This window comes from Pungitius pungitius, chromosome 7 (assembly GCF_949316345.1).
Source record: "Pungitius pungitius chromosome 7, fPunPun2.1, whole genome shotgun sequence".
Taxonomy (NCBI): Eukaryota; Metazoa; Chordata; class Actinopteri; order Perciformes; family Gasterosteidae; genus Pungitius; species Pungitius pungitius.
Genome location: NC_084906.1, coordinates 18,813,801 through 18,884,892, shown reverse-complemented (window position 1 = coordinate 18,884,892; position 71,092 = coordinate 18,813,801). Strand labels below are relative to the sequence as shown.

At 47.1% G+C, this 71,092-nt stretch overlaps 5 protein-coding genes across 6 annotated transcripts in view; 4 read left to right on the top strand and 1 right to left on the bottom strand.

Annotated features, from left to right (window-relative positions):
- The window catches only part of foxq2 (forkhead box Q2), a 1,552-nt gene extending 521 nt beyond the window's left edge, over positions 1-1,031 (top strand). Inside the window, exon 2 of the mRNA XM_037469674.2 lies at positions 657-1,031. Coding sequence (XP_037325571.2) covers positions 657-1,031 — 375 coding nt within the window. The remainder of the gene's footprint in view (positions 1-656) is intronic.
- A 21,359-nt stretch (positions 1,032-22,390) lies between these two features.
- onecut3a (one cut homeobox 3a) lies at positions 22,391-37,634 on the top strand. The gene is made up of 2 exons (XM_037468574.2): positions 22,391-23,722; positions 37,341-37,634. Exons 1-2 carry the CDS (start codon positions 22,693-22,695, stop codon positions 37,631-37,633), a joined length of 1,323 nt encoding a protein of 440 aa, XP_037324471.1. The 5' UTR covers positions 22,391-22,692; the 3' UTR covers position 37,634.
- Positions 37,635-44,612: 6,978 nt separating this feature from the next.
- Positions 44,613-60,542, bottom strand: atp8b3 (ATPase phospholipid transporting 8B3). 2 transcript variants are annotated; one of them, XM_062563425.1, is made up of 28 exons: positions 58,492-60,542; positions 57,686-57,784; positions 57,213-57,304; positions 56,939-57,052; positions 56,206-56,304; positions 55,507-55,568; positions 54,848-54,920; positions 54,600-54,670; positions 53,998-54,089; positions 53,729-53,887; positions 53,018-53,106; positions 52,741-52,934; positions 52,394-52,602; positions 51,437-51,468; positions 51,049-51,205; positions 50,725-50,913; positions 50,482-50,594; positions 49,873-50,040; positions 49,590-49,701; positions 49,439-49,514; positions 49,221-49,344; positions 48,828-49,014; positions 48,485-48,708; positions 47,672-47,755; positions 47,344-47,568; positions 45,880-46,018; positions 45,548-45,678; positions 44,613-45,288 (listed from the first exon to the last, which is right to left on the bottom strand). In XM_062563425.1, exons 1-28 carry the CDS (start codon positions 58,568-58,570, stop codon positions 45,094-45,096), a joined length of 3,588 nt encoding a protein of 1,195 aa, XP_062419409.1. In that variant the 5' UTR covers positions 58,571-60,542; the 3' UTR covers positions 44,613-45,093. The 2 variants fall into 2 exon arrangements, with proteins under 2 accessions (XP_062419409.1, XP_062419410.1); XM_062563426.1 differs by having other exon boundaries at positions 52,394-52,934; positions 58,140-60,542.
- Positions 60,543-63,278: 2,736 nt separating this feature from the next.
- On the top strand, positions 63,279-67,649 carry LOC119216320 (uncharacterized). The gene is made up of 2 exons (XM_037469033.2): positions 63,279-63,860; positions 65,645-67,649. The coding sequence occupies exons 1-2, from the start codon at positions 63,760-63,762 to the stop codon at positions 66,609-66,611; spliced, it is 1,068 nt and encodes a 355-aa protein (XP_037324930.2). The 5' UTR covers positions 63,279-63,759; the 3' UTR covers positions 66,612-67,649.
- Positions 67,650-68,529: 880 nt separating this feature from the next.
- Positions 68,530-71,092, top strand: part of nfil3-4 (nuclear factor, interleukin 3 regulated, member 4) — a 5,712-nt gene continuing 3,149 nt past the window's right edge. The window contains exon 1 of the mRNA XM_037469035.2: positions 68,530-68,794. The gene's annotated coding sequence lies outside the window, so the exon portion shown is untranslated. The remainder of the gene's footprint in view (positions 68,795-71,092) is intronic.

Below are 71,092 nucleotides of genomic sequence, written 5' to 3'. Positions count from 1 at the left end.
TGCAATTTGTGAGGTCAAACTGGGTCGAAGAAGGAAGGTATAAACGGCGACGTGCTTTGGTTACACGTGTACGGCTATTCAGAAAGTAATCGGGTCGCTTTACTTTGCAAACTCCTCACAGCTATCGATCGAATCGATCGATCCTGAGACGGGCGATTGGGAATCCGTGTTTGCCCGACGTGCTCTACGCGTCTGAAAAGCGCTTTGCTGAAAAATAACCTGGCGGCCATTTTTTCAACAAGCGAAGCAACACCGCTTGGTAAAAGTAATCCGCCCGAGGGGTTAGGCAATCAGTTGCTTGCGTGGACACTAGACAATCTTCTTGTTGGGGAATTCACAAATAAAGTAATCCCATCGCTGGGTTGCGACTCGCTTCTGCCTTCACCAGGTACAGCGACAGATTGCCGTAGCCTTTTGGATTAAAGTTGATCACCGGTTTGACGTGCTAAAAAGGTGACTGAGGGTGTTGCGTCTCGCTGCGATCACATACGCCAACAACAGGACAAGGTGACATACTGACGAGGATCAGTGATACTTAACCGCCACCTATGGTAATTTCAATTAGGGACGCCCAATGTTTAATTCTTACTTACGGTTTCAAGTGTTATTTTTGGCCTAATCCTCTTCTTCTTCTTCTTTTTACTTGCCCCCAACAGGATAAAAACTGGAGGAACAGCGTCCGCCACAACTTGTCCTTGAACGACTGCTTCGTCAAGGCGGGCCGCAGTGACAACGGTAAAGGCCACTTCTGGGCGATCCACCCAACCAACTACCGGGACTTTTCCAACGGGGACTACCAATGTCGAAGGGCGCGGCGGAGAGTACGCAGGGTGGCGGGACAGCTCCCCTTTTCACCCTTGGGCTCCCCCTACCACCCTGGCCTCGCTCGGCCCCACAAAGCCGGCTACTGGTGCTGCCCTCAAGCCCAAACGCTGCCCCTGTCCTGCCTGGCTCCGCGGGTCTACTGGCCCTGGTCCAGCATGCAGCCACCAGTGGGGTTCCACCCGAGCCTTCATGACCCTGTACCCTGAGCGCCAACAGCTTGTACCTGCACTTAGAGTTTGACCCTGAATTACTGTTGGGTAAAATATATATTTTAGAGTCGTATTCGCTAATAAATACACCGTGTTGGACATGTTGGAAATTAAGTGGACGTTGTAGCATTATATTGTGCAAATTAAAGTATTTTAGGGTGTTCGATGACTTGTTTCAGACTTGTTTTGTCTGTGATCTGAATGTTTATAGAATGACCAAAAGAGAGACTATGTTTTGTTAAAATCTAATTAAATTATATTGAACTCAACATGTTGTGATGCTTTGACTCAGCTGTCTCAGTTGTGTGTGTGTCTTTGTCTGTGTGTGTGCAGATAACACTAAAAGTGAGCACATTGCTAAAATACCTCCCGGTGTTAGATGCTAATTAGTCAAAGCTTTCGGGATGCAAAATCTTCCGCCTTAAGAGACTAAAATCGGGCTTTACAAAGCCAACTCCCAAGGATATGAGGCCAGATAATCTGAGCAATCCCCAATAGTTTCAAGAAATAGGAAGCTTATCACACAGTGTAATCCATAAACGCTGCTGCAGAAAGAGGGGGACAACGGGAGGTCAGGGATGAAGGAAGCAGAGGAAAGGGAAGGAGGCACGGAGAGAGGGAGGGCGGAGGAGGCTGATTTATTGGAGAGAGGTGGGAGGGCTTTTTTAGGGAAACTGTGTTGAGAAGAAGAACCGGCCATGGCCGACACACTGAAATAACCAGAAATATATACGATATAAGATAAGTCACTGTGAAAATAAATATGACAATGGAGAAATATAAAGTGGGACACCTTAAAAATAATAACTTCCCTTTGATGCAGGAACACTTCAGTGATATAATGACTCCAAAATACTACCACAATAAGAACAAAGGAAAAATCTACTTGTCTGGCTCTCACATCAATAGTGAAATTCCTCTCTGACTTGCAAAGCTTGGCATTTACATCCACAGTGCTCCAGCCTAAGAGGAATAGGTCATACATTGACTTTTTTGAAGTTTATTTGTTTAGCGCATGTGGGCTTCCCACGTGCAAATTATTGAATATTTGAATTAGGCAATATTTGTCATGAAATTAGACTCCAAACCAACAAACAGTTCGTAAGAAGGAGGAAGCTTCAGAGAGAGAGAGAAGGGGGAGGGGGTTATTCACAAAAGTTGTTTTCTGGAAATGCTCATTAGAACAATGACAAATCCATCTAATTAATTTTTGTTAACCAAATCTTCCACTTCAATGTCGACAGCTAATTGGAGACCTAATTTGCTTAATTCCCATGAATTACACTCTGCATCAAATCCTCTTCAATTCACCAGCTTTAAGGCTTTAATTTGGTTGCATATGTTTGCTGTACACACACACACACACACACACACACACACACACACACACACACACACACACACAGGCATACAAATGCCCATTTGATAAGAGTTTAAAACAAATGCAACTAATTCCTAAAACTTTTGCAGTGATACAGACACAACATTCAAATAATAAAATCTGCGTGACCCCCCTTTGAGTAATAAGGTATTTGTTAATTCATTTTTAATACGTTTTAAAGTATTTATTAGCAACCAAAAAGATTTACCAAAATCTATTTTGTTGACCTGTTTCCTGCTAAAATACTTCAAATATAATCACTGATGCGCAACAAACTCACACGAAATTGTAATTAACTACCTTTCTAGGAGAAAGAGATTGAGGTCATGAGCTGTGTGTGCGTGTGTGTTTGTGTGTATCCGTGTGTTTCTGTGCGTTCGTATGTGCATGTCATTTTGCTAATCTAATGAGATGGGCGGAAGGGTGCAGGGGGCCGTAGATTAAGGCACAAAGATTTGTTCCTGATTAGCAGAGAGTGAGGTAAGAAGATCAGTCGTGCTGCGACGACAATGAAACATTATGGCTGTGTTTTAATAGAACACGTTTACAGCAGCATTCCGAAGCTGATTCCCTTTGGCTCACATGTATCTCATTGATTTGACCGTGGGCTGAGACATGCAAAGAGTTCACGCAGGACAGAGCATGAACCTGCACATGGATCCACGAGATGCACGGGGAGAAGGGCTTTCAGCTTGCAGCTCACTTTTGCCTGAACATACATTAACACATTGTGATTAAAAAAAAAAAAAATGCAATGAAGTAGCTCTGATCTTGTCTCCATGATTAGGATTTAAAATGTATTGGCTCTTTCTGCTGATTAAACGTACTCAAATTACTCAAAGCTATACAAATAACTTGAAATAATCGCATGGCTTTGATCATTTAAAAAAGGACTACTGAAATAACCAAGAAATTCATTAAAAATGTATGATGACAAAAGGAATATTTAATGGCCAGAATTTCATATCTGGGATCAAAAAGGAGAAAAAACGTAGTTTGCATGTCTTCGAGCCCACTTTTAACAACACATTCTTAATGAATTAATTTGGTATTCAGTTGATAACTTAATTCAGATTAATGAACAGCTCTGACACGTCTAATGGTGATATATCATCTTTGATGAATAATGTCTTAGTTGCTTCCATTCCTTCATTTTTCTTATTTATTCAAAAGTCAACAATCACGTTTTCTGAAGTGTTGCCAAGGACTAATTTCTATCTCATTATTTCATTTTGAGGTATTTTGACGGAGGGTTCTGCAGATAATTGTTAGGTAATAAAAAGAGTATACAAAAACAATATAACCGTTCAAAATATAAAATATTACAAATAGGTCTGATAATGAAACAAACAAATATTATGTGAAACCAGGCCATTTATGTCCAATAATTCGAAACTTTTTCTAAAATGAAATGACGTAGACGTTATAAGTTATTAATAGACAACCACCTGTTTTTTTTTCTTTTTCACCACTTGCCGTTTGTTAGACTTAATTCACCTAATTTTCCTTTTCCCCCTCAGAAGTCGTATGAATGCCAACTGCATGTGTGAATGACCCCCCCCCCCCCCCCCCCCCAATAGGCCCAAAGCCTCCAGGACTCCAAATTGCAAGTCTATTATAAAGCGTGATTGCACAGAAGTAAGGAGTATTTACGGCTTAGGAAGCGCCGTGGTCGAATCAAAAGCAGCTGCTATTTTCTGGTCGTGTCCGACCACGAACAAAAGCCCGGCGTCACCTCGGCTTCAAAGGGCTCCATAATAGTCAATCGATCAGAATGCGAGGCGCTATTCCGCACATTACTGTTAACAATAATTTGCCTCCTAGTGCACCGTTGCCATCTTTGAAGCAATGCCGTGGCCGCTTCTGCTTCTTCTTCTTCTTCTTCTTCCATCTGCATCTGTCATCCCCGAGGTCCACTGTTTGATCTCTCCCCGACCAGTGTCTGCCTCCCCGGGGTCGCGTTGACCTGTTGATTGGCAGCTGCGATCAGACATATGGTGGGACGAGGCATCGACCGGAAGCTCCCCGGAGACAAAAGCAGACTAGTGGGGTTCCCCCCCCTCCCTCCGACCCCCCCACACAAACCCCCACCCCCTCCTTCCTTCTTTTCAACCGCGCCGAGGAGCCGAGGCAGTGGCACCGGGGGAAGCGGTCCGATCCGGCCACTAGATGACGCAAGGTGCAAGCGAATGTCTGCAGCATGGTTTCCATCATTTGGACGGAGGAGGAAGTTTTTTTTCTTTCTTCTATTTCTACTTAACACATCAGTCAGTAAGTCGTGTTGAAAATAAGATGATAATTTAGCGCAACATTATTTATCATTTGTGCTCACTTTTTTTTTTTTTAAGGTATTCCCTGCACTGTTAATTTCCAAAAAAAGAGTATTTCTTCTTCCCGGCTAGGCAACTCCCTGTTGTAGTGATACTATGAACCCTGTAATACAGCAGAATTGCGGGGTGGTTCAGCCATTTCAGCGGATAAAAAAAACACACGGCCTACTGAGCAGGCAGATGCAGATGTTGAGGTGGCACACCACATGTGTTCATGCGAGTGGCTTCTTTAGATCTGGCCCAGGTGTTTGTCACAAAGAACAACAACAATAAACAACAACAGGCGTGATGCTTTACCTGGTATGAGCTCATGCGTACGTTTCCGCATACAGAATGAGTTCAGCATACAGAATGCAACCCCACCCCAACTCTCCTCCTCTGAAGTGAACTGTTGCCATGGCGATGCATCTCTGGTCAGGGTCTCGCGGTGATTTGCGCTGACCCTGGTTGGTGACCTCTGACATTTAGGCCACGGCCATGGGTCAGGAGGTCAGCGATGGCCGCGGGGCAACAAGAGCACTTGCGTGATTGTCCCTCCCGACGTGCTCGCCGCCCCCCTTTTCATATGCAGCGCTCACCTCCCGCCCACAGCTCGCCACCTTTTATTTGCATTTCGTTTCAGGGCCGGGGGGGGGGGAACACATCAGCTGCAGGAGGTTTTACATTTCGGCAGGCGGCCCGCTGTACGCTCACCGGCAACGCAAAGGCTCAATATTGTGCGATTTGCATTCAATGCCGCTCTGCCTTCTGGGTTCTCCCACTTCAGATTTGAATGTAAATTGTGAGGATAAAATGCAACGACCAGCAGGCTAACACTCTGCATCATGATGGTTATGATTGCAGTAATGAGTCCCTTGGCCTGTACTATTCAGATCTATAGCGCTTCCTGTGTGTGCATCTGTCCATGTTTGTTCTTTTCCAGGGGGGAGGGCAACGCACCACACCGGGGGTTCTTCTCGTAGGGAATAATTACAGAATCGTGGGCACTAAAAGTCATGTGACCCCGGCCTTCTGCATCCAAATAATTTATCCCCCCGGCTGATAGCTCGTCAATATCAATTTATTAATTTAACATTTTTTGGACTGATAAAAGGCACAGTTAGCATGCTGAAACAGGGGATAAAGAAGAATTTTACAGGGCACTGGTGTGAAGGGAAGGAAAGAGGGAGGACAAAGCGAACGAGAGGACAAATCAATGGCAACAGAGAGGAGAGAGATGAATATTCTCTGTGGAAAAAATGTGCCACCATCGCTCATTTTCCAAAACTATTGAATGAAAGTTATGAAAATTAATACACTTATTATCACCAAATTAAAAATTAAGATGGCAGGACAGCAGGCTCATTGTATTGATATTCAAATGTCTCCAATATATTGATCAACCCAGTTTCCGCAAACCTCTTTGGGTTTAGCCTGGACGACAAGAGGGAAAAAATGAAGAGCTTTTGACGATTTTAATTTGTGACAAAATATGAAGCCCTTTCCGTCTTGGCCTTGTACGAGTATTGTTTCCTGGAAAAATGCCCCTTTGCAACGCCCATAAATGCGCCCTCTTACACGTGACCCTTCTCGACCTCCCGGCACTTCCTTTGCGTCCTGATTTCTTAAGAAGAGTAACAAATACACATCTGGCATGAAGCACAACACATATATCATTCAGCGTCCACCACAGAGCAGTCCACCTGGAACCTAACCTATTCCCATAGCCATTACATAATATCCCTAAAGGAGGCTAAAAGGTATTTTAACAAGACCCACTGCTCCGTGACCTTTGACCTCTGACCTTCTTCACCTGCCCCCCCACACACACTTTACATTCCCCCGGCAAGGCAGGTCCCGTACACTTCCTGGTGCGAGAAGACACAGAGGCCCGAGATTAAACTTTCAAAATAATGCGGGCAGAGGACAAAGCATTTTCTGCCAGGTATGTTGAATTTGTTGATCAATGTGTAATTATTTGGAAGCGCAACCCCCCCCCCCCCAATCCGATCACATCCTGTCCTGTTTTTCGGCGGCGTTATATAATCCTTTCTTCTCCGAGAGCTCCGAGGAGCCCCCCCCCCCCCCCCCCATCGCAGGCAATCACGGCGGCGGATTCTCCCCGGGTCTTAGGAGAGCCGCGGGGTAGCGAGTGTCAATAGAAGTGGAGTGTGTGAGTGTGAGAGATGATAGACTAAGGTTAAGAGGTGTCAACGCGGGAAAGAGAGAGAGAGAGAGAGAGAGAGAGAGGGCTTCGAGGACTCTTCAACGAGAGCTCGCCCGACACTCCGACACTCCTCAACCTCTCCTCTGATTAACCTCTCTAAAGACGCCATTGAGACGGAGAGACGCGTTGCTGCCCCGATTCGTCTGAACGGGGCCTTTCAAGAGTCCCCCCCCCCCCCGCTCCTCTTCCCTCAGAAGCCACACGCCTCCAATCCGAGGCCACACTTCATCTTGCGCGCAAGGCGCACACATCAAGCCCCGGAGGTGTGGAAACCTGATGATGTGTTGTTCACGGGCACGGAAGCTCTCTGAAAGGTTCTGGCGGTCAGGAATGGATTTGTTACACCTCCGATGTGCGGCATATGTTCAGCGGCGTGTGAGATACAGCGGTGCCATCCCACGGGGCTTTGCACCTGTCAGGTGGTGTGGTGCAACACGCAGGGCGCACACCGGGCCATACGTTGTCATGCACACACACACACACACACACACACACACACACACACACTAAAACACTGCTTTAAAGGGAGGTTTGGTGAGAACTTGAGCTGGGATTAACGTATGTAATCATCGTTTCGTCAAAGGCATCCTCACCATTATGGCGCGTTTCCACCGAGCGGTACGGTGTGTGTCGGGTCGGTACGCGTCTGTTAACCATGATTTGGCGAGCGTTTCCACCGGCAACAGTACCCTTACTTACGTGGTATTGGACGGAAAGTAGATTGACGTCATTCGACGATCGCGCGAAAACTGAAAGCTAACCGCAAACAACAATGGAGGACATACAGCCGATCCTGTTCTTGCTTCTCGGTATGTGGCTGTTAAAAGTAAATGCTGCGCGGCGACATTGTTGCGACGGTGTTGTAGTTTAAAAATGGCGCCTCCTGTGTTGTCTTTCCCCTTGCGGCACGCTCAAATGACGACACTCTTTCAACCAATCAACGTTCTGCAGTGAGTCTAGCTCCACCCTTTAGTACCAAACAACTGTCCCAGGTACCCCAACGGAAGGGTACCCAAAAAGTGGTACGGTACCGTTTGGATTTTTGGTACTTTTCTCAACTTTTGGCAGTGGAGACACAAATAAAAGGGTACCGACCCGACCCGTACCGTACCGCTCGGTGGAAAGGCGCCATTAGTTCTCTTCCATGTCCCAGTGGTTTATAATGGTTTAAAACAGGTTTCTCCACAGGGACGTTGATCAGGAGCAGTAGCGCTGAGTTTTGCAGGCTTTGATTTGACTTGGTTTGGTTCTGTGAGGTTTAGGGTCTTGCTCAGCTCTACTGGTATCAGGGCATGCAGGATGGCTTTATTAACCGAGATTTCTGATGCAATCCCAATACACTGAATGAGAATTGAATTTTAGTTTGTGGTGATCACAACAATGGTAATTAACATTGTGAACGATTAAGAGCAATAGGCTTTTTTGGCAGAGTGCTGATGGACAACCCAGTGGATCGGGAGAAAATCAGCTTGGCTCGTGACCCCGGTGGCTGTATCAGAAGCATTGTGGGCAGCCATAAGTCCTTTGAAGATAATAATTTGTTTCACCTACTTGTATTTCTGTTGGCAGCAACGTGTAATCGACTTATCAATCAATGACTTCAGTATTCGCTTACAGTTCTATCGACAATTCTTTTCCTTTGCATGAAAGACCCTTTGCAACAGCAGCTGTAAACGACACTCTTCCCACAGCTGGAGTCGAACCCGAGGTCCAGGTGTATCAACGCGCTTTGGAGACGAGAGGACGAGCCAGAACCAGGTCAGAAACAGTACCATAATATTGATATCTTTTTTTCAACGGTAACATATAACAACTGATTATTAAAGCACATTATAGCACGTACATGGGTCTACCCCCACAAACGTAAATTGTACAAATAGACAAAGTTATTACACCTCTTTTTATGAGTGTACCATTTTCGGAGCGGAAGCCAAAAAAGAGGCTACTCATATTGGGACGTTTTAAGGCCGTTGTCGCTCTTATTGCGACAGGAACATGCGATATCCAGTTTCAGAACAACTGTTTGTTGACAACAACTATAAAAACACTACAAATCAGTGGAAAAAAAATAGGTACACTTTTGAGCTACTGTATGTAGTGCCGAGAGACTTTCAGAGTGGGGATGCCACAGTCTAAAAGTTGCTCCTACCGACCTCTTCATGGAGTACGGTGGATGTGTGCCCCATACAGTTTGATGTAGGTGAACCATCCTTTTACAATTCAAAGTGGAATGAACACTCAAACTTCAAATTTGCAACTCTATTTTGCGTGCACATACCGCCCGGTTTGAGTATAAAGGACTTCCTCTCGTCACTCATCCAGAATGAACATACCACATAGGCAAAACCTGCGTAGGGTTAGTGTGCGGTATTGATCTTGGTCACGGAAGCGCTCTCTGGCTGTAATAACTCTTCTATTTGGCATTTGATTTCCCCGTGTCAGTCCTCGGGTTCCACGCACGCCGCTTGTGTTGCGTGTTGCAATTGGCGAGGTCCTTTCATCTGGCGCGGCTGGCTTCGTCCACCGCTGAGCCCCCTGTGACGCGGCCCTCCCTCTCCATCACGCTTTAGCATAAAGCAAATGGCAGTTCTCGAGTGTGCAGACAAAACTGTATAGAAATAGAGACGTAATACACACACACACATACACACACTGTGTGGGCTATGGATTGCAGAATGTGAGAACAGTGCGTGAGTCAATACCTAAATGAAGAAAGATGCTGATGTGAACATGGGTGTGTGACTCATATCTGTGAGAGTTGACATGCAGGCAGGCGGCTTCATGAATCTTAATAATCAAGAGACGGGAGGCAAGTGGGTTGAGTGGCACCACCGTGACGCGTCAGCGCAACGACAAGCGGACACTTAAAAGCAAACAGCCGCGCGTTTTGGGAGTGCAAGACGCCGAGCCAAACCGGCGCCGCCTCCTCCTCCTCCTCCCGTCCCCGCCATTTCCTCCCCAGAGCCTGTGAGGTAGAAAATAGGGAGATACGGCGAGGTGGGGATGGAGGGAGATAAGGTGGAGATAGAGACAGGTGAAGGAGGTGAGGGTCGTAGCACACGCTCCTCTCGGGCCTCCTCTCGCCAGTGTTGTTTTATTAGCCCTGTCAGATTGTCATTTGCCCAACGGTAAACACACGGAACGGGCTTAATTAAGAATTTTTGAGCGGGGATACGGTCAAGTCCGGAAACATTAGGGAGATGCAACCGGGTGTCGTAAAGATTGATTGAGACGGAGGATGGAAGGACGTGGTTAGGAACAGAAGGGGGTGGGCGGGGGGGGGGGGGGGGGGGGGGGGTGGAGGGGCGAGAGTGGTGTGTATGTGACAGGCGGAGGGGGTATTCTTGTGTTGCTCGGGGCAGTGAGGACGACATACGTTTGGAAGCGATTTTTAATGCATTTAACAACCCCGGGCTGTGCGAGGCAACGACAAGGGACGAGATCGGCGTTAAAATGTTTGACATCCTGCCTCGAGATCGATGCGTCCCCCGGACAGGGCACACAGACGCGGGCCCGCGTGTTCACCTCAACTACCGGCACAGATAACACACACGTGTACACACACACACACACACACACACACACTCAGATCTGGAAAGAGCAGGGATCATGTGAGTGGGTGCACGAGGTAACGGCCTTCAAACCTCCGGGCGATGTGTGGAGGGTAAAAAAAAAAAAAAAAACAACAACAAAAAAAACAATACTTATATCCATAACAATATCCGCAGGTAAGAAAAAAGCGTCTTTAAATCAGAGAGGGAGCTTCTGGAGCTGATTGCTGAGCGCTGTGCGCACTACGTAAAAGCCCAGCAAACTGAAAGAGTAATGAGCTGGTGCATGACTCTCCCCGTGGACCTTAAGTTTGCATTCAATACATTATTTACAGCTGAATTTTTTTTTTTTTTTACCGGGGTGTAGGTTTCTCTCAGGGGTGTTTACAGAGTGGGGCTCTAACTGCTTTCCATTGCCTGCAGTCGAGTCGAGCAACCTTCCAAATGGACACTTAAAGCTGGTTTCCCCCCCACCCCCTGGTTTACAAGCCTGTACGTTAACATAACATCCACATGGAGCTTGCAATTATTTAACGCCCGCTGTCGGACCCATGGCCATCATTTTAAGGACGGCTATAGGTCCAAAAGGAATGTAAACTGTGCATCTTGTTCGTCAGATGAAAATAATCACTTTTTGTAGTGTTCTGTTTGGACTCCTGTTCCTCTAAAAAAAGGGATATGGGAGAGAATAATAAAAAGTTGTGTGAAAAGGAAATATGATTTTGAATCCATTGCAACACTTAAATGCACAAACTGGTATTTTTATGCTTTCCAGACAGCCTGTACATGCAGCAGTGCATTTTTACCTTCCTCAGTTCCTCAGTACAGATATTGACCTGCAGGGTAGGTGTAGATTTGGCCGTATTTGAGTGTTAAATACGAATGCACGAGATGGCTTGCTTTTTAAAAACCGAAGAAACCAGATATTGGCAAGAATTCCGGAACTAAAGACTGCGCCATCTGCATAAATGTGCAGCTTGAGTTCAGATCTGAGGGTAAATGTAACGTCGGTTGCAGGATTGTCTGTGTGCTGCTTTTAAAGCACACGTCTTCTAGATCTAAAGGATATTCTTTCTACCCCCCCCCCCTTCATAATCAGCCCCCCTTCTCCTCCTCATCCAGCCTGAATGCACAGCAGCAGCTACTGTAGCCAGAGAAGTGCCTGCTCCCCTTTGTCTTTGTAGTTCAGCAGCTTTCGCCCAAAACACTAACTTGTGGGAGACAGGGGGTGGGGGGGGGGGGGTCTCAGCTCTCTGCTCCGAAACCACAACAAACCACAGACTCTTTCTCCGTCTCTTCATGATGCTCCATCTTTGTCTCTCCCTTTTCAAATAGACTATTTGTCATCTCTGAAATAGAGCATTTTAAAAATTCAACCTGGAGCCAACCCCCCACCCCAACTCCCCTCTATTCTCACTCTCAATTCCCCAGACTCTGGCCAGCTTCGATCAATAGCCTATTGATCAACTCTCTCCATTCCCATTACACACCAGTGCCAAAAGAGCCAACCATTTTCCCTGAAAAGCTGATCCGGAGCACGTTTGCAATGGTAAGGTTTCTCTAAATGCGGGTTTTGATTAAAAGCCCGTGAGTGCTTCGGTGCTCTGTGGGGTTGAGTGTTGAACGCTGCTGAGAAAGGGATCCCAGTAACTGCGCTTACCTTTAAATTGAAAGGTATTGCATGGAAGTAAAGCAAAGTACGGCTCTCCACTTCGGTAAAGGTTAGAGCTTTACCACAGACGTGGAAAGTAGTTCTTTTTCCAGTTGTTTCTACTTCACTTCGCTCTCCCCCCCCCCCCCCCCCCCGCGCCCTCCGTCTTTCTCCTCTCTCTCCCTCTCTCCATAGACAATGCTACGGGCAAAATCAATACAGGCAAGAAAGAAAAAAAAAAAAAAAGAGAAAGAAGAAGGCATATTTTTAGCCTGTTATTATATGAGCTGTATGAGGAAGACAGTGTTTGTGGGAAAGACAGAAATGCCAAGGTGCTGATGAGAGAGAGATTGGGTGGGAGAGATACGAAAGAAGCAGAAGTGAGTGAGAATGACGGTGGTGGGCCGCGTGAAGCAGAGTCTAATGGAGATGGATCAAACCAGGGTGGAGATAAGATGGGGTAACTGCGAGAAAATGGCTGATGTCTTGACCGAAGGAACGGAGCTCTGTGTGAGGAGAAGGGCGTCCACGTCTTTTATCGAGGCGTAAAAAACGTGCAGCGCCGAGAACACACGTTACACCTCTTGCTCCGTCTGCTTTCCACGTGTCTACGAACCTGCACCATCCTCTTTTTTTTAGTCCCAACGCGGGCCTGAACCACCACTTGCAGCAGCTCGACTTTTGACTTAAAACGTGACCACATTACACCGGCTTTGGTCACCCTCCACTGGCTTCCTGTTTGTTTCAGGGTTGAATTTAAAATTGCATTAATTGTTTTTAAAAATTTCAAATGGGTCGTCGCCTTCCTACTTGTCGGCGCTCTTACGTGTCCCCACACCCATCAGAGCACTGAGGTCGTCCAATCAGATGCTCCCCGATGGGCCTGGATCCAGGTTAAAAACCAGAGGTTTTTCAGTGGCTGCTCCAAAACCCTCTGGAATAGTTTACCGATCCATGTAAGAACAGCTCGGACCATCGCAACGCTCAGGTCCATGGTTAAGACCCACTATTATTCATTGGCTTTTAATTCAAGTTGAGCTTTGATATCTTGACCTTATTGACCTTATTCTTTCTCTGTCTGTGTTTTGTCGTCTCGCTGCTTTTGGAGCTCGTCAAGCACTTTGGTCAACCGAGGTGCTATATGAATAAAATTGAACTGAACTGAACTTGTTGAAGAACATCCGGGTGGTGCCCGTTGATACCCCCGTTATGCAGCCTGACCCCCCCCCGTGCGTGTCTGTGCGCTCTGCGGATCGCCGCATCAACGCCTTCCGCTCCTCCTGCCGCCAAATGGCTTCGTGATGGACTCCCTGCTCCACCCCGTAAACCTCTCTGCTGGGCTCACCTCCGCCAGTCACCCCCGCAACCCCCCTCCGCCCATTGGCTGGAGATGCTCTGTTGATCAAATGGCGGGGGCCGTCCAATTGGTCCAGAGAGCTGCTCAGGGGTGGGGGGGGAAGGAATTGATTTATCTGCGGTATTAGGGGATCAATTAATCCCCATTGTGTGTGCCAGCACAGATAGTCCGATGTGTCTGATTTGGTACGGCTTGTTTCTGCTCGGCCGAGATAAGAGTCTCTCCCATCACTTCCCTCCACCAGCAAGGAAATCAAATCAAATCGAAAAGGGGGTGACGGAACGCGGAGGGTTCCTCCCCAGGCCCGCGGCTGGCTGATCACAGTAAGAGAGGTTCCATCAATATGAAAAAGCAGTCGGTGCAGAACAAACGACGCTCATTTGAGTGCCTGGGGATGTCCGTCCCGTTGCCATGGCAATCGAGCATGAGGGTGTAAACCTCTTAAATAACTTGAATCGTCTTATGACCCTCGTTTAGAAGGGATCAATGGCGTTTGTTTCAGACGGCGCGAAACGGGACGGGGTTTGCGGCTATTGTCATTTCCACCGGCGTGAAACAATAATCACGTGAAGTCACGCACTTTGAAAGACTCACTATACTTAAAAAACAGAACGTTGTATACGAAGTATTGCAAATGTGAACATTGCGTTTCCTAGATCTAAAACCAAAATGTCCATTTTGCAGATTATTTGTAAGCATACATCTGTCTTTTATCAAAGTCGCTGCTCTTCAATATACAAGGATCATCGTTTTAAGACAAACCTTTTAAAGGGTGAAGCTACATTTTTCAATCGATAACCAGGGAAGAACACAAGGCAATAATTGAGTCATTGTTCATTAAGAAAAGGCCTCAGAATGAGCCTTTTCTCCATCTTAAGCATCATTGGGTTTTGGACTTTTCTTCAGACAAAACCAGACGGATGAAGATGTCACCTTGAGACATCGCTGACATTTTACATCCCCCACTCTTAATCCCTGTGTGGTATTCAAAGGATTGATCAACAATATAAATATGCGGTCGTTGCGTGCCTGCATTTTATGACGCACAAACGCACAAACCCCAACGCCGAGTAACCGGGAGGAAGTCAAGGTAACAGTGATCGCGGCCAGGGGAGGATGACGGAGGGTCAGTGTCGTGGCTGCCGATACTCGCTCCGAGATGACTGTGAAGAGAAAAGGTAAGAGAGACTAGGGTAGAAGTGGGTGCTAATTCCTACTTTTCAGTTTAAATAAAGATTGGAGCTGGATAAAAGCCATTAAGGGAGAAATCAGACAGGGCATGCTATGTAGGACAAGAGCTGACTGCAGGGAGGTGAGTGGTGGGGTCGATACTCAGTCGATGCGCTCAACACCCAGCTCTGCACACACACACACACACACACACAGAGAGAGGGGCATGTGGAATTGCCGGGCATCTGCATGTTGGTGTGCACACGTGTGTGTGTGTGTGTGTGTGTGTGTGTGTGTGTGCAGCAGTAGTGACTAATGGAGAGAGCGAGGGAAACCGCCCGGAGAGAAAGAGTGCATGCAATATACAATTAACTCTCTTCGGAGTGAGGGAATATTAAATACAGGCTGCTTGCGCGGACTGTAATTTGCAGTGATAAAAGTATTAAAGTAAAGCGCTTGGACAAAGATGGAAGGGTGGACAGCTGCAGAGATGGATTTATTTTCGGAGGGCACGATACAGTTAACAAAGATAGATGTTTCAAAAGAGCGTCTTCAGCCCGAACCGGAGCCTCGGCGCGACCGCAATCACTCTGCATTCTGTCCTCCCCTCCTCTCCCTTCTTCTCTCCCTCTTTCTCCTGCCTTCTCCCTCCCTCCCACCCCACCCCCCCCCCCTCTCTCTCTCCCTCCCTCCCTCTCTCTCTCTCTCTCCCCTGCCTCCCTTCCTCTCTCCCTCTCTGTAGAATTGATCGGCTATGTCTCCTCAATCCATCTCTCCCTCTGTCGCTTAGCAACGGGTTCTCTATTGGGTGTGGAGGGTGGGAGTTTCGCTAGGGGAGGGGTGGGAGGAAGAAAGGAAGGAGGGGGGTCGGGGGGGGGGGCATGTATGGGGTGGGAGAGGGAGGGTGGCGGGATAGGGGGTTGGGGGGGGGGGTTAAGCAAAAGCCGATTGTACTTGATTCCACATTTATTCTGACTGATACATGCTTCCCTTTTATACTCTGGACTGTGAGGTTTGACGACTCGGCTGATTTACAGGATGGCAAAACGATTTTGACAGAGGGATTTTACACTTATTTATATCACCTCAAAAGCATGTGCTGCAGTTGTAGCACAGCGGAGAGAAATGTTTGATATCGGAGCCAAGGATGACTAGCAGTAGGTCACGGTTCTGATGTGTGTGCGCGTGTGTGTGTGTGTGTGTGTGTGTGTGTGTGTGTGTGTGTGTGTGTGAGCGTTGGAGAATCGCGGTCCATCTCCTTCCCCGAAGCTGTGTCACCGTTTCATATGCAGCGAGCCTTCTGTGTGAGAGCACAGAAGCAAACGGGTGCAAGCTTGCACTTTAAAATACATCTACGCCTCCTGTTTTCTGTCTCCCAACAACACGGAGGGAAGACAAGAAGAAAGATAGAAAAAGACTGACAGGATATTTTGGCTCACACACACACACACACACACACAAAGTATTCTCGCCGGTTTCTTTTTTTTTTTTTTTTAAACAATCCATATTGCTTTAAAAAGCTGCAGACAAATAACACTGTCTTTGAAATACCAAATTAAAACAACTGTTATTTTGGTGCAAAATGAATGCAGTGATAAACCCCTGTGGCCATGAGAATTATTGCTGATTGCGTGAATATAATTTGCAACAAAGGGCTGTTTAAAGCGGTCTGCACAATCCCTGCCTTAACATGCGTATGGGAATAAGAATACGCATGGAGCAAGAAGCATTGTTCTGTTTTTAAGACCTTATCCTTTTGATCTACACTTAATGTCTGATCCCCTTTGAGGAAGATGTGTAGGCTATTCTTTAAGCCTAATAAATCCAGCGTTAGTAGTACTTAAGAGGGGGAAAAGCTGTGTGGTTTAAAACAGGGAGGGCGAGGTGAGACGAACAATGAATAATGCTCTTAACTAGCTGGCGAGATAATACATGCACATTACAATCTATAATCATTCTAATCTAGGGTCTATGAAGGAGAATAAACATATAGATATTTGGGCCTTGGATCAACGCTATCATATGCAACCACATTTGAAAACTGATCTCTTTAATCCGGAATCTAAATGCAAGGCTATGTGTGTGTGTGCAAAGAGGCCTTCAATACAAACCTAAACGTTTGGAAGATATCTAGTGCGGGTTATCGTGATGTTTGATCGCTTTCACTTAAATGCATGCATATACACACACACACACACACACACACACACACACACACACACACATATTCCTGCAGCCAGTTGAGAGAACTGATGGATTGTAAACACAAGGCGAAAAACATTAAAGGTGGGTCTAAAGCACTTTCGGGTTCATTTGAATTCGCTCAGCCAGAGTCAATTGACTTAAATGATTTACTCTATCATCGTCTTTCCAGAAATTTGTACGTATGCTCATAAAGTTTGTTAAATAATGAAATACAATTCTATGGTTTGTAATAGGAAATGGTACACACACACACACACACACAAAATGCATAGTATAGAATATTATGAAATAAGATGCCCCCCCAACACACTAATATAATAAATGATATAATTAAAGGTCCACTGGAGCTTTGTCTCTGTTGACACCCTGATGACATGTGGATAAGGCACATTTTTTTCTCACTTTAATTTGGGGTATTTTTCCACCTATAACTTAGAAATGTGTATTAAAAAAACGCAATCATTGCATTACAGCTATTTTACGTGCACTATTATATATATAAATAAATGTAATAATAAAAGTTATAATATTTTAACTTTGGTATTTTCTTTTTCTTCTGCAAAGACCGAAATTAATCGTCAGGTCTTATCCTGTTAATATTTTTTATTATGTCATCACAATAATATAAAACCCAGCCGTGCCACTCGGAGGCCTTACCTGCAAAAGTTGAAGTGTCCGAGAGAAACTGAAAAAAAAACCCAGTTAATCCGAATAACATTTAGTAATCCAGCCCAATCGGATCGATAGCCTATTGAATGTGTTCGTGATTAGTAGCAACATTGATTGCAGTGACATCATGTGAACACATCGGAGTGATGGGTGTTTCGCAAACATCTTGTCAGAATGAAAATATATCTCTGGGTTGCAATGACCTTTGTGAGATTTTTTTTTTTTTTTCAAATTGCCATCGTCTCAAATTGTGTTTCTTTTCGATAAATTACACCAGACATACAGACGGGGAACCTTTATTTGATCACATTTGTCTTTAGACACATGAATAGACTCAAATAGATTAAGGAGAAAATACGTGCACAATGAGTGCAACAATTATAACGCTATTTTTAAAAATTATTTTACAAACACGTGTGTCGGGGGATGTTTTCACCTCATAAAACATCCTCATAACCGATCTCACGGTATTTTTTTTAATTATTATTTAAAAAAAGAGAGAAATCTTACCGTGTCGATTATTGAATTCAGGAGAACATTATTTGGCACCTGTTGTTCTAAATATTTTCACTCGTGACGGACGCAGCTGTATTAAAGCTAATTTCTACCTAAATTCTCTTTCACATTTGAGTGAAGCCAGGAGCACAGAGCGGTTGTGTGCGCCCAATTCTTTCTACCAATCGATCAGACTGCAGATGGATCGATATGGCACCAGGGCTATTGATCACCACGTCCTCTATCGCAAGGCGCTTTCAAATGCAAATGTCCTAAATATGAATCCGCGGCAACACACTAATTCCTCAACAAACCGCAGGAAAACGCTTCACAAATACAAGTGAATCTTTTTTTTTTCTTCTTCTTCTTCTTTTTCAACATTTATGCTTTTTAAAATGCAGCTCTGATTTTTAAACGAGCGGGCGGTTTAAAGATTTAACAGGACAAACAGGCAACGTTCAAAATGCAGGGTGACATTGATTTAGCCTGCAGCCTATTTGGGAAGTTGGACGAAAACATTTGAAAAGCAAAGCCAGAAGTTAAAAGATTTAACTTGGAAATATTTCTCCCCCCCCCCAAAAAAGCAGGGGAACAAAAACAAAAAACAACCATAAGAACATCACAACAAACACAGTGTTTCAGTTTAGGGTCGTCAATAGTTTCCATGATCATTATGATCTGGTTTTCACACTTAATCCTGCATCTAAATGAACAATATTCACTGGAATACACAAACGCACACGCAGGGTTACTTAAAGTAGAGCCATGGGCAAACAAGGCAGATGTAGAGTTTTTGCCCCAACAAGACCACATACTGTGCGCGCGTGTGTGTGTGTGTGTGCGCGTGCGTGCGTGTGTGTGAATTGGGATGAGAAGCAGCGGCGGCCCGTCCCGCTGACTCGCTCAGAGGCCTGATCAATGCGACATTACTAAACACTGCTGCTTAACTTTTGCCAATAGCCAGATTCAAGTAAATATACTTTAGAATACATTAAGCGCGATGCATCAGCCACGGAGTCATTCAAGAAGTCATGAAAAGATTAGTCTGTCTCCATCGAGTGATTCCTGGGAAAAATACACAAGCTCACGCGCGGGAGGAGTCGACCCATCCGGAACACGTCTCATTGACACACTGTGTCTGAATTAAACTAAATTAAATACAAATACCAGGGGTTAAATACCTCAAGTTTTTTCTTGTGTAAAATCATGAAGCTCAAGAAACTTTTACTATAATAATAAATAACCTTTCAATAATAATGATGCTTCCACTAAAGACAATGCAGACATGCAGGTGCGTGGCTTGAACGCAGCGTGTCTTTAGCACAGAGTGTGCAGCACTCAGCCAAATGAAAAGCTCAGCTTAAACTTTCCAGCTGAGTGCTATGTGGTCATTTCCTGTAATGAAACTGCCTGTTGACACGGGTCAAACGCATAACAGGATGCGCCTATAACTTAAACCATTTCAGCAGAATGCATTTTGGCCGCCATCGATCCTTCAGAAATGCATTGAGCGAAGCTCCGGGTTCGGGCATCGATTAGTTGATCCGCAAACGACAGCAGTGCTTAAGGATAAAAAACAAAATGCTTTGGGCCTCGTAAAGGCGGCGCGTGGTGGTCGAATCCCGCGTAAATTACACCAACGTCTCACTTTTTTTAGGGATGCGATACCAACAAATAAATTAAAAACACAAAACAGAGATCACACCAGGGTGTGTGTGTGTGTGTGTGTGTGTGTGTGAAGTCGATGCCAACCTGGTGCTGAGGCCGCCGCCGTCTTGCCCGCTGTTAATGTGAAATAAATCACCGGGTCTCTGCGGCGTCGCCCCCGTCACACCGCAGATATCGACACGGTTAATATTTCATATTGTATTCGCCATAGGATATGCTTATGTACGTATCACAAAGCACTACATTAAAATACAAATTAAAACTGAGCTCCAGGCGGACACATGGATTTTTTGAGTAGGGGGGGAAAAACAGCTCGGGTTTACTTAGCATTCTTTGTTGTTGTTGTTTTTAAAAAAATATATTTTAGTTTAGCTGACTGAATGAACGATCTGACCAAGCTGCATACAATTGAAGAAAAGAGCATTGATTGGAAATGGTAAAAGTGCGCCGATCAGTTCCCCCAAGCCCTGTTCACCTGGCCGTTTAAGCAGTTTTTTCTTTTCTTTATCTGACCTCGCGCAGTGCGGCGCAGCCCAGAGAGGGTATAAACAACAACAACAACAACAAAACAAATACTTGAAGGAAGTTCTACAAGTTCTTGGTGAAAGTATAAAACTTCCCAGCCCGCCGTTTTGGGTTGTAAAACCCCGGTGAATTAGGAGCGAGGAGCCAGCAATGAAAGTTAACATCCATCACCACCGCGACCAATAAGCTGCTCTGGCCGGCTGGCTGAGCACAGATGACGGATTCGCTGCTGTGCGGGCTTCGGTAATTCATTTTCGATAGCAGTGGTTGCTGGGATCGATGAGGGGACATTAACCCAAGCGGACACTGCTGTTCTCCTGATGGCACAAGCCAACAAGCCACCATCCCCCCGTTGGCAATCAGCAAAGACATAGTTTTTAGGGTCATTATTTGGGGGGGGGGGGGATATGGAGAGAGAAAGAGAGAGAGAGAGAGCGAGGGAGAGAGATGGAGGGAGAGGGGCCGTGTGCCAAGGCCACTGATGTCACAATTCATCAGTGAAGTTATGGATGGCAGTGACCTCTCTGTTGGTAAACACCGGTCAGGGACATTGTTTTATGCAATTTGCACATGATTAGTGAAGCCGGTTTTGGGATGTGTGGACTCTTTCCCCCCCCCCCTCAGTGCAGCTCTGGGTCGAAATCCTAATGGGCTCGTTTTATAACCGAAATATTTTTGCAACAAAGCCACTTCAGGCCTATAGCGCCGCTTTGGTTACACCAAACATCCATACACAGATGCGCACACACACACACACACACACACACACACACACACACACACTTGCCAAGACACGCTGGTGTCCAAACATACAAAACCTGCCACAGAGGTGTTGATGTCGTGACTTTTTGCAGTTTTCAATCTCATGTGTTACATGACTCCATCTCACCCTATAAGATGTACAGCTGTACGTGCTGGTAAAGTAACAACAACATGTAACCGTCAGATGGGGGTCATTTTCAGGCCACACGGGGGACATTAAACGCAATGTCAAAGTCGCGCTAAATGAAACGCTGAACTGCAGAATTATGCTACATTTAACTTGAAATGGGCCCAGCTGGAAAGGGGAAGCTGCTCTCAGCTTTCACCCACGTGGACTACTCGCCAAACCACATCCAATCGCATGATTTTAACTTGCGCTGTACATGGCATCCGTACTGCAGGCTCCTGCAGGCACCAGCCCATCGATGCTTCTCATGGTCCATCTACTGATCCATACACACTTTGACATTGATGGATTGCTGACCTGGATTGACGTCAGCGAGCAGCGAATTTGAAATATAGTTCGGGGAGACGTGAAAATATTATGGGAGAGTTTCTGAGTGGTTTTTTTTTTTTCGTGGCCTGAATCCGTGGAGTTAGATGCAAAAAAAGGGTCAAAGCCTCGAGGCGATGTTATCTTCAGATTCACTAACATCTGCTGAAGGAATACCAAAAATAAAATCAACTCTGAAATTATAAGTGAAAGTTAAGGGCGAGACATCGGTAAGAAACATTTGATCGATTATTTTCCGATTAAAGAGAGCCCCAAATGGAATCTGAACGTGCCAAAGGTCACCCACGTGTCTGAAGCTGTGAATCTCTTAAAGAATTCGCTATTTGCATCTTAAATGCAGCTAAAATGTCAGAAAGCATGGAGACGTTCTGTATCTTACATTGAATGAATAAAGATACAAAGGCGGAGGACATCTGTGACCTCTTCGAGATAACTTTTTTTTCATTACACTCTTGGTCCGATGTGACACATGTCAATTAATATTTAACCTTCCAGAGGGATCACGTGCGCCGCTGGCGCCGTGTCAAACGCCTTCATCAGAGAAAACAAGGCGCAAGTCCATCTTATCCATCTCAGTGTAAATGTTGCACACGCTGCACTTCTGTGTTTTTATCTTCACGTGCGTCTAATGCAATCTTCTTCTCCTTCTTTCTTCTTCTGGGTGTTTGAGGTCCAGCGCGCAACACGAACAACCCCGATGACATCGGGTCTAGTGACGTCAGGTCGGCCCCAGACAAGAGTGCGCGGACACATCACGGGAGCGCGCACATGCGCACAGGCTCGAGCTCATCTTAACATGAGCGCGGCCACGTCGATATACACACACACACACACCGAGAGAGAGAGAGAGAGAGAGAGAGAGAGAGAGCGGAGCGGCGCTTTTGGCGATAGTAGAAGGTGTTCTACAGCGGAAAGAAACCCAGGCAGACACCTTCACGCACTGAAGACAGAGGTTTGTGGCGCAGTTGGCGTGGCGGTGGGGACCCGATCTCTTAAAACCATGCTGGATTGACTGCAGAGAGGCAACCCTCAATCAATGGCTTAGCTTTGAAATCGTTTTAAATTTATTGGAAAGGAGTGTGAGATAGAGCGACGGCGAGAGAGGAGGGGGAGAAGCGAGGGGAGAGAGAGCGAGAGAGTGGCGAGAGGGGAGGAAATAAAGATCCTTTCAACGATGGAGCTTACAATGGAAAACATTGGAAATCTGCACGGCGTGCCCCATTCCCATCAAGCGAACGACTTAATGAACTCCCCGCACGCGCGCCAGTCGTCTCATCGGAACTTGGTGCACGGACGGTCGGCCATGGTGTCCAGCATGGCCTCGATATTGGAGGGAGCGGGGGACTACCGCACAGACCACGCTTTGTCCGGGCCCCTGCATCCGGCAATGACCATGTCGTGCGACTCCGGGATGAGCCTGAGCAGCACCTACACCACGCTGACGCCGCTGCAGCACCTGCCCCCCATATCCACCGTCTCGGAGAAATTTCACCACCCACACCCGCACGCTCACCATCACCCGGCGCACCAGCGACTCGCGGCCGGGAACGTCAGCGGCAGCTTCACCCTGATGAGGGACGACCGGAGCCTCGCCTCCATGAGCAACCTCTACGGCCACTACCCAAAAGACATGTCCGGCATGGGGCAGTCTCTGTCCCCGCTGTCCAACGGCCTCGGGTCTTTGCACGGCTCCCAGCAGACTCTCGGCGCCTACGGTCCCGGAGCGCACCTCTCCAACGACAAGATGATATCCTCGGGGGGGTTCGAGTCCCACGCTGCCATGCTGTCCCGGGACCAGGAGCATCTGGCCCGGGGACTCGGGGGACACGGGGCCGGGCTCATGACATCCTTGAACGGCATACACCATCACAACCATCCGCACTCTCAGGCAAACGGGTCCATGATGTCAGATCGGGACAGGCAGACGGTGGTGGGAGGCGGGCAGGGAGGCGGGTCGGGGCAGGTGGAGGAGATAAACACCAAGGAGGTGGCACAGCGAATAACGGCGGAGCTCAAGCGCTACAGCATCCCGCAGGCCATCTTTGCTCAGAGGATCTTGTGCCGGTCCCAGGGAACTCTGTCTGACCTTCTGCGGAACCCTAAACCGTGGAGTAAACTCAAGTCTGGCCGGGAGACGTTCAGGAGGATGTGGAAGTGGCTCCAGGAGCCCGAGTTCCAGCGGATGTCGGCGCTCCGGCTTGCAGGTGAGTGAGGAGACAGCTTCCAACCTGAGTGATGTGGAGGGATCAATTAGAAGTCAATGTGGCGAGACTGTCAATAGCTGCTCAAACAGACATTACTAGAAGTTATTAGTCGATTGTATCGAGCAAAACTTCATCACGACAGTTGCGGTGTTAAATGTTGGGGGAAATCTATATTTTGATTGATGCTACGATCCATGATAGTATAAACAGGCGCTGTGCAACACTGGATGTGATATAAACAAAACGGGAAGACGCGTCTCTCAATAGCGGAAAAGGTGCAAACGTGGTGTGTTACGCACACATGCAGCGGTTTAGGCACGATTAGCGCGAGCAACCCTCTCACGGTGTCTCACTCGCTTCCAATGTCGTCCTCGCTCTCACACACCCAAAAACACACCCAGGGAAAAAAAACACACACAGAAAGAAGCCAAACAAAGGAAATCAAAGCAGGATGTCATCAAAATTGATTGCATCTTGGAGCTGCTAAAGCTAACAGACACGGAGAGATCACCGCAACGCAAATAATCCGTTTTACTTTGCACTCATTCCTATCAAACAAAGTTGATGTGGTAATCTGGCACTCCACCCCCCCCCCCCCTGTCAAATAAGCGCTTCGTCGCAAACAAGAATCTTCTGAGGCCTGGCCGAGAGTCGGTGGGGGGAGCATGACCTCCTGCGGATCAATACTTCAGGTCCAGGCGTCCCCTTTCAGAGCAGCACACTGATAAATGATCGATTTGGATCTGAAAGACAGAGACACAAACAGATGCGCCTTTCTCCGGCCTGTGCTGTCTCCTCTGCACTCTGGGGTATCTCTTCTCCAAAGTTAGTTCAGGGCTTTAGCTCGCTCACACTGAGAAATTCCAATTATTGCGCTTGGTGAGAATGTGTGTGTGGGCTCGTGTTATTATAAAATCGGTCTGGGCATCCCTCATTTTCAGTTGGAGACTAATTGTGCCACAACAATGTACCGTTTCTGCACTGCGTCTCTTTGAATGCTTCGTGTCCAACCAGAGTTTTATTGCGTAAAGATTATCGCACTTAACGCTGTGATTTTAACTCCCCCTCCTTCAAACCTCTTAACACTTATTACCTGATTACCAGGACGTAAATGAAAACAAGAGACGTCGCAGTGGAGTTAAAATAGATGTGAGCGAGATGTCCCCCCCCCCCCCCCCCTCATCGATGTTTGTGTAAAGGCCCCGTTTAGAGGTGCTGCTCTTCCAAACGTCAATCAGCTCTTCTGTGTCGTATTTCAGCGAACCAGTTCAATTAAACAGATATAGTGGCACATTTTAGTTCCAGTCAATGCCCTATTGAAAAGCACTTAATGGCATGTAAATTGTTCCTTTGCGCATTTAGTGGGGTTCTGGTAAATAAAGATTGAAACACTCCACAATTGTCTCTTTAAGTGCCACTGCTGTTAAAGCTAATTGGGCTGTGAGGTTTTATATCTTCCACACTCGTCGTCAGGATACACCCCCACCTGCCCCAACTCGATTGATATGTCGGAGTGGCACAGTCTTGCAAGTGCATATTTTTATGTGATCGGGCCTCAGGCAGCCTAAATGTGCAGCTGTGTGCTTATTTGGTTGTAGAATGTAATTCAGGCATTGATCCAGAGGTAATACTTCTGTTATAAAATATATATATATATTTTTTGTGTACATATTGTAGCAGATTTTGTGCCCTTTTTGTGCATTAACCTGCAGTCACAAAAGGTCCCAGAGAAAGAGCATTTGTGCAAAATGACAAATGACTTGTATGCAAATGCACCAAGCAACATTTTACTTATTGCATTTAAAATCCCCATTATCCTCTGTGCAGCATGTGGGCCGGCAGTGGGAGTTGAAGTGGGGGAGGAGGGATGGAGGGGGGGGGGGGTTGTGATGCTGAAAGTGAGGCTGGGCCATACTCGCTCGGCCACATCAATCAATAAATTCAAATTACTATTCCAAATTCATCACAGTCACACAAATCAATGCAGCTGCCCTGCTTAGCTAATGTGAAAATGCCAGTGTCTGCACACACGCACACACACACACACGCACACGCACACATGACAATCCACCTCTAAAAAGAAAACCAGAGCAGAGATGGGGTGGGGGGTGGAAAAACGTGAAAATGTGTGCCCTTCACGCTCAACATCTCCTAATGCAACGAGGGCAGACCCACAGGCGTCCCACCTATTGTGTTTTTCCCAGGCAGACTCATGGCACCCACGCGAGCTTCTTTGGACGTCTCGTCTTCCACTGTGCAAATAAACAGCAACTTCATTATAACACCGCACAGATAGGAAAGACCCGGGCCAAGTGAGGTTGGGGAGACATTTAAAGATCACATTAACGATGAAAACAATTCGTCTTTGCATCTGTGTTGAATTCCACACTCCATCTCAATGTATTTGGTCGGGTCAATACAGCCCTGATCGATAAGGATAGCCAGTGCATCTATCAATTATCCCGCCTCAGCACTCTCTCCCATTGGTGCCTCCCCCGGAGCACAGGAGGGGGGAGCCGGGAACGGAGGGGATGAGTACAGCTGTTGAAAAAAAGAAATATCCCGCTATTGCACACCTTTTCCTTCACTGTAATCGTGTTCCATTTGTTGTGTGTAATTTGTAATCTGTACCATGTTATATATGATGAGAATATAATTTTCAAGCCGAAGTCAAATGCTGCACACCGCAAGAAAGCATGCAATTATTTTACGAAATGTCCGGTAAATCGGACGTTTTTTTTTTCTCATTCGGTGCATGCCAGGGTCCCCTCTCCCGAAAAAAAGCGCAGTTGGTTTATTACCATTTGAACGGCCGCAGCACGTGCCAGAGTGTGCAGGTCAAGACCCAAGGGCCACGGAGGAAAAACATTGTTAAGGGTGGGAGGCCTCTATTCATGTTTCAATGGACTACACGCAGTTTACACGGCCCTAATCCTGGAGCAATGCCCCTCCCCCCCCCGCCCCCCTCCCCCAACAATGCACCCTCCGCATGTGCAGCTTTGAAATGTCCATTTTTATTGAGTTACCCAGTTAACCTCCTTACTGCCGTTAATTTTAAGATGCGGTGAATGGCTCAACTGTTCTCTAAATATTGCTTTTTAAATAAACAATGATGGTATCTATACTCTAAAGGAGACTACAAACTTTTCATTTTATTTCACTCTACAAATCAGTTAGAATGAGGGAATTGCCTCCTGTGGGTCAGTTTTCTCGGCTCAACGGTTTCAGGGCGCTGTCCAGAGTGCTGATATCGGCCCATTCAGCTGAACTGCGGGGATCTCCGCGCTTTTGAGGACAGTTCAAGGTGGTGAACTGGAGTTGTACCAATACACACAGTTAATAGCATTCTTGTAGGCCGTGAACACCATTATTTCATCCAACAGCTTCCATCCATCGATCAATATTACAATCCACAACCGCGTCAATCACAGCAGCCTGCACCCTACTGTCAGCACGACGCCATCCTATTTGAATCACAGCTTTTTATTGTGTGTGTGTGTGTGCAGACAATAAACTGGAGGCTAAAATATCCACGAACACAAAAAATATATTTTTTGGTAAAGACAGGATGAGGCATTAAGGTCCGAAACCTGAAATCTGAAACATTTATTCATTTCATGACGGGATGGCTTGATATTAGCCTGCGAAATGATCGATTGGTACTTTAATAATTGATTTGGGGGATGGGGGGGGGGGGGGGGGGGCGCAAGGCAGCTGCGGTTTCTGAGCCTCGTTGTTCGTTAAGAAGAAGTACCGAGACACACATGTACAAGCATCGCCTTTGAAATCCTGCGGGGGGAGAGCAACAGTCATCTTCTTGGGTTATACCTCCAGGCGTTTTTTGTTTGCATCCCGAGTTATGCGGGGCTCAAACCAGACGAAATGACATATGACGTTACATCACGAAGAGGCTGGGTTGCATGTGGTGGATAGGTGCGGGGGGGGGGGGGGCTCAAGTCATACAACTTATAATTAGCATGAATGTCCATGTTGTAGGGTGCCGACATGAATATTCACAATTCAATCCATCGTGGGAGGTTATCGTAGGAATGGGTGGGCTAGGTGGGTGTGTGTGTGTGTGTGTGTGTGTGTTGGGGGGGGGGGGGGGGGTGGTTGTACCTACATGCACCCTTTTGTTGTGTGGTTTACAAGACAAGGCTGAAGCTTCATATTCTTACGAGCTTCGGCCTCTGCGCGTCCCCCCCGTTTCTCGTCTCCTGCGTGTATGTGATCGGGGTGTTGAGCGCGTCCACGCCACATTGTTAAGGCCGATCTGGCGAGCCCTGAATCTGTATCGATTTCCATTCCCCCGGCCTCGGCTTTCCATCTCTGGAGCTGCGCCATGCAGCCGTGCACCCCCCCCCCCTCTCCACCATGCAACACCATTTCTCACATTAACGGCTCACCCTTCATGACACACAGCAGCAGAACGACTAATACAAACGCGTGCACTCGCGCCGGCTCGCTGCAACAATCTCGGCACGTTCTCTGGTCAGCCACCCAAAGAAATAATAAGAATTTAAAAAAAAGATTTTGTAAGCTGGAAATTCTGCGATATAGCTGCGGATTAGCAGCACCAGACGGCTCAAAGGTCACAGCCGCTCATTATTCAACGCACGCGCACGGTTCTGACCGAGTCGACCTTATTATTCAAAAATAATGTAATTTTAATAGAAATCAGATTAGCGACAGGCAGGAGTCTGCGCCGTTCACCATATCTCCATTCAGAGGAAGCTCAGGCAATACTGCAAACACACACACACACACACACGCGCGCGCGCGCGCACACACATACACAGACAGTAGAGGTCTGGAGTCAGTACAGTCTCGAATACCGTCTCTTCTATTTTAGATGATCAATTCCTACGCTACTCCGTCGCCCCCTCGCCAAACCGGATCGATAGGAGAGAATGACCTTTAAATCAAATTGCTGGCAGAGTCGACTGAACGCACGCGGCTAGCCTCAAATGGTTAATGGCACGGCGTGCACCCCCTCCTTCCCCTGCGAAACCAAACACCCCCCCCCCCTCCTTCCCCCCAAACAAGAAAATACATTAAAAAGGGGCACAAACCCCTTAGATAATCATTTTTAAATCTCATCATTCGTCCATGCGTTAGAGTCGAGCCCGGTGTGTGGTCTGCAATCACACACACACACACACACACACACACACACACACACACACACACACACACACACACACAGTGTCTTTTTGACCCGCAACAATCTGCAGCGGTTTGCATCAGCGCCGAAGAAAGGCGGCGGTTCCAAAGAGCAGACTGTTGAGCAATTAAAATGTTGACCGGAGCACATTGTGTCGATGGAGCTCAGCGCTGTTATGTAACGCCCCCCCCCCCCCTCCCTCCCTCCCTCCATACCCCATCCTTCACCCACAAACACACGCTTCCCTCCCGCCCCAAAAAACACTCTGTCTGCTTCGTGCTCCAGCGCTCACACACACACACACACGCAACGAAAAATGAGTGCATCACGTGATTGCCATTTCATTCAACCCGTCGAAATCAGAAGCCCACTCAGATTGTAAGACGCCAACATTCACGTGTGTGACTGTCTGTGGACGCTGGCTGCTTATTACAGGACGGGCCTCCGGTTACTGGAGGCCCCACAAGGCAACTGTTACGGTTCTGAAGTCATTTGCCATCTCATATTAGGTGTTAATAACGTATGAGAGAGATTTGACATTCCACATATTGCTTACATTGATTCATGGTTTTATTTTGTAAAGAAAACACAAAAGTGACACTATTTTCGGTGGTATAATTGGCAAGTTTCACAGTCGCTAAAGTGTATCACACGATTATTCTGGTTTGGGTTTTAATGGATCATCTTAGTCTGAGTCATGTAAAAAAAAAAAAAAAAAAAAACATCAGACAGACGTGTTCAAATGGTGACAAGTCGTGTGTCAATCTCTCCGGGCCTTTTTGAAACAAGAGCCTGCAGAACGTTTGTACGGAATCGTGTAAGTCGTCCTGCAGGGTCGATCTCAACAAAACCGCAAACACACACACACACACACACACACACACTCTATCAGCTTATCGTGCCCACAGATGCAACTCGAAACTCCGGTTGGGCAACCCCACACAGATCAACAAAGGAACAAAACGACTGTGAAATCAATTGATGAATTAATCGATGCAGCGCGTATAGCCTTTATATTTCATGTTATTAAATAGCCTCCAACGATGATGCTGCGGGTTATTCTGAGATTAATCATTTGTTGCTTTACTGAACCGATATGAAAACGCTGACTGTTTTTTCTCCTATTAGTTACCCAGGTTTTCTGTGTGTGTGTGTGTGAAGGGGGGGGGGGGGGCGGGGGGGTGTTTGTTTGCTACAATGAACTTTTAAAAAGACACAATGAACATGTTTTACAAATTAGCGCAGGTAGATAATTATAATTATATTTTATTTACTCTACTTTATTTTTCACCACATCTACTGTAATTAGTGTTCACACAGAAGGAATTGTTTAAATGATTTGCACTAATGTATAAATTAATAAATACATACGGGCAATAAATACACGTTTTAACAATTGCATTTTGCTACAAGCGACAATTGAAGTATCGAGAAAATATCCCGCTATAAAAAAATAGAATAATGTGATACGAAATAACTTTAATTTGATTTAATATAGTCTGTTTAGGACTTTGAGACCATGCGAATGAAATTAAATCCCCGCAATAAGGGTTGGTGTAGAGATATCTGTTGAGTCTGCACATGATTGAGTGAGAACTGTATTGAATTGAATTTTGAGAATTCGTGCCTATTGAAAAGCTGTCTCGTCCCTCCGTGGAGAGCAAACAGATCATCTGACTGCAGATCAGTTTGCAGATTCTCCTGCGACGAAATAAATAAATGAACAGCGAAGTGGCAGCTGACATTTGAAGAATATTGAGACATTTTGATAAATCATCCTGCCTTTATGTCCAGCTGCTCCGTTTAATATTCTAATACAGTGCATGAACCCTGCAGCACATAAAAAAGAGCTTAGGAGTTGGAGACCCGGCACACACGGTGGTTTTCACATGCCCCCCCCCGGAAGCGCGAGGATATTGACTGGCCACATCCTTTCACCCCACACCGCATCATCCAAAAGAGACCCCACAGAGGCGAGCGTTTCGTTAAATGTTAACGACGTGGAATTGAAGCCGGAGTTGAATCTTTTATTTTACAATTATTTTCTAGCGATACATTTAGAGAGTATATTTTACGACGTTTTATCATAAACAGAGAACACAAATCTTCTGAATTCCCTTTAGAGTAAAGAATTTCCTAATAAATTCACAAGTGCCGTAAAACGCATAGCACACCTGTTGATGCCCTTCTCCTCCAGAATCCAATAAAGCATCGTGATCATTACCACTATCACGCATAACTGGTCAAAGCAATTATGAATAAAATCAATGACAAACGCAGATAGGAGCTTCGTTCCAACAACGCAGCCACTCCTACAAATAAACGGCCCAAGCACCAAAGTTGCTATTTAACCAGCAGAAATGATTATAGTTATAATGCAGGTTAAAATGCAGAGCTTCCCCTTAATCATGCGCTTAAATGACTGAGTGCATTTAATTATCTAAAACCACATAAGGAGCGTGATCATCAGCCTTTTACCGGTTATTGAATTTTTTTTTCAAAGCACTGTCCAATTTCTCATACCACTGGTTTGTTAATAACGCGTGGCTGGATAACAGTAAATCGCTCATTTGCATTCTGTGCACTTCACAAATGACCGAAATAGTGTTTAAAAAATAAAAATAAACAAATAGATATTTATGAATAAATATCTAAAAGATATCGCACGTGTTTAGACGACGGGATAAATGAAGGGAAAACGACGCAGGAGACTCGAGGCCGAGGTGCGATGTGGGCCGAGTGAAGCGCTGCAGAAGAAATTGCCTCGCAGCGGAGTCGCTGGAGAATGCAAACAAACAAATTGTGTCGCCTTATCAGTATATTAACACCAATTCTCACTCATTACATTAAGGGGTATCGAGCTTGCAAGTGTTTCGGCCTGGCGAGAGGGAGGGAGTTGGTGAGAGAGAGAGAGAGAGAGAGAGAGAGAGAGGCAGCAGAGAGAAAGGGAGAGAGAGAGAGAGAGAGAGAGCTTGGCATGAAATAAATGCCACCCGGATCGGGTGGGGGTGGAGGGGGGGGGATTGTGCGCATATGCATCAATCTTTAAGGCAACAGCGCATGCGAAACAGCAGCGACGTTACTTAATAAATTGACTTGAAGCCTAAACATCAAATTGCTTCTTCGTGCTTCTTACTGGCTGCAGTGTGTGTGTGTGTGTGTGTGTGTGTGTGTGTGTGTGTGTTGTCTATAAACGCGCCGATCTGTGACCGGTAAACATCCCTATTGGTAAATTAATATAATGGCCTCGTGTGCTGGATTGGTAGGTTTGGAAAATATTAAAAAATAAAAATATATAGGCATATGTGTAATCGTGGTTTCCTCCAACACAGTGGGCGTAATTTTAAGGCCGTTAGACCTTCTCATAATGAGCAGGAAGGGCAGAGGTGATCAATACACGATTAATGCTCGAGATGGACTCACATCTGCGGGCACGGGGGAGGCCCGAGACAGCTGTGAGCACGCGGTAAACACCGGCAGACCAAGGTGATGATCATCTCCTCCTCCAACCCATCTCAGATATTTTCTTCTTTTTTTTTTAAATGTTGTCCGCAAAGAGCTCTGGATCAGCACGCTTCCTTCCTTCCTTCCTTCCTCCCTTCCTGCCTTGCCGTGTTTTTTTTTCTTCATAAATATCCTCTGCGCCCCCCCTCCCCCCTACCCACCCACCCACCTTCTCGTCCCTCAACACCTCCTCCCCCACCCTCCGAGGCATAATTAATTGGACGAACTGAATTTCACACACGAATTATTCACGAATCTATCGATCGATATCGAACACCCAGGGCCTTTCTCTTAACCTCGCTTGGTTTGTCGTGAAGGAAAGAATATTAATGTCATCGCTGGAGAAGGAATGGGCCTAAATTATCCCCGTTTTCCACCGCGAGCGGAGGAGCGCAGATGACGGATCACTCGTTGAGGAATTGAATAGTTAACGAGAAGCAGGAGACCCGTCGGGGTACACCGAGGCGTCGTTACGACGCTACTGCGACGGTGAAAATGTAGGAAAACGAAAGCCACGGATGTCTCTTTCAATCGGACCGAAGGGAGCCGTCTCCAAATAGGTCAGCTGCGGTCCACGGACGTATGGAGAGAAATAGAAATCACATTTCTCTCTGTGTGTGCCTGTGTCGCAGCGGGGAGAGGGGGGGGGGGGGGGTGGGGGGTCCGCCTCAGAAAACACTCAACACCAGACCGGGATTTCTGCCCTTGTCCGGTTGCTTTTTGTCCACGACTTTACGTGCGTCTCCCCGCCCGGTGCCTACTGTAGCTCTAAAAGCTGCAATGATCGATTTTTTTTTTCTCTCTCCCTTCTTTCCTCTTTTCTAACGCCGAGCTTGGTTCAGTAATCAGGGCCCCCTTCCTCACCGATCGATCGATATTGATTGCTAAATCCAGCGCCTGTAGCAAATACACCACGTCCCCCCCCCCCCCTCACACACACACACACACACACACAATCCCCTCTCCCCGTGCAGCCGGGGCCGCGGTGAGGGCGACACCTGCCGGCAGCAGCGGCACAAAGCAAGCGGTCGATGAGGTGCGCAGGACGTGTTTCGCCGGTGGAGCGACGTGGAGAGAGAAGAGCGGCTGTTGTGGAGACACATCCAGAGGGGGGTGGGGGGGGGGGGTTCTGTGGCTCTAATCTGAGCCTTATGGGGATTTAAAAGAGTATAAAGTCTTATTTAGAGACTACGCAGGAGTCCAAATGTTACTACAATCCATTTAGAAGAAGGAGAAAAAAGAGGAAAAAAATTGCAGGTGCACAGGTGTCTGGTGCGTTGGAATTATTGACATAACAGTGCTATTTAAAAATGAAATAGTGATATGTTAATAATACATATTGTGAAAATAATCCAACACTTAAACAATTTAATGTTATGGGTGTAGACTGTGGGTTGAATAAGACAAATAAAACAGTAAATGCACAATAGACGATAAACAAAATTTAACTGACCATTATTAGTTTTCAAAATCTTTTGGATATTGCAAAAATATCGTTTGCACCCCAGCGGCCTTAGTTTGTCTGCTTTTATATGAATACCTGAGAACACATCTGGACGAACCCCTGGAGAAAAAGAGCAATGAATCTCTATTGATGATAATATTTGCTGTATCGCTGCAGAGGAGTTCATTCTAACAGTCAAATGCTGTTGCATCCGTCTGAATACCAACACACATCTGGAATCGAGTTATATTTAATACTACACGTGAGAAAAAAAAAGAAGAAAAAAAAGAGAATCTCTCAGTAAAACCGAAACAAAACTAAAACGGTCTTTGGAATCTTCGCCTTTGGTTCCGTGGGGTAAAACTCTCGTGCCCGTGGAGGCAAAGCCGTGCGCGTCAGCACTACTCGCTGCTCTTCAAACAGACTTCACAGCGTGTTCATGGCTCACCGTCCTGCTGGGAAACCAATCCTCTTCCAACACAAGTCCAAGCCGGAGGGGATGGCAGGTCTTCGCTGAGGAGAAGTAAGCGCTGCCCCCCCCTCCCGGTCAGTGGGGAGCTCGTGCAGTACAAGTCCCTACATGCAAGAAAAAGCATCCTCTGGTGTGGGCTTTTTTTTCCCTTTTCTTTCTAAAACCACGTTTGCATGCGTGAGCAGGGCTGGTTTCACTTTGGTATTATTTTGGCAAACGATAAATGTCAAGAGTGGCTTTGTGGTTGAACAATACGGTTTGGAAGCCACAATTCTCTCCATCAAGGCCTCGCATTTAACGTTTTAAACGTAATATATGTATACGTTTATATATATAAGTGTTCAGCTAAACTGAACCACTGTGGAAAATCATTTGCTGACAACTTCGTAATGCATTCTAAAGATATATATAATTAACTTGAAGTACTATATTATGGGTCAAAGCACTCCATGAGGCATTACGACAATAACGTTTCATGAAGACCTTACAAACTCACATTACTTTTTTATGTTTACTATAACTCCCATATTTAGAATACGTTCTAATTTTCATAAAGAATGCATCGGAATCCTTGTTAGGTGGGTTAACGTTAAGAGGTCATTGTTTGCTTGAAGTAAAATATCATTACATCTATTCAAAAATACACAAAACATAAATAACGTCTTACTTAACTTGAGCCTAACTTATGGTAACTTACATAATTATGTAAAAACATCATGTTTGTAATGCATTTTAAATCATGGGTAACTGTCCCAATGGGACTTTAAGATGCTGAATCTCTTCCGGTCTAGTTGGTGTCGGTTATGAGCAAAAACTATTCACACTAATTATTTGAGGACAAGACTTCAAACGATCAATGGACAAAAGAGTCACGTGTTACTTGAGCTCTTCTCAAAAGTCGGCTGCGCGTGATTGAGCAAGAGGCACAAACCGAGTGAACTGACGAATCTTTTTCCTGATAAACCTATCACATCATCACTGTGCCGGCCCAAAGTCCCCCCCCCCCCTCCCCCTCCCGCCCCTCAGGAGAGGCTGGGTAATGTTTGGCTTGTGGCTGCTGGTTTGTTGAGCTGCTTGTTGGGCCCATTATCCGCCGTGCGTCTCTTTATTAAGAGGAAACAATAGATACGTCATCGTCATGACTACCCTTCATCCCACGACACATCCACGATGCACGACGATGCTGTACACCCAACCGCCGTGGATTCAAACCCGTGACGTGGCGTGCTACACTGCGCATGCGTGTGATAAATATCCGTCTGCGGCGCCGACGTGAAACATGAATATGACGGATGGGCTCGCGCGCAGCTCGGACATCTGTAGTAAACAGATCGGGCTGCAATGGCTGATCAATGGGCTTCTGTTCCACTGTAATTAGACACACAACAGCGCCACCGCTGGGCTCCAGCCACTTCAGCATAATCCCAGCCTCCCCTGCAAAACACACACACACACACACACACACACACACACACACACGCGCCAAAAAGGAGGGAGGGGGTAGGTGGGGAATAAAATCCCGTCCGCAAATGCATCACGGCACATATACACACACGCACGCACACACACACGCACGCGCGCGGCGTGAGAGTGAGACGTTATTGAAGGCGAGCATGAAAGTATCGGACAATAGCGGCGGCAGCAGGTGGAGACCCCACAGGGAGGCCATCTTTCTCTCCCTTTCTCTCTCCAATTTGCTCCGGTTTTTATTGAGACAGTCGGGAAGCCGAGACGGACGCGCGGTCCATTCTGGCAGGATTCGATCCTCGGCCAGCAGGGGAACATGTGGCTGCAGAGGTGGTGCCTTAACCTTCCACACAAAACAACCCCCCCCCCCCCCCCCCCACACACACACACACACAACTCCTCCTACATCATCTTTGGGTGTGTTTTTCTTTCTTTTCATTTCGTTTTCTTGTACCCTGCACCTGCCTGCTTCTTTCCACCCGTCCCCTACATGTACTTTGAGTTACAACACACTCACCCACCATATAAGAGTCTATTAACTATTCATTTCTGTGTTCACTATCCCCCCCCCCACCACCACCACTCCCAAACGTAGAAGAATACAGTTTCTTTTGAAAATTGCTCTGTGTATGGGAAGGGGCTCGTAGCAGCACCTCTCGAGTGTTTGTGTTTGGGGAGGGAGGGGTGGTGGGGGGTTATAAATACCCTCTCAGAGCTCAATAGAGTGGGCTCCAGTGTGCTCTGTTTGAAGTAGCAGACTCTAGACCTGCTGGGGGGGGAGATTCTGACCCCAGTCCCTACAGAGAACCCCCCAATTCCTACAGCAAAGTCGGTCAATATCTCTTTCCCGCCCCTCCCTCCTTTTCTCAGCGCCTCTCTTTTGGCCCGCACACACACATGCACAAACACACACTCGCACGCACACACAAAACGCACACTTTGTCTCACTCCTCCACCTTTTCTGTTCTTTTCTCTGTGAATCTTTTCTTTCCCTGTGTACGCCCCTCCTCTATCTCTCATTTACACACACACACACACACACACACACACACACACACACACCCACACACACACACACAAACTGCTTACTTTTGTGCAACAGTCACTCAGTCCCCCATTGCGACTCAAACTGCATTAATATTGAATCAAACAGCAGTGTCTCCAGCTAGCAGGCAACAGCCAGTCCCCCCCTCCTCACCCCCCCCACCCTCCCTCCCTCCTCCTCACCCCATCTTTCTCTCACCGCAGGCTGGCTCCCTGTCTGCACTCTGCAGGATGGAAGGAATATTCCCACTGGGCAGGAGGCATGGATTAGCTTTAAATCAACTTTTATATGGCGATAGAGATGGAGCTGTAGAACCTCTGCTTGTGTATGAAGTGGTTCTCATGTGTTTGTACCACTGGTTAATGGTACATTTAGTTACTTTAACTCCCTCCACCTTGTCTTTGCATTTCCAATCAGAAAAAAAAGCCACTTTTGCATATTTACCTTGCTTTGTGTTCTCTTTTCCCCTCTCTGCCTCCCACTCTCATCCCCATCCCTCCCACCGCTGCCATCCACACCAAGCCTGCAAGCGCAAAGAACAGGAGCAACACAAGGACCGCAACACGGCGCCCAAGAAACAGCGCCTGGTCTTCACCGACCTGCAGCGCCGCACTCTCATCGCCATCTTCAAGGAGAACAAGCGCCCATCCAAGGAAATGCAGATCACCATCTCCCAGCAGCTCGGCTTGGAGCTCAGCACCGTCAGCAACTTCTTTATGAACGCGCGGCGCCGCTGCGTGGACCGCTGGCACGACGACCACGGCGCCAGCCCCGGGCAGCCGGGCACGTCGGCCACCACTTTCTCCAAGGCCTGAGAGGAGGAGAGGACCTTCAGGGGGGGGGGGGGGGGGGGGGGGGGAGGCACGGGGTGGGGGGGGGGGACCAGGTTGGAAGACGAGGCGACATGGAGAAGAAGAAAAAACGGGCTGTGGAACCTGTCCTGGGCCACCTGACTGCGTCCTCTGCCCCGAAAAAAAAGCATCCTTTGTGCCATGCAATCATCTCTCTTGTCAGTCAGAATTTCCAGCTCTCTCACCTGAAACAAGCATAATCTTTAAAAAAAAAAAAAAAAAAAAAGGTGAATTGTGAAGTCAGGTCCACTCTGCATCGCTCACACAAGGACAATCATTGATTCTGTCTTTTTGGAAAGAAAATCATTTTTACGGCATCTGACAAAAGTAAAGCGACACCAAAGATTTGATGTTTTTTTTGTTGTTGTTTTTGTTGTTTTTTTTCGGACGGCATCGAGACACATTGGCCCGGCCTCCTCCTCCACCACCAACCCCCGAGTAGCCACAGATTCCTCTTTTCTCTTCCGGCTCACCTCGTTTGTGTCTGCCTCTTTCGTCCCTCTCTCTCTCTCTCTCTCTCTCTCTCATCCCTTCCATGCCGGCACACAGGAAGCAGCAAAGGGGGCGAAAGAACGGCAATAAATCTAAAAAAAAAAAAAAACACAGAACAGCACACAGCCTTATCATCCAGGCCCCATCCCGCGCACACCGGGCCGTCATAAAGAAAACAAACGCAGCCTATGAATAAAAAAGAAAAACCCCGACAACCCGGCTTTCCTATTCTCCGCCTTTACCCCCCCCCCCGCGCCCCTTCTCCCGTAGTCTCCTCCATTCCTCGGCCAAAGGTATTCCCTGATGGCCGGCCATTTCAGAAGAGCAGCTCGTCCCGATCATACGGCAAACTAATGAATTGAAAGAAGAAGAAAAAAATGAATCGATGGCAGACGGCAGAGAGCGGGGCCTTGACCCCTCCTGAAGGTGAAGCTCAAGATGCTCGGCAGGAGTTACTCAGGTCTTCCAGGCCCAGGTCTATCTACATATATATATATTTTGCACAGATGTTGGAGGGCCTGTGGGGAGACATGTCGTCGTTACTCTCTCACTGCCTGAGCCTGGAGTCTGTGTTTCTCTGACCGACAGGAGAGAGGCGGGCGAGATGTCTGGTCATGCTCTTTGTTCTGCCGGGAGCTTTTCCTCTGATCAATAACCGAGAGTCAAGCGACAAACAACACGGTCGGGCATCCGGCCAACTACATTACAGCTGCACATGGAGAGCGGGACGTAAGAGGAGCACACGGAACCCACAGGAGATGGGGACACAAAGGCCTCATAGCAGCAGCAGCAGCAGCAGCAGCAGCAGCAGCACAGCTCAAGTCCTGCCTGTGCTGGCAGAGCAACAGTGCCCCCTGCAGCCGATGATAAATACCTGAGGGGGGGGGGGGGCTCAGAGGGGGAGGAGGGGGAGGAAAGAGCCACTAGATGCTGAGGAGAAGTCACGGCACAACACATTCAGGGCCTTGCAGCTCTTTGAAGGCAGATCAATAGCAAACCATTATCCTATTGTCGTTCCTCACCCAACCAGCACCGGTGAAGCCGGAGGGGGGGGGGGGTTAAAACTGAACGCTGAAAACCCAAAAAGGATTTAGCAAGGGCATGGATTTGTTTAGCCGATCCGAATCGTCGACGAATCCACAAAAAAACGGGAGAGCAGAAATCACACAAAGACGAGCTAGAGACGAGGGCCGAGGGACACGGAGACACATTCGATTCGAGAAACATGCTATTTTTGGGAGGCTTCATATTTTCTCAAACCATCCTTCCATCCCATCTGTTTGCAAAACAAGCAACAAAAAAAAAAAAAGAGGACGCTCTGGAACCAAATCTCCTGGTTATTCCCACACGAGGGTTATCAGTAGCTAACCCAAAGCTAACTACCACACTCAGCTGTCAAAATGCTACAATGATTAGTGCCAATGCTTACTGCCTTAATGCGAATCAGAGAACATGGTACTGGGGTTCACACACAGCTACAGTGCGCCCCCACTGGTGACGGGCGGTGTGTGCCATAGCAACCAACAATCAGCTTTTATCTGAATTAAAATATACTTTTTTTAGTAAAAAAATGGACAAAAAAAAATAAATCAGATTTTAAGGCATACAATAACCAAACCTCAAATGACAAAGATACCGCTCTCACACACAAACGTGTTACAAATGTCTCCAACGCATAACTGGACACATTCTGAAGCAGAAGAAAAGATCTCTCATTCTATCTTTGGTTCTCTACCTCCTCTCTCCCCCTCTAACCCCCATTGACCCCCCCCCCCCCCCACCTCCCCTTTCCCTCTTCCTCTCTATATTGATGCGGGTATTTAATTAGTACCATAGACACAAAGTTTCTATTTCTTGTTACTGTTGTGCTCTGTTGTGCGTAAGTAAGGCACCTTGTTGATAAATCAAAAACAAAAAAAGGAAGGACTTTTAAAAAAGACAAAAAAAAAGGGATGCCAGGACTGAGGCCAATGAAGGAATTTTTTTTTGTTTGTTTTTTTTGCATTGTATGTGAATAAAGACTCGGAGGAGACATTTACCGTGAGAAGGAGGAGAAAAAGAGAAACTGGGAGCTGCTGAAGAGACAAATAAACGACGGACGCTCTCTCTCTCACTTTTTTGGCATTTCGGGTCAGAACTGTGGAGCCCTGAGGCCCCTTTTTAGGCCGAGCCCCGAAGAAGGCGGGACAAAACACGACCTCCAAACGTCCTGGCTCATTCAGTGCGTTTTTTAATGGCACAGGGCGGGTGGTGGGGGTGGGGGGGCGGGGTGGGGGGGGATGTGTGGAGCTCTGGACTCAATTGTTATCTGTACGGTCTCAAGATGCAACTGTAGCATTTCCAACAATGTAGTCAGATTAGCGGTGCGGATCAGATAAGAGATGCTCAATGGGGAGGGGGGGGGGGGGAAGAGTCGACCTCACGTCGCTGTAAGCAGTGAGTTAACGCCGCCAAAAGGACGATGAGCGAAGAGAAAAAAAGAAGAAAAAAAAAATCGATTTGTGGTATACAGTTCAGTGAGCAAAGGTAAATAGCTAGATTCAGCTTCTGGGTGTGAGGCTGACAAAATGACATTTGTTTGTAGTGAGAACCAATGTGGCTACCTCACTAAGCTGAGTGGTTTGTGAAACCGCCACTGATACCAAAGAAACTGCAGCCTACCGGTCCCAAACTGCCTAGGGGGACTCAAACCAAAAAAACAACAAAAAAAAGATTACAACAAAAAAACCAAATCCTTCCCCCAATCTTTTCCCCAAACTGCTATGAATGGACTGATATACATCACACACACACACACACACACACACACACACACAGTAACAGCGCAGTCGGACAGCATCGTGCCACACAGGAGGAGGTGGCTGCCTTGCAGACAGAGTTGAGTGCCTTTTCCCTTCAACCACGGGTGGGACTGCACTGGACACACACACACACACACACACACACACACACACACACAGCGGGTGCATGCACATAGCTCCACACCCATTGACAACATACACTCGCATTAAGACAACGCACCCATAATTGGATGGACGGAAAAAGCGAGGGGGGGAGGCAGGATGAGGGGGGAGGCAGGGAGGAGGAGGAGGAGGGGGGGGGGTGCACAGAGAGGGACACAGAGTGGGGGCTGTGTCAGCATTTTCTCCCATATTGACTTTCCATCTTGATACACTAGAATACAAGCACTTTATCATGTAGAAAGTCTATAAAACATTTTCTATACACTATTTATTTGAAACAAAATTATATGTTACTCCTTAATCTGTCAGAGACTTTGTTACTGTATCGTCGATCTTCTAGTAGCTCAGAGCCTTTACGTTTTTTTTTTTTTTTTATTTCTCCCCCTCTGCGGCCCCCCCCCCCCCACCCCCCGCCCGGTGTGCTCGGGCTCTCGGCCACTTGTACCCCCTCCTCGCATCAGAGATATTTTTGTGTAACAGAGAAAGAGGGGGGGGGTTGTAAAAAGGCCGGGGGGATCCAGGCACCGCATCGGGCTGTAAACCTCAACCCTTAATGTCTTCTTTCTGTCTCCACCCTGCGTGAAAGCACAGAGGCTTCACTGGACAACTCGCTGACAGGTCATAGACACAAAATTCTGCCCCCCCCCCACCCACCCAACCCCCCCAAATCCTCTCCCCCTGGCTAGTGCTAAGACCCGGTAGGCGTGTGTTGACAATTAATTCTGAAATACCTCAAAAACCTTTCATGTAAACTTTATGTAATTTAAACTGAAAATAATACTGCTAATGATAACAATGATTATGAAACTATGATACTATGATAGTTAGTTTTGGAACTTGTGACTTGAAGCTTTATACTGTTAAAATTCCTTTTATTCGTTTGCTCATTTTTCTCGTACGTTCTCTTGTTTGTTTTTGCTACGGCATGTACTTACTGTTTTCATAGAGGACAAGACATTGTGAATGTTTCTGTGAAGGGTTACGTGAGAAAAGAGACAGAAGAGAAGGCTGCTCACTTTTGATGTTTAGTTAAAGAAAGAATTACACACACACACACACACACACACACAAAAGAAATGACAGAAATATTCTATTTGGGCTGAATTCTTTACCAAAAATGTGACGTTAAACCAAAGGAGGAATAACCTTTTACTCATTGTTAGCTTTCTTCTGCCTTTTAATTTAGTCTTTTCTCTGAAAAAAAAAACAACAAAAAAACCCAACAAATTTCACAGTTACTTTTGAAGGTTCCTGGTTGTGTTCAAGTGCTCCTGATGTTCTTAGAATATTGAAGATCAGCACCTCCTGTTGAAAGGAAGGTGCGCTCTTTTCTTTTGTGCATGGATATTGTATAACTGTATAGAAACCAACAGGAATGACCTGTGATTTTGTGGGGAGAGGAGGTATGGAACGACTTGGGTGGGGGGTGGAGACGGGGTGGGGGATATTTTGGTTATCAAAACAAACAACAACAAAAAAAAGGGTGGGTGGATCGGGGGTTTTAGCCGTTGGCGGGGTCCTTGTTTTTAGAATTTTCTGTCGCTGTTGGGAGTCACTGGTTGTGTGCATGTGTTGTTGCAACCCTTCTCCTTCTCCTTCTCCCCTCCCCCCCTGTTTTATTTCTTAATGTATATAAATCCAGACAGTAGGGGGCAGTGTGTGCTGGGGGAGGTCAAACTCCTCTCCTCCCAATCAACGGCATTCGATCTTCATTCCTCAGCTTGTGGTCCTCACTCGGGTCCTGAAATGTGTGTCTTGCTTTTCCAAAGACGGGCTGTTTACTTGGAGTTAATCAGAGGGACACACACAGGCCCGAGCGGTGTGCGTCTGTATGTCTGTCCACATGCTTTTCTTCAACCCGTGTATGTGTCTTCATTTGTACCTACGTGAAAGAAAATGTGTTCCCTTGTTTTGTTTTTTTTTCTTGTTTTTTTTTGTTGTTGTTTTTTTGGTAATGTTCCTTTGCCATTGGGTTGCAATATTTGTCATGCGAAAAAATTTGAAACCATTTCTTACTGACCGACCGAACGACCAACCGCGGTACCATTTGGCCACTGACCATCCGCCCCCCCCGAAATGTCGCCAGCGTTTCCTGTCAAACAGCGTTTGTGCGTGTGCATTTCACTGTTGGGGGGGGGTGGGTTGAGGGTGGGGGGGTGTTGTCCAATGACGCCAACGGGACCGGTGTAGACACCCCCCCCCCCAGTCCCACTGTGCTCTCCCTCTTCTGTTACCTGTTGATCAATCAGAACCAAGTGTCTTTGTGATGGTAGAAGACAATCAGTTTCAAAACAAGAAGAAAACAAAAAGGGTAGAGAGAGAGGGGGGGCAGGCCAGTGGGAAGGGGAGGACGGAATAGCAAAATCAAGGGGAAAGAGGCTCTCTGAAGTGCGACGAGCTGTAAGTGCCCGACTGCCAAACGACTGCCCCCCCCGCTTTGCCAAACACCTACCAACATCTACCCGTCCCATCGAGCTCGGTTACACGACACTCTGGAATCCCAACATTTCAAATTCACTCACCCGCTTTCATTCATCTCTCACCCTCCTGACCCCCCCCCCCCCCACACACACACAGCCACACACACACACCTTCCACACTGCCACAATGTAGTGCACTGCAGGTTAAGAGAACAAGAGCTGTGGTGCAAAGACCATCCTTCACATCTCCCGCCGCCACGACTTCCTGCTAATCAAACGATGATGTAACCAGCCGCGAGGAATAAAAAAATGGCTCCGGCTGGTGGCTTTTGCACAGAGAACTATGCAAACACCTGACCCCCCCAATCTTAATCGTTGCTGCTGGGTCAGAGTGTACAAACCCTCTACCCCCCCCCCCGTCCCCACCACGACATCGCGTCACTCCCGCCCACACTTTCACCCCCATTACACCCCCCCCCCCGCCCGAGAAACCCATAATTCACTCAGGGCACGGCAGAGAGTTGCTGAGGAGCGGAGAGCACTACTCAACCCCCCCCTCCCCCCCCCCCCCCCACTGACGTTATACAGCGTTACACAAATGCCCCAAACTGCCATTGACATCAACATGGAGCCCACGTTGATGTTTTAAAGCTGCCCCCCCCCCTCATGGCTCCATTGTTCTACAATGTTCGACTGTCTTTGTCCCCAGCGCCAAGGAAGGGCCACAATCAATGCAAAGACGCTTACATTGTACTCACCTAAGTTTACAAAGTCGTCTGGAGACAGTGGCTTATATTGCACTCGGAGCGACACACACAAACGGACACACACACACGGACACACACACGGACGCAGGCACGTGCTGAAACCAAAGATGAAATCAGAGGCGTGACAATCCGGCTCCCCCCCCGAGGACCCAGGAGACGAGGCTGAGCTCTCCGGGTCCCCCTGTGATTTACCGGCCATGTGGACGTTCCACCTCTTTGCACTTAAAACACAAATACATAAACACACGTACGAATACACACCCTGGTGTAGTCTCCCCCCCCCCCCCCACCAACACACACACACACACACACACACACACAGGGGATAGACCCACTCACCACTGGTCCGGTCAGAGAGCCTCTTTTCCCTCTTCCCACTGCAGAAGCCGGGGAGCCTGTGGAGGACTTTTAGTTTCACTCTTGTTGAGACTTTTGTGAAGGGAAAAAAATCTGAGTAATAACTTGTTACAGAAAAATAAAAACTTAAAAGGATAATATGGGTAAAATTGCGTGTTTTGAAATAAATTAACAAATAAAAACAATTGTAAAACAAAGATGTGCTGTTGGTGTGTTTTGTTGGATACAAACAATTTTTTTTGATTACATCATATACTTTATTGTAAAAAGTAGAAATACAAAAGATCAATTTAGGCTAAAATTTCTCATCATTCAATGATCATCTCAATCATTTTTTTTAATTCCATTTCATCAAAAATAAAAGTTGTCAAAATGGCTTCCCATTCATACGTTACAATTCATGCGCCATTAGTCCACGATTAGTGTTAGAGTGAATTTTCTAGCGAGCCGGGGGGCGGGGCCACCACTTTCACCGCCACCTGCTCATCCACCGTCGGCACGGTGCTGCGGACGCCGGGGCCGCCGCCCTGAGGCCCGGGGGCGCGAGAGGAGCGGCGCGGCGGCGCCCCCCTTCTCCAGTGGGCACTCAGCTGCGCCGGGTGCCGGGACGCGCTGTGGACCTGCGTCACAGCCGGGTGAGGGAGACACCAATCACTCAGTCATTACAGCCCCGGGGTAGATGGGACGTGTTGAATGGGAAGCAACTCTCGCAACGCCAAAAGGACAGGAAATGGCAACAAAGTATCGCGTTGGGGTGGCACGTGTAGCCAAAATTGTTGCAGTTGGATGTTATGACATGACATGGCTGCAATATATTCCAAAATCTCAAAAACAATGTACATAGCACATTCCCCCCCCCCCCCCCCGTAGACTACTCACCCTGTGTTTGTCACGCTTGGCGAGCACGACTTTGAGAGCCAGAGCGGCCACCGAGGGCAAAGCGGCCGTCCAAGTAGCGAGCAGAGCCGCCAGCCACACGAGGGGATCCACGAAGGCGTTATCAGACACACCTGGTGAAGAAGCACACACGGAGCAATCAAAGCCAGCCACGGGGATGGTGACACATCAGCATTTAGAAAGTCATTCAAATGGACTTCTGTCTTCCTTGAGGTCTTTTGGATTGTACGCATGTTTGTTCTTCTTCAATAACTGCCTGGTGAATCGAATCCACAGACAAGGAACGACGTGCACCGAGGTGAGCCGAAAGGTACCGATAAAGTAATAGTCTTTGGGGGCTCTCTGGAACAGGAAGGGGCTCTGGGTAATCCTGGTACAGAGGAAGAACAGCCCCACAGAGACCAACACAGTCACGACGTTGAACTTTGTCCAGTATCTGGTCAGCAGCACAATCTGAAAAAAACAACAACAAAGCAAAATGGCACATCTGGATAAGCAGTCGCGCCTCTTATCGCTCGGCTCCCAGTTATCCCCCATCTGGCCTCCTGGTGAGTTACGCAAGTGTCAACCTCCCGCTCCTGTGTTTACTGTTCAGGCCACCAAATCAAATCCTGGCTTGTTATCAATACCTCTTAAATACACACACACAATTTTCCTTCCAAAAACTAAGCAATTTCTCATCATTTATTTCAACCAATCAATGAGTTTGTAAGATGCTTGAATTTAATATTCTGAGCAGTAATGCAGCAGCAAACAACTGTTTGCTGTGTGAAGACTCGGCGGAGTAAAGTCTACCTGAGCAGAGAATGAGGTTTTTCTTATCCAAGCTTCCCTCGCGCTGTTGACTAAGTCGTCACGCGCGCGCTTTTGGGTGCACGTGATCGCGCCCCACTGACTCCCTCAACGCACCAGTGGTCCCAAGCTGATAACACGTCCTGATAATTGCATAGTGTTGCACCTTCCCTCCGCTCGCCCCTGTGGTAAACACTATTCAATCTCTCGGCACTTTGTTTACTCGGTTGGCGCTGCTAGCGCTGCTAGCTGAGAGCCAACGACCCAGCGGCCACCATGGCGAGAGAGGCAATCAACATGCTTCCAATCATGTGTATGTATATCCTTTAAACGTAAGGCTCAACTGTATTTCCCCACTATTGTATATTCTATATTTTGGTTATGTTTTATATATATTAATATACCAACACAAACATTTAAACCAATAGCCTTTTTGTTCTTCGGGCGAAATGATTCCTTGCACAACAAAGGAGACGATTTAAGTCAGTGATTCTGACTGGTGGGTCGCGACCCATGGGAAAATTTAGAAAGTCATTCAAATGGGAAAATAAAAATTAGAATTAAAAAAAAAATCACAAAAAAATTCCTCCTGTGATTTTATTTTGAAGGGACTTTTTTAATGCAGCGGAGTCTCGTTTTTTTTTGCCGGCTCGTCCGTCCATGTTTTCAGCAGCGTGTGCCAGGTTGGGTCAAACCATTCTGATATGGGGGAGAATTTGGGTTTTTAGGATAATTAAACATCCTCAATATAAAATATAAAATTCAGCTTATGAACTTGATTTTGAATAAATTTGAGAAGTTGAGAATGTTCCTCGATTTGGGCTTGTCATTAAGGTGGTGATGGTGGGTCCCGGAGCCAGACCAGTTGAGAACCACTGATTTAAGTGATGTGCGAATTTGTTTGAAAATGAAAACTTAATAATAAAATAAATTTCCAACAATCCCCTTCGTCACGGATAAAACCACAGAAACCTCGTGGCGCTGACCTCGGTGGTGGCAGTGAGCATGGCTGCCAAGGCGACCGTGAGCGCCATTGTCTGGTAGTCATACGCCGTGTCGTAGTAAACCCCGAACGGGACGAAGAAGAGAACGAGCGACGTGTAGACAGCGTACAGGAGGGACGAGGACATCACGAGGGGGCTGGAGAGCTCCTGCCTCTGTCCAGTCTTGTACAGCTCCGGCCACTTCAGGCTGCTCGCCGCACTCGCGTCCTAAAAAAACGCCCAACGGACGCAGGGCGAAGCGTCGCGACTTCATGAATCATGAAATCACACAATGGGATAATTGAGCTCATCAGTGGAACACCCGCCTCACCTGTTCAAAGAAGGCCAGGCACATGACCGGGAAGGCCGTGTAGAAGGCGGTGTAGAGAGCGATGAACCACGTCTCATACAGAGACTGCAGGAGAGGAATAGATGGCGGGATGAATGCAGGTTGTCTTCTCTTTATCTTTAACTTCAGAAAACATAACAGTAGCGACTCCAAACAGGTGGGTCAAATTTGTGGTTGCACCAGGTTCTTATTCATAGTCAGCGCGTCGCCTACAAAAGGACGGCGGTGGTCGCCCCCCACGGTCTGTAAAAGGCAGGAGTGCGATGTGATACCGTGTTTGGGAGCAGCAGTGAAAACTCACCGCCTTTCCTTAGAACGTCAGGAGGATTTTTTATTTTTTTTTGACTGGAAACTAAAGCGCCACCTTGTGCTCTGTCCAAACCCTCAATAGTCCTTCGACAAAAAAACAGTCATTTATCATCGCGGGACGCCGAAGCTGCTGGTCCACCGCTGCCTCGATCGGTTGGTTTGTTTGTGTGACTTTGGTGTGTTAAAGGGTTGGTTTGGATTCAACAAAAGTCACACAATGGCACAAAACAAACTGAACCGACCGAGGCAGCGGTGGACCCGCGGTTCCTGGGAGGTAAAATGGCTGCTTTTGTCAACGGAGTCCTGTGGCTTCGAAAAGAACATTGATTATGAGTTCAGTTCCTCGTCAGAAAGGTTAGCTTTTATTTTTTCCAAGGTGGATGAAATAACTTTGCTCCTGTTTCTCCCGAGTGTTCGGACCACTGTCCCCTGAATATGGAATAAGCCCCATATGCAACCCTAACCCCATAACCTTTAACGTCTAACCTGAGCACTGAAGCCATTGAAGAAACCGAACCATACGTGCACGAGAGCAAAGCCACAGGTCTTAAACAGGAAGTAGAGCAGGAAGAGAGAGATGCGGCGGTAGGACCAGCGTCCGTGGACCAGCAGCAGCCTCTGCAGGAACCGGAACTGGGACAGCGCAAAGTCGGCGTTCTGCACCGCTTGACTTCCCTCCACGCCGGCTATCCCCACCCCGACGTGCGCCGCTGGGGTTGCAGGACAGGAAGCACGGGGCACACATTGACAGAAAGCCGGGATGCACTCCAACTTTAATCAGCACACCGATGAGCAAGACGTGGCCCTCGGTGATCCAACCCCGACCTACTTTTGATCATATTTACATCATTGGCACCGTCCCCGATGGACATGGTGACAGCGCCGGTGTGCTTTTTGACCAACGCGACGACGTCGGCCTTCTGTCCGGGTGTGACCCGGCAGCAGAGCACCGACTGACAGCGATCCGCCAGGCTCATGAACGCGGCCCCCCACTCTGGCCTCTGGTCAAACTCCGCCTGCAGCACAAAACCACAGTTGTATATATTTATACACTTTTCCATAAGAGACGGCATGGGATTCTTTACTTCCAGCTGGCTACTCGAAGCCGAGAAACCATGAAATAACGACGGGAGAGAAAAAAGAATGCCGCTCGGATTCCAGTAGCAGGGAAAACATTGAAACGCAGACCGCTAATTGGTCATTTGAGATACACTACTCGTACCAGCTCGGGTCCAGTGAGCACCAGGGCGGTCTTTGCCCCAGCCGCCTGCTTGTCGACAGCCCACAGCTCGGTCTGTCTGGCCTTGAAGAAACTCACCCCCGGGTCTGGGGACTGGAGGATCTGTCTGCAGGCAAACATACAAAGATCAGCGAACTGGTGCAAATGTGCGCGCGCGCGTGCGCGTGTGTGTGTTTTTATTTAATTTGATCATGGTTAACCTCAGCTCTTGCCACTCCACTAATCTGGTCTCAGGATCCAGGAGCTTGCAAGAATACCCGACATTAACAGCGGTCTCTGCAAGGATGCAGACAGAAACCACGGTGAGGCACGTAGCTGCATCGCAGCATTCAAAGCGGTTTGCCACATTACCTTTTTTGTCCCCGGTCAGTACCCATACTTTAAGGCCGGCCTGTTTCAGGAGTGCAATGGTCTCAGGAACGCCCTCCTGAAGCCGATCCTCTATCGCTGTCACCCCTATGAGCTACCAAGAAAGGAAACGTTTCAAATGGGTTACGGCGCCACGTCAAAACGCAATATGGGGGGGGGGAAAAAAGCGGGGGACCATTTAAAACTACTTATCCGTGTCAATGATGAGCTTCAGCACATGAAAATAAAAACACGTAAAAAAAAATCCCATTTAGGGCGAGCCCACCTGCAGCTCTCTCTCCATCTCATCGTACAGCTTTTCCAGGAGTGCGTCGCGGTCCGCGGTCGCCATGGCAGCAGACTGGCCCAGAGTTTTACTCCACTGCTCCCACGACGCCTCGGGAACGGATCGAACCGCAACACACAGGGTCCTCAGACAGGCCTGGGCAAACGACTGACGGAAGATGAGTTAACACATTATTATAGGCTGCACATTATTTACAGAGTGACCCTACAAATGTGGACTTGAGGAATTGACAAAAAAAAAACGTGAGATAAACCCAGCGGTTCATGGCCCCGGCTATCTCAATACGGGGAGTCTATTGATCAAGAACCTTTAACTACTCGGATGCCCAATGCAAATAATTCAATTGTCGACTAGTTTTGTATCACAGTCATGTGGGTTGGCATCCCCACAGGGGCAACTAGCCCTAGTGCATTCTGGTTGTTCTACTTTCGAGCAAGAAAAAGGGAAAAACACAAACCAATTTTTTCATTTTTCTTTAGATATGTGAAATATTTGCCCCTTTTGTAGAAAGTCTAGTCTCTCCGGTACTGAAGTACTAAAAGAGTGTCATAAAAAGTAGGCTCGATAACAGCAGACACTCCAGGTCACCTCCAGGGCTCTTTCAATGCCTTCCTGGTACGGCGAGTCCTTCTGCAGTCTCTCCAGGATCACGATGTCTGCCCCTTTGCTGTACAGCTTTAACCCGCCCTCCGGCTCCCGCACTGAACAAATAAAAAAAAAAAAAAAAGGAGAAAAAAGTAAAGTTGACATGGAGCAACTTGGCATCAAGTACAATCGTAAAAGATGAGAGGAGATGGTGTCGTTGGCGTGCATTTAGAAGGCTACTCTCACCCAGCACAGACATGCGCCTCCTCTTGCTGGTGAAGTCCAGCAGCGCCAGCAGCTGATACTGGCGAGTCACACCCAGCTCGGAGACAACGACGCACTCTCTGGTTCTGGAGAGGAAGACCCAGCCCAGCTCCCTGGCTGCCCCGACGAGCGCCTCCTCATCTGGGGACGCGGCCTGGTAGACCGGAGCCTCTGGAGGAAACGAAGGCGACACACGCAGAGTGGATGTGAACGAGTCGTCTCGCCCCCCCGGGGTCAACGGGGTGTTACAACCCGGGTCGCAGCGGGCAGGCGACATTAGTTCTGGATTTTAAAAGAAAACGCAACCTTCTTTCCACTGGGCCATGACGGTGTGACACAGGGACAGCGCTCTGAGGAACTGCGTGCTGAAGGGACACTGGCGTCCTCGGAGCTTGTCCAACAGGCCGGGGGCCGTCATGAAGAGTCCACCGCGGGAGAACGGGTTCCAGCTCAGGTCCATGGGCTTGAGGGGGGGAAAAAAAAAAAGATGCAGCTAGGGAGAAATAAAAATCTAGATTTCTATACCCTACTACTTTGGATTGATTCAATGCGTTTTCAGGTACATTTTTTGCAACCATTAACGGCCGTGTATGTCATGACGTAAAAAGAGAAGGTTGTAAAATTAGATTGAATCATGCATGGAGGAGGCAAAGTAAGGACAAATTACAAGAATCAGATTAAAGAGTCGTTATACCTCTATTTCCTCGGCCCTGACCGATGCATCACCTATGAAATTTGAAAAATGATTATTTGAAATGGAGAAAATATGCACAAAAAAAAGAAAGAAAGCAGAACCAGGAAGACATACGGTTGAGATGATTCTAACAAGGCATCAATTACAGTTTGTCTTCAGGGGGCAGAGATGGTGTTAAATATTTAATAGATGGACTCGTGTCCCCCGTTGTCCCTCTCTTGAAGAAGCTGCCTCCCCCGGAGGGACCTTTGCCCCTCTGAGGCTCCGTGGTCATTATCAAACTCCATCATTTGAATAATCACGTTAATCAGTATCTCATTTATAGAAAAGGGGGTGGGAAATAGTTTTTAAAAAAAAGAAAGTTAAAGAAATTAGGACAAAAAAATGTTCCGAAAAGAAGTCAAAATATGATGGGTCAAATCTCTTTTTTTAAATTAGGTCCAAATTCCAAAACATTAGGTTGAAAAACATTTTAAAAGAAAATTCAAAATGTGTTATTAGGGTATTAGGTTGAAATTATTATTTTTTTTAAGTCAAAATATATTGTCCCAAAAATATTATGTAAATAAAGAAAAATATCAATTTAAAACAATGTCATGGAAAATAAAATGTAAAAAAATTAAATCAAAATATGTTATGTAACATAAAAAAATAGTAAATAAATATTAGGTAAAAAATGTTTTTAAAAAAATGTCATGGAAAGAACTCCAAAAATAAAACCGTAAATCCCAAATAAAATATTTAGGTGTATACAAGCTAGTTAGCCCCTGCTTGTACTCTGGTCTCTGGGTGTGTTTTTTGCCATCTGGAGGGAGCTCATCATTCAAAATATCGGAAACAATATTTTCACTTTGTTTTGACATTGGGATGTTTTTTCTTTCTATGAAAAAAGCAATTAAATGAAAAAAGCAATTAAATACAATTAGGTGTATATCAAAATACAGAAGACGGTTTCACCGTAGATCTCCCCAGCGATGCAGCATTGTCTGAAGAGCAGACGGTTCTGTGTCAGCGTCCCGGTCTTGTCACTCAGCAGGTATCCCACCTGGCCGAGCTCCTCGTTCAGTGAGGTGTTCCTGGCTTGGGCCGGTCCGTCTGCCGGCTGCCAGTACATCTCCAAGTCCCAGTTGATGAACAGGCTGTGGACCGAGTGGATCACCTCAAACCTGTGGACACACGCGCACACACACACAGAAGACACGAGCGCGCACGCAGACACACACACACACACACACACACACAGTGAGAACGTGAACGCGCGCGCACACACACAGGTGTATTTCAGACCTCCTCTCAAAACTAACGAGATGTAGAGCGCAATGGGCATGGCCGGGCTGAGCAGGATGATGTAGCTCCAGAACATGAGGAACCCGGCGTAGGCGGGATTGCCGTCGACCACCAGAGGGGTCAGGGGCCCCGCGTGGCTCACGGCCCAGCTCGAAAACACGCCGGCGCCGATGGCAAGCAGCACAGCCGTGAGCAGCACGCACAGAACGATCTACAGACCAGACACACGCGGGTAATTAGGACACCTCCGCGAGTCGCCTGGACCCGTCCTCCACCTGCCCTTCACCCGCTCACCCCCATCACCACTCGGTTGAAACCTCTCTCCGTTCGGGTCCTCTTCACTCTCAGCTTGCCGCAGCTCCTCATGATCTTGGTGTCCGCGCCTGGCACAGGGGCAGAAAACCGTTAGACGCTATCGCTCCGGCGGCCTACACCCCCCCCCCCCCCCCCCCCCTAAATAAAAGGAGGCTGAAGGAAGAGTCCGGTCAGAGTTGGCTGTGATCAGGTGAAGGGTCTAGTACTCTAGGACTCCTGACCGGGCTCCCCTTGAAGCAAGTAAAAGACGAAGGCCGCGGCGAAGGGAGGAGGGGGGGGGGGTTAAGAGTTATAATCACGCCGAACTGGGGTCACACCAATAGATCGCCTCTGATGAATGGTATAAAAAACCCATCTCTGGAAGAATTTGATCTATTGATCTACTTTGCCACAACTGGAAAAAGGGTCACAGCAGCGAAATCGGTGACACCGTCGCCCGGTCCGGTAATCTCCGATCAATGATCACTTAAAAAGACAGGAGGAGCCTGTAATCTGCCACACGTTAACAGACCCACATTTAAGACACAGCTGCAAGAGTTAAGTACTGTCCATAATTAGCAGTATAATGTATTCCACATGATAAAATGTGTCATTGAAACGGGGCGGAGGCCACAGCAGAAGGTGAAACGCGGATCGGTGCCCCGGGCACAAAAAGATTGACCTCCGCGGAGTTTCTACGCATACGTGTACCGGTGTATACCGCCACGCCGTAGGCAAACTCGGTGTTGCGTAGGACCGTTCCCCTCAGGAGGATGTGCTCATTTTCCAGCAGGAAACACTTCCCCCGCCAGTGCAGCTGGCCCCTGAAGACGTAGAGGCGATTGTTGGGCTCCTCGCAGAACACGACCCCTGAAAAGTGAGCGCTCACATTGTAACCTCGCGATGCACTTGGGTGGAAATGGTTCATTTGGTGAAACGGGTCTATATTATGCCACGTGATGAGCTAATGATTAATTCACCATCGAAGGCAGCAAGCGTCTCCTGTGAGGGCCGACACGTCAGCTCGCTGTGTGTAGCACTCAGCGCCTGCCGGTATTTCAGGTTGGTCTCTCTGTTGGAAGAAAAGTCACATTTCATTTTATTGGACCAAATTAGTTCACACGTCTTCTTTTTGGGAGTATGGAAGAATTGCATTTAATCCTATTGACTAATTACACGTTTTTTTTTCACTCTGCAATAAACCACAAGTAGCAAATAACCTCAGAAACGGGTCTTCACTGGTAATAAAGAAACATTGAGTCGTCTTTTACGGATCCCACACTGTTCTGAGTGTGCATCGTGGACCTTTTCCACTCCTCTGAGCCACCACGAAGCCTCTCATGTGACGATTTTAGACCTTTAGAAGTGACCGCTTTTTTTTTTTTTTGTCGCCATGGCAACAGAACGGGAGGCTGAAGCTCTTGGGCATCAAAAATCAATATCAATGTTGAAATCAAAACTCAAAACTTTGTTGTTGTTCTATTATTTCTACACTGTCCCGAGAGTTTTGGTAGAACTTGTTTAACATACTTCTACTATAGTTTAGTATTACTTGCTGCATTTGAAGTGATTAGTTTCTTACCCGTCGATATCTGCTGTCTCCACGTAACACAGACTGTGAGGTTCTGAACTGCACAGGAGGAGGAGGTCGGCCTGAGAGGAAAGAGTGAAAACCGGTAAAATAAAAGACGGGCGGCTACATTAACACAGAGCAATGCTCTATGTAACCCAGTAACAAGTCATTTGGGCAATTTGTGCTACTTAAGCAACAATTATTACTCAGACACTTTGTTTTCTATATTGCGGTGGGTTAGAAATGAAAAATCTCACAGGGATAACTTGGTTTTTGTGGATCCGCAGCACGTCTCCCACATGCAGATCCCTCCACTGGGCTCTGTTGAAACTGAGGCGATGGGCGGATGAGGTGTGAGCAAATGGGGGTGAAAAAAACATTTGTACTTTAAATACACAAACCAGCCTAACACACACTCAACTATGTGTAAATGATCCATGGTTTCTAGACAAGAACAAGAGCAGAGCAGGCCTACCCATTCACAAACATTATTTATTTTGTTCTATAAGTTAACTCTTTATTTGGAGATTGGATTTTCTTTCGTTGTAGAGAAGAATTAAGTTTTTGCCTTCGGTGGAATTGACTCATCATTACATCAAAAGTTACACACTCACTGCAAACTATGAAGACAGCCGAACATATCAGAGCTGAGAAGCCCTGCAGGTAGCACACTCAAAGGGTCTAGTGAATACATTATCTTCAAAGTCCACAAGGTTAAGCACATCATCTGGAGTGCAAAGGTCACAGAAAACAGACTGAGGCCCACGTGTCTCTGAAGACAGGAGAAGATGTCATCAAGAGGATGCTCAAAGTCCGTGCCTTGCGATAGGTGAGGAGAGTGTTTTTGCCCTCGCTCCAATGCGCACAAGGAACTGGGAGTTCCCGAGAGAGAATAACGAGGAGTCTCTGTCCTCACCTCTGGGACACGAGGACGTCACAGGGTCGGGAGTTGATCTCGCCGTCGCTGCGTCTCCTTGCCTGGAACCGCCAATGGGGAGAGACAAAAAAAAAAAAAGGAAAGACGAGCCACAGATGAGGCCGAGGAGCGTGAAGGATGGAGGGAGAGAGCGATGCACAGAAAGCGTGGCGGAGAGGGAGTGACGGCGGCCGTGAGAGGGAAGGTTGAACAGGAGAAAGGAGAAGCGCCATTACAGGCGGGGGGGAGGGGGGGGGGGGGGGGCCCTACGGTGACACCAGCTGGGAGATTTACACCCCCAGCTAAATGATTAGTCAATAGAGAGGGGTCAAGCAAGCGTTTCACCCAGAGCTGTTAACGACCGTAACTCAGTGATGCACTTAACCAGAGAATTCTCCATGCAAAACATCACGCCTGCATTTTAAAAGGAAAAGCTTTAATGATAGGAGAGAAAATGGATGCTACTGGGATGACTGGTTTTGTCAATGAGGAGAGGACAAGGAGTCAATGCGGACAATGGAGGAGGGAGAAGAGTGCATAAATGCCTCCGCGAGGCCGGTCGTAAATTCGCGTTTTAAATCATGCGTTTGTGTGTGTGTGTGTGTGTGTGAGCGGGTGGATTGTTTTCCCCCCCCAGACCGCACCAGGGTGACGGAGGGGAGGGGCAGGGAGGCTCTACGGAGGGACTGGCGGTCTCACCATGTCGCTGGCGAGGTCTTTCATTCCCCTCACAGAGAGGATGATGGCCAGCGGGATGATGGTGATGTACCAGGGAATGGAAGAGATGACAGGGACGGACTGGAAACCACACACACACGCACACACACACACACACACACACACACACACTGTATAAACTATGCGCCACACAAAGTCCTTTTACAGGTAATAGTAATAATAGAAAACAACAAAACCAGAAAAAGAAAAACAAGTGGAATTTTGCCAAAATAGAAAATTGCTGGTGTCAGGATAAATTATGAAAAAATATGTTGAGTAACATTTTGGTTGACATTAATGTTTCCTACATGGTTTATTTAAGGTGCTTTATTGCATAGGCAACTTTTGCTCCACTTCCTGAATTAAGAAATATTTACAGGCCTTGAGAAATACAATAAAAACGATTTCCTTTCACGATTTGTATAATAAATTGTTTAAACCTTTTTTTCCAGAGCAAAGAAAACCCTGTCTACTTTGTCTGAGTTTGTTCAACTTGCAAAAAAAAAAATGCACAAAATCAGAGAAAACAAAGTAATGACCATGATGATATTCACATTTCCAAGAAGAAAACATCAGAATCATTCACATGACTTCAGACTGTCCTCAAACAAAAGAAAACACAAACCTGAAAACAATGTAAACATTTAACACTAAAGCCGAACCCACGAAAAGGACCTTGAGGCCTAATCATCGCACGAGAGCGACGTCACCTGACCTGCAACACCACCATGAGGAGGAAGTAGAGGTTGGCCACCCGCTGGAACTGCTCAAACAGCGTCAGGGGCAGGAAGGTCAGCGGGGAGAACTTGTGGCTGCGGATCACGTTGTCCTGGCAACGGAGGGAAACACACAGCACCAGCACATCAAAACCTGTTCCTCGGTGCGCCGGCCTGCCAACAGGTGTTGGGTTACCGCGTGCAGGGGAGAGGGAGGGGCCGGGGGAAGGGGAGGGGGGGGGGGGGGGTAGGGGCATGCGTTGGGGGACTCACCGCGTATCTCCCCCAGCGAAAGCACCGGAAGGATTTTTTCTGCCTGCGTGTGTGGTAGCGACGGCTGTTGGCCCTCACCTCCCATGTGAGGCCTGTCGGGACACACGACCATCAGACCATCGCGACCATTTCCAAAACAATCCCTTGCAATGCGTCATTTACTGACAGACAACGGATGGACCGAAAAGGGCGTGCGCGCTCTTCGGTTAATATGAGCGAGGACGCGGCGGGGCTGATGTCAAATCTCCAAAGGGAGTCTTGCGTTGCCTCAGGAAGCCAAAGACCCCCCTGCGAGAGCATCTGCCTGAAGAAACGTGATGCCCCAATGGGGGGAATGTTTAAATGTACACGAAAGATCCCTTACCGGCTGGCCGCCCCCTATACAAGACACCGTCAGTTTGTGTAAACGGATATGAATGTTGTGTAGTACGTTTGGATGTGCTGCGTAGGATGGAGTGGAGAACGAGACGTACCAGATTCCAGGCTCTCCTCGGCCATGGCCCCGTGGAGGAGACCTTTGCAGGAGAGGAGACGGAGAGAACCGAGCGGAACGGCTGCTGCGGGACCCCCTTCTAGGAAGAAAACGTGTTACTCATTACACTGCTTCGTGGCACAACAGTAACAAGAACAGGGATCAGTGATTCACATCGAAAGGGAGGCCCCCACCCCTTCCCTCTCCTCCAGTTTTAAGCTCTACAAACTGAACCCATTGGCCTTTCGATTGCATAAGGAACATGGGACTCCGGTGAAACGAAGACAACTCTACGTTTGTAGAGCCAACACTCAGAAATGAACCAACTCTTCAACACTCTGAGTCTCTGTTGGAAGCCGGACGGGAGACTCCAGTGGGAGAGACCCGAGGCGGCTCAGATCGCCTCGGTCAAACCTGGGGGAGAGAAATCAGAGCGGCCGCAAATCGGAACGTACCTGTCAACGGAGGAGTAAGTGACGAAATGGTCTCTTTTTAACTACTAATGAATCCCGCTCGCACAGCTGTCGGCTTTGTGGTCGAAGTCACCCGGACGCAGCAGCGTAGAAACAACGCACACAACCCCCCTGCATTGTTGTGTGGAGCACAGGTGACGCCGCTCAGGAAAGCTCTACCGAGATGTACACAAACATGTTGGTTTTCATAAGCGCATACGAGTTGCATCCAACCCCCACCACCCCTCCCTTTATTTCCCCATCCGCCCCCGGGGGCCCCTCCTCTCTCTTTCTCTCTCTCTCTCGCTCCCAGGTGAATGATCGGGTTTCGCAGTGTTGTCTATGTGCACCTTACCTGAGGAGAGGAGGAGGAAAGGGGGAGGGGCTTCAAGGCCCGTGGAGTGGGAAAAACCAATTAAATCCCTGCAAATCATTTGAAATGTAAGAACATGCTCTCTGGGTGAACGGTACGACCAAGATAACTTCCGCTTGATGCAGAATTTTTGGTTTACGGTTACGTGAAACCAGCATAACTTCGCTAAGTCGTTCCCAACCAGCCGCCCTTTGTGCTCTCTACATACCTCATTATCATTATATTTTGCATAGAAATCTAAAGCAACCCAAAAGGTCTATTATGCAAAAGAGTCTGAATAAGCCACAAGCCATTAGACAAATGGAAACACAAATAATCAAGATGGGATGGCCTTCTTGTGTTAAATTAGTTAAATGAAGCCCGGATCAAAATGAACCTACTTTTCTTATGTGGCAGCTCTTCATTTTCATGTTCTCAAAAAGGCATGGATTTCGCTGTAATGAGTTCAAAAGGTACTTTTGAGTACATGCAGTAGGTCAGTTGTGTACAAGTGTTTCTCACATTTATTCGGAATAATCTTTGTCTTCAGATCAAAGCCCTTCTTTATTTACCTCAGGGCCGAAGCCTTTCTGCCTTCTTCGTGCATCTAATGCCACCTGGTGGAGGTGGGCGCCCACTGCAATCCACCCGTTAGATGAAGGTCACAAAAGGTTGAATTTGACCACAATGGCTCCTCTGAACAAAAGGCAGCTCGCTGGGTACGTACCTGTTCTCTCAATGTCAGTTGAATCTTTGGTTTCATATCTTTGTCTCATTTCTCTTTCCTATGTAAGTGAGGCCGTCCCCACAAATGCCACATACCAACAAAAAGGTGTGCGCTTGTTACGTCTAATGTGTGTGTGTGTGTGTGTGTGTGTGTGTGCGTGTGCGCGTGCGTGCGTGTGCGCTAGTGCATATCTAGGACGATCTTTTCCTATCTATTTTTACAGCTGGGCTACGCAGCAGAGTGGTTAGGGAGACGTGCCGACGGTGTGGCTCTCAGGCCTCCCCCCCTGACTGTGGATGAGCCGGGCTTTCCCACCACAGTGGAGCCGTTGGCCATTACAGCTGCCAAACCTCACGTGCATTTTACGCGTAGGAGACTCACCTCTTTGGGCCTGTGGGTTCCTGTCTAATTTCCAGTCTGCTCGGAGGAATAAAAAATGAAAAGACGGTTTTAAAAGTCACATTTATACATTGAAACAGTAATACAGTAAATATTCCTCCTTCCGCAGCGACCGAAAAAGGGACAAATGATTAAAGCAATCAACGTTGTACATATGCGAGGACATTTGAGAACGCTATGAACATACTTTGAATAAACGTGTATGCTATATGGTAGTTTCCCCTTGCTAGAACAATAATACAATAAGGAACTGGAAATTATTTAAATTCTTAGAAATCGATAACCAAAAACGAGAAAAGACACGGGAGATGACGACTTTAACGGCCTCGTATTTTGTTCATTAGAAAATTGTAATGTGAACAAAACTCTAAATCGAGAACAGCTTTGAAAAACAACAGATTAATTTCTTGAAATCGTGAGGAAGTCACCGTGCTGTAACGTGGACATTTTCACACTTCGCACTCCTTTCTTTCACTTCGCGACAAACCGTCGATGTTTAGAGAGAAATATGAATTACACTTCATGCAAACTCCTACACTGCACCATGAAAACACACAATCTGCGGCTCCCAAACAAAAAAGGCAGGCTTTCCACCACCTATGTCTGTTCTCATCTCATTCCGTGTCTCACAGTATCCGAGCAGTGAGTGGCCCTCGGGCCGCCTCTGACTTCGCTTCAGTCGGTGGGAGAAAGCTCCGGGCAAGAGTCACACAGAAGCCGACTGGGAGGAGGCGAAATCCACAACTCGACTTCCTGTAGAAAGTGGTTAACTGCTCAGCTCAGTGAGTTGAGGAGCAGGAATCAGGCCAGCAGACCCCAAAATATCACACATCTAACCGCCTTTGAAAAGGATTAGTAAAAATACACAAGGTTTGATATGACATACAAGCTGCAGCTTGTTGGAAGTAGAACACTGTGCATGTGTGTGTGTGTGTGTATGGGGGGGGGGGGGGGGGGGGCTGACATGAACGTTTCCGAGATGCAACATAGCCCCCAATGATAACAGAGCCATTGTGATCGAGAATAAAGGTTGTGTTGGGTTACGTTGTGATGCGTTCACGCTCCGTTCGGTGAAAATGCGTGTTTGGTTCGAAGCTAAATTATAACATTATTATGTCTGTCATAGATATTAGAGATGGAAATAAAACCAGATCAAAGCTCTAACGCCCGGGTGTCAAATAGGTCAATCGCCAAGGCATTGGGGGAAAGAAAAAAAAATCACGCAGGCGCGGTTGACCGTGGGAGGAAAACTTGGTAGTGCTAATTAGCATCCTTGCCTCCTAACGGACACATTTATTTTAAAAGCAACCCTGGCTGGCTCTAATCAGTGCAGGTCATCAGAGTAAGGTAATGACCAAGAATGTGTGGAATGTTTGTGACGGTTCCCTCAGAAAGAAAACTCATATCACCTTGAATGGATAGCTCACAGTTTCTTAACAATAGTCAGGGTATTATGTACAACATATGGCGATCCAAGTGCAAATGGGACAAATTACCAAGTCCCCCACTACTTTCTCAAAAAAGCAGCACCAAACTAGTGTCACTCCACAGTTGAGCAGTCCCATTTTCACTATCGTGCCCTCTGTGTGAGGAAAATATGTAGCCAAAAAAATGACCATGGGACAATCAGACAAGAAGATGCTGCGTTGTGTGTGTGTGTGTTGATGAAGCGGGCGGTCACCGCGTTGTTAAAAAACACCTCTGCTGCTCAAGACAAATCACCCACGCGCAGAAAAAAATAATCATCAGCAACGGAATGTGCGTGTTGCCACAAAAGGAGAAAGTGGCAGTGGTAAAACGTATGCAGGCATGCCCTGATATACCACACACATGCTTTCGAAGCGGAAAGTCACCATCAAAGAGAGTTTGTTCTGAAAAGTACAGTCATTCATAGGTGGGTAACTCATAAAACTATGACTTAATCATTTGACATTTGCACACAATGTCACAACTTTCAGAATGAGAGTGGGAATAGCCCAAAAAGCGTGCTGGCTGCGTTCTGCAAAAATGTGACAGGAAACCGGAGGTCATCCTGGTATTCTTGGCATAATGCATTTGACTTATACTCTGTTATGTGACACACTATATATTTCTGTGGCATATTCAATATCAAACAAGGGCGTAACTTTTTATGAACCATGTCAATGGATTGTTCTCTTGGCGACACGGAGCTCTCCGGCAAGACGAAGGGTGGAGGAATCTGCTTCTACTCCAACAGCAGCTGGTGCAACGACGCAACAGTGATCCTCCAACACTGCTCTCCTCACCTGGAATCTTTCATCATTAACTGAAAACCCTTTTACTCTCCCCGTGAGTTCGCTTCAGTCATCCTGCTGGTCGGTGTTTACATGCCGGCGGCGGGCAACGTGAACGAGGCACAGCGGACACTCGCCGATCCAGATACGGCGTGTGGAGCGGACCAACCCGGACTCCTTAGTTATTGTCCTTGGGAAATCTCAGCCAAGAACTTCCTACGTACAAACAGTTTATTAAATGCCTGACCAGAGAGGAGAACATGCTGGATCACCGTTACACCACACCTGCCCACACCAGCCCAATACCCGCATTATAGAAGCTATTAAACTACGTTTGGTTGTTGACTTCTACTACTTATAAAAGCTTTCAGACCGATCAGCATGAATCAATGCAATTCGAGATTCCAGAAGAAATCTGGAGACCAACTTCTACAGAGAGACGAAACCTGACCGTATGAACATGGCTGGCTGCGGTGTCCGTGGTTACAGTGAGTCAGAGAGAAAAGTTGGTCAAACCCCCCCTCCCTCCCTCCCTTACTGATTCGGGTTGCCCCCTCTGCCGAGAAAGCCACAGTGAAGGTTTTTCGAAAGAAACTGCAAAGCCAAAAGTATCGAGCTTACGATGTTTACTTATAGTTTCTTATATTACAATGTAAACTGTACATTTAATCCCATTTAGCAGGTTATCACACTAAGTGAAGGCAGAGAGCCCCTTACGGCTGTCACACACGTGTCCGGTTTAGAATGATGACATCTTAATGTACCATTTAGCATAACATGTTTGCATCAAAGTGCAACCGTGGCTCATCAGTTGAAAGGGCTACATAGACGCTCTTGTTTGGGTCAGTGGATTGTGCAATAGGGACAAACCGTAAAAAGGAACCATTATGCACGTATCACACCTAGCTACAAAAACAACACCCAGAGAAACTGTGATGTTTCAATAGTTCCTTTTACCATTTATATCATAAAACGAGAATAAGGAAACACCGACGGTAAAAGGAACTATCAAAAAGGTACATGGACCCGACACACAGGAAACAAAAGCATGTAGTGCTATGCTGGTTATCGTAACCGGTCTGCTCCACTACTGATACGTAGATACAGCTTCTATAATCATGACGGAGGCTCGGTAGTTTTACTGAACTTTGTTGTTCAGGTTTATTGAACAAAACACAGCGGCTAATTACAACTTTTTCTGATTTACATTTTTTGTTAAGATGGCGTCATGAAAACTAGAACAGATCCTGTTTTTCACCCTTCACAATAAAACACTTCCGTTTCTTCAAATTAAAACCATATGGCACCTTTTTACCATACCTTGTAATTTGGAAATACGGTTGTACCTATGTTACAATTAATAATCAATGCTTAATGTCTAGAACTGTAAATAAGTCACAACAACTACCTGGCAAATATTTGCAGCCAATCCTAAAGTTTGTGAACAAACAACCTGGCAGCATCATTACAAAAAAGGGGTAATTTTGATTGGATGCAGACTACTTAAAGCTGGTCATTCAGATCAACTTTAGGTTGCAAACGGCTTAATCTATCAATACATTACCAATAAACACACATAATATGTACATCAGAAAGTATTTCCAGTTCAGGTAAATTACATTTCTAAGAGAATGTTTTTTAGTCCCTCAACAATATTTGTTGTGTTACAGCTGTACACTACACTGCACGCCTCAAATCAACGTACCATTCAGCAGGGAGAGATAAGTAGGGCAAATGATCCGAAGTGACTCATCTCGCCATCGCCTGTCGGTTTGATCGTGACCACATGTGTTGTCTTGAACTTCCGCTCGCTCTTCGGAGTGAACTTGTTTGAACAGTTTGAGCGCGCCCGCGCGCGCACACACGCACGCACGCGCGCACACACACACAATGAAAAGCACGACGCGATTGGCTGCAAGCCTTCATTTTAACGTGCACGCGTGGGGCGCAGCAGCTCCGCTCTTTCTCTCTCTTCAGCACATGATTGACAGGTAAGTAAAATTCTCACACACACACACACACACACACACACACACACACACACACACACACACACACACACACACACACACACACACACACACACACACACACACACACACCGACACACACACACACACACACACCGACACACACACCGACGTACGGTTAACTGGTTGTAATATATTTAAAAAGATACGTCAACGATACGTTTCGTGTCATGTTTATTTAGGGACAAATGCATTTACATATAGAAAAGCATTTATCCAATTAAGAGGGTTTCACTGCTAATTTCCCGTGATTTATTCTCGGTTTTTCTTTCAAGTGAAAATAGACTGTTCGGGTGATTTATAACTTGGCTAAAGGATTTATTATTTTAACATCCTGCCAAAAAACAGTTGATGTACTTCTACTTGTAACATATACGTACATCCAGATAAGCAATTTAAAATCGGCAAATTTCATTTAAATTACACTTTATTGTATATCAACATAATGTGGTAACATACACTCACCGGCCACTTTATTAGGTACCCCATGCTAGTAACGGGTTGGACCCCCTTTTGCCTTCAGAACTGCCTCAATTCTTCGTGGCATAGATTCAACAAGGTGCTGGAAGCATTCCTCAGGGAGTTTGGTCCATATTGACATGATGGCATCACACAGTTGCCGCAGATTTGTCGGCTGCACATCCATGATGCGAATCTCCCGTTCCACCACATCCCAAAGATGCTCTATTGGATTGAGATCTGGTGATTGTGGAGGCCATTTGAGTACAGCGAACTCATTGTCATGTTCAAGAAACCAGTCTGAGATGATTCCAGCTTTATGACATGGCGCATTATCCTGCTGAAAGTAGCCATCAGAAGTTGGGTACATTGTGGTCATAAAGGGATGGACATGGTCAGCAACAATACTCAGGTAGGCTGTGGCGTTGCAATGATGCTCAATTGGTACCAAGGGGCCCAAAGAGTGCCAAGAAAATATTCCCTACACCATGACACCACCACCACCAGCCTGAACCGTTGATACAAGGCAGGATGGATCCATGCTTTCATGTTGTAGACGCCAAATTCTGACCCTACCATCCGAATGTCGCAGCAGAAATCGAGACTCATCAGACCAGGCAACGTTTTTCCAATCTTCTATTGTCCAATTTCGATGAGCTTGTGCAAATTGTAGCCTCAGTTTCCTGTTCTTAGCTGAAAGGAGTGGCACCCGGTGTGGTCTTCTGCTGCTGTAGCCCATCTGCCTCAAAGTTGGACGTACTGTGCGTTCAGAGATGCTCTTATGCCCACCTTGGTTGTAACGGGTGGTTATTTGAGTCACTGTTGCCCTTCTATCAGCTCGAACCAGTCTGGCCATTCTCCTCTGACCTCTGGCATCAACAAGGCATTTCCGCCCACAGAACTGCCGCTCACTGGATGTTTTTTCTTTTTCGGACCATTCTCTGTAAACCCTAGAGATGGTTGTGCGTGAAAATCCCAGTAGATTAGCAGTTTCTGAAATACTCAGACCAGCCCTTCTGGCACCAACAATCATGCCACGTTCAAAGTCACTCAAATCACCTTTCTTCCCCATACTGATGCTCGGTTTGAACTGCAGGAGATTGTCTTGACAATGTCTACATGCCTAAATGCACTGAGTTGCCGCCATGTGATTGGCTGCTTAGAAATTAAGTGTTAACGAGCAGTTGGACAGGTGTACCTAATAAAGTGGCCGGTGAGTGTATAAGTAACTATTTGAAAAGTAGCCCTAGTAATAACAATAAATAAAATAAAACTTTCTGTTGCAGTTCCATGTCCACCTCGAGCCGCCCCAGCGTGCCGGAGGTGGCTGCTCCTTGCCAGCCTTCCTCCTCCTCCTCCTCTTCCTCTTCCCCCTCCACCTTCTCCTCCACCGCCGCAGAGTACAGCGGACACCTGGAGCCCAATCCCGACCCGGAATCCCTCTTCTTGGTGACGCAGGCCTCCCTGCTGACCCGCCGTCTTCTGCGCTCGCGGGTCCACGCGAGTCCCCCTTACGTGCGTCGGCAGAGGGAGATGGTCCCCACGGACAAGAAAGATTCCGCCTACTGGGACAAGCGACTCAAGAACAACGAGGCGGCCAAGCGGTCCCGGGTGAAGAGGAAGGCGAGCGAGCGGCTGCTGGAGGGGCAGCTGCTGGCTCTGAGCGAGGAGAACGCGCAGCTCCGGGCCCGCGTCTTCGGCGCGCGGCACTGCGGGGGGCCGAGAGCCTTCGCGACACCCAGCGCGCCGGTTACCGCTTTGCCCCCGTCACCTCGACCGGTCCACCGCCCCGCCCACTTCCAGCCACGGCTTTGGGGCCACGGCGGCGGCGGCGGCGGCCCGGCTTCCACGGCCGTCCACCCGTTCGAGGCGGAGACCCCGTGCGTCGGGGGTTTCACTCCGCGCGGATATCCGAGCTGCGGCGCGCAGCGATGCGTGCCCTCCGTCTTCGGGCCGGGGGCTGCTGCGCTGGATGACGCGAGAGCAACCGAGATGGATGCCCAGGGACAGGTGTCCTCCAGCGACGACGTCCACACGTCCACCGAGGCGTTCTCGCACGCGCCCGGCCCGCTGCGCCACGCGTCCATCCTGTCGCGTGGGAACTGGCTGGTGCCGCCCATGGGTCCCTCGGCGGTGTTGTGCAGTAACGTTCTGCTACCTTGGCGGTCGTCCTATCGGGTCCCGGCGGCCGTGTACCCAGACCTGCCGCTCTACATACCTCACAGGCCAGAGCTCTATAGAGAAACTCTGTAAACTTTGTGGACAATGTGGGATGATGAATCAGCCAACTTTAAACATTTATCAAGGATACATTTGCTTTATAAACGTACACAACTAAACATTTAAAGCGTCACAAGTAGAGACATATTGGATCGATTTGTTCATATTAATATTTTGTGTGTGTGTTTTTTTTTTCTTGACGTCCATTTGCGGGGATAAACACCTCCTGGTATTTCCCTTTTCTGCGTGACTTCCCCGCAGTCTGAGATTCAGTGGAAGACGTTGAAGAGTTCATTTGGTTTACAGCTTACAGTGACATCATTCCCTCTGTTGCATATAGGCCTACGCTTGTTCAGGTCTGGCTATTAATATTAATAAAACGATAGATGCTTGCTACCATGGTCCCCAAACCAGTGTACATGTGTGTCTGTCAGAAGGTTTGTATTCAGTTTGTATGCAGCCGATTTCATAGCTCTCTGCAAAATACTTTCTTTTCAAAAGTTATGGAAAAATAAGAAATGAGTGCAATTTTAAGAGGTCAGTAAGTAAATAGCATTTGGGAGGGATACAAACAAAATATTAAATTACAAAAACAATCCCGAAGTTTTAAAAAGTGAATACCACTATGATCCAAAATAATGGAATTGTCTATTTTTGGTTATTCAGGGCAGAACTGCACCATTGGTGCAACTAACGCTGTGCTGTGAGCATCTGTTTACTGCACTGGAAGAACAAATCGAAAGTAGCCGTATAGTAACTGTATTATTCCTCCTGATTGTCACGTGCTCTATCCGAACTATATTCAGCACTGGCGTCTTAACAGGTGGTCCAGCAGCTCCCGAGACCACCGACAGGGGGCGCCAATACAAAGCGCTGGTGGACCGGAGAACAATTGTTTCCGAAATCATGCCTCTGTCGTTTCTACAGCTTCTCCCTCTATGTTTATGTTAAAACACCATTACTAAAGGGGGGGGGGGGGGAGTAAGATGATTCAGTAATACACACAGAAGCAGAGTTAACACCCAGCTGGGAGTTGGAAACAATCATTTTTAGAGCATTTTTTTCATAATTTCATTCATTTGTCGATATTTTAACCCCTAAATATTTCCAACCCTGTGACGTTTTGTGCACACACTTTTTTATGTTAAATAACTTTAGTGGAGATTTGGTGGAGATTTGCCGATTGAAAAATGCCAGTCCGTTAAATCATCATCTGTGGCGCTGAACTTTGCTTAACGTCAAATAATGTTAAATCCAAACAGTTACAAGAAGTTGAAAAAGACGTCTAAACATTCCCGTACGTCGGGCTCCAAATACGAGACTTTGTAGATGTGCAAAAACAGGCTCACATGCAGGGGCCTCTTTTGCCATCCAACATTCACGGGCCAAGCGCATCACAACAGGAAGCAAACTTTGTGCTGGTCTACATGTCACAGTCTATGTATAGAAAACAGAGGGTTGAGGTAAAAGTATCCGCTGATGCCAATCACAAAGTCCATTTGCCTCGAATATATAACAAGGGTTTCTTTAAAAAAAAAGCAGATCAGGGACAATCAGACAAGAAGTTACAGCGTTGACCCCTGTGCTGATAAGCAGCCGACACACTTCCCTTTCATTCCGTCAATCTGAGGGCCCCAAAGATTTTTTTTTTTCTCCCACCACTTCACTTCACTCGTCTCGGGTCAAGTGCGACTGTAAACGCCACCTGGAACGCACCCGGCTTCCCCCGAACGCCACCTGGGCCTCGGCCCCGGAGCGAAGCGGCAGGTAAGCAGTCCGAGGCCTGGTCGCGTGCACAACCCCCCCCCCCCCCGAAAAAAAATGTGTTGTTGCTTGTGGGTTTGAAACTCCCAGCAGCGCGCACACAGGTCAGAGCCCCCTTGGGTGGGGGAAGCCTCCGACACACCACGCGACACTATCAAGATCAACAGGGTGGGGCGGGGGGCGGGGGGGCAGTCAGACGCCTGCAATGTGACAACAGAGGCAGCGGAGAAGGAGATTGGACTGAGAGCAAAGACTCCTGTGTTAACCAGCCTCCACTCCCCTCCACTAACCCCCCTCCTCCTCCTCCTCCTCCTCCTCCTCCTCCTCCTCTGCTTGCATGTGCATCAATATCACGACGGCGTCTCAGAGGACGGTTCCCCGCGTTGAGTTTTCATCTCCGGGTGAAGGAGGAGAAACGCGCAAGTTGGTCGTTGGACTTTCTGCAGTTGAAGGTAAGGCTTGCTGTATATTATCGCACCTAAAAGCGGTCTAGTGAGAGGGCGCGGGGGGGGGGGGGGTGTGTTTCTTTGCACATATACTGGCGTTCTCTGGTGATGGAAGCGGTGAAAGCGGGAGCATCAACTCGTTGAAAAGCGACTGGAGAGCATCAAACATTTGGGCGGAATAAGTGACCGGGCGTTTCGGTTGATGATGCAGGAGTTATGAACCCACAATCAATCAATTCAATTTGGAATAGATCACCCAAAGGTGTAACCCTATTTCATCCGTCAAGAACCGTTACAGGAAGAGGAAGTGTTGGCCCGTAATATTTATAAATCTGCCAAAGCTGTGACGAAGTAGATAAACCCCTGAAATCAAAGGAGCAAAGAGTTATTGTAAATGGTCCTGATTGATTGTTTGGCAGATCTTTAAACACCAGAGCAACACAAAAATCTGTCACGCAAACTGCCATATTCATATTTAATTACTTTTTTACTGCAAACAATCCATTTGAAAGATGATCACCGTTCCACTTTTTCCATTTAAAAAAGAAAAGTTACAAAAATGTTTAAAAAATAAAGAACTCAACTTGGGTTGCATCTTCAATATGGGCAGGTCTTGTGAGATATTATACCTCTGATGGAACCAATACGGATATCCAAAGACTAAGATGCTTAGCTTTCCTTTCTTTGAGAGCACTTTTATCTTTGGAGGAGAGAGGAAGAACCGTTACGGTATTCTTAGAGGAGTTTTGTCTAACTCATCAAGGCCTATCGAACCCCTCACATGGAGGTCTGACATAACAAAACGTGGGAATTTGGTGAGTGGGGTGGTTTTTACTGCCGGGCGATTGTTCCGTAGGTAAAGGGTTTCTACTTCGTTTGGTCTCTCGGTGTGAAGAAAGAGAAACATCGTGAGAAACTGTGATTTTGTGTCCACGGGCTGCAGCAGTCAGCCGTGTTTTCGTGAGAAACAGACGTCCTCGGGTCACTCTGTGAAACGTCGTTTCACCGTTTCAAAGACTTTGGCTTCTTTGGATGCATCAGATCTACGGTTAGAGTCCACCCAAAACATATTAACTACATAGACTACATCATATCGTACAGCATGATGGTACGCTGGCTTTAGAAGACGTGGATCAATAGTTTAACATCGCTCCGCTGAACATTTTAAGTTTCACTTTCTAATGCTTTGTAAGCGTATTCATAAGTGGTTATTAATTGATTACATCAGCGTATAATCATAGTTTAAAGCACTCACAACTGCCATAATAAAAAGTACAGTCAACTAGTCAACCATCCTTATATAAAGAGTAAAGTATTGTAAAACCTGATCTTATAATTCATTTTAAAATGCTTCACAATGTCGTTTGATTACGGCTAATTACGCATTCTGAGTATTCATGAGCTCTAGAAGTTGTAGAAATTGTTACCAACATTTGTTGTTGTATTTGTTGCCTAATTTCTTGATGCCTGTAAATACTTCCTCTCAAAGTAATCCGTTTGGATTGGACTTTCCCGTCTAAAAACACACATGAAGATTGTGCTACGCGTTCTAAACGCTGCCCATCAAGGAATCTATCCGTTAACGGACTAGTTGAGAAGAAAAAAAAAAAGATTAGATTCCCCCGAGGCAGCATTTCATTCTCTCCCATTTCCACACTGGCAGTTTACAAAAACACACGTGAGGTGGAAACAATACGGACCGATCGGCTTCTGCTGCACGGCGTAGGGCGCGTAGTTATTTTAACAATAGCTGCCAGGTTTCAGGGCGACACAACAGCAGATGGTAGAGTACGAGAAAACGGATGGACAAAAAAGAAGAAAAAAAAACAAAAAGGAGAAGTTGGAGGGTTTCTTACTGAAAAGCAGGCCGGGCTATTATTAGTCAATAAGAAACAGGTGCGAATGTGCAGCAGGGCGGCGAGCAGCGCTCGGCCTCGAGAGAGATTTCACTCAGGAACCCTCCCCCCCCCTTTTTTTTTTATAAACTCTCTATACGATTATTGTTTTTCTCTCTTCCTGCTGCTGCGTTTTTTTTTTTTTGCGGGTATGACCACGCTTAGCGCTCTTCGTGTCACTCCCGTGTGTGTGTCTCTCGCTGGGCACAGGCCCCCCCCCCCCCCCCCCCCCCCCCCCCCCCTCAGGCACCACTGGCACAAGACAACGTGACCTCGTGGTCAGCGAACAGGCCTTGAGGAGGACAGAAATGTATATAGATTTTTTTTTTTTTTTTTTTTTTTAAATGGAGAAGTCCCTGACAGAATAGGACACTGCATGATAACTTTTGAGGTAATCGACTGCGAAGTT

Bases quoted from the DNA above. Each gene is read 5' to 3' on its own strand.
- atp8b3 (XM_062563425.1), bottom strand. From the start codon at position 58,570: ATGATTTGCAGGGATTTAATTGGTTTTTCCCACTCCACGGGCCTTGAA. The intron at 49,515-49,589 runs GTAATGTGGCAA...GCATCCTTGCAG, and splicing joins ACTGACCGGGGACAAAAAAG to AGACCGCTGTTAATGTCGGG. The intron at 47,756-48,484 runs GTTAGACGTTAA...CCTCTCCTGCAG, and splicing joins TCAATGGCTTCAGTGCTCAG to TCTCTGTATGAGACGTGGTT.
- LOC119216320 (XM_037469033.2), top strand. From the start codon at position 63,760: ATGAAAAGCACGACGCGATTGGCTGCAAGCCTTCATTTTAACGTGCAC. The intron at 63,861-65,644 runs GTAAGTAAAATT...TTTCTGTTGCAG, and splicing joins CTTCAGCACATGATTGACAG to TTCCATGTCCACCTCGAGCC.
- onecut3a (XM_037468574.2), top strand. From the start codon at position 22,693: ATGGAGCTTACAATGGAAAACATTGGAAATCTGCACGGCGTGCCCCAT. The intron at 23,723-37,340 runs GTGAGTGAGGAG...ATCCACACCAAG, and splicing joins GTCGGCGCTCCGGCTTGCAG to CCTGCAAGCGCAAAGAACAG.